The following is a 71,258-nucleotide window of genomic DNA, read 5'->3' on the forward strand; positions in this document are numbered from 1 at the left end:
CCTTGATGGGATCTTCCTATCCTCTATCCATGACAGGCTCCTTGATAGGATCTCTCTATCCTCTATCCATGATGGACTCCTTGATGGGATCTCTCTATCCTCTATCCATGATGGATTCCTCGATGGGATCTCTCTATCCTCTATCCGTGACAGGCTCCTTGATAGGATCTCTCTATCCTCTATCCATGATGGACTCCTCGATGGGATCTCTCTATCCTCTATTCATGATAGGCTCCTTGATGGGATCTCTCTATCCTCTATCCATGACAGGCTCCTTGATGGGATCTCTCTATCCTACATTAGGTCAAAACCTCTAATGAAGTCAAACAGTTGTGCCCTTCACCAGTTTTGACTGCAGTAACCAACCTTGAAGACACAGCTGCCAGTTCCCAGCTGGGGGTAGAGGTTATCAGAGATGGCCATCCCTAAAGTGTCCATTCAGGGGGATTTGTCCAAGCTGAGCTTCCAAAAATCCTTCCATGTTTTCTTGGTATTTTAGCCACTAAAGAGAAGATCCAGGTTGGCACTACTGTACTGCATTTAGTATTATTTTGATACCTGGCTACAGTCTGTTTCTAATGAGTGTCCATGAAAGATGTGACCCTGATCTCACGTTAGAGTTATTTCACTGTTGGCCAGGGATGATTGGGATTGGCTTGTTTTTTAATCTTTTTGTGTGTGCCAGGTAGCCAGGTTTACTGTGCCAGGTAGCCTTGGTAAAGTCACCCAACACTTATTCTGCCCCATGTCATTTACAGGATGAAGACTGCATGACTCCATCTTCCCAAGATGTGTCCTCTTCCAGTCTGAGGCTTTACTATTGTTGATATTTGCCCTGTATGGTCAGCTAAAATGTTAAAAGGCTTGGGGAAAGAAAGGGCAAAGTGTGAGGACCCTGGTCTTCATGGGTTTTTAACTTCTTGCATACTCAACAATTGGGGCAATCTAAGTAGAAGATGAGGCTGGAGGAGAATTCCACCCTAATTACACATCACAATGGTGCTGTGCTGCTTTTGGGAGAGCAGCCAGGCATCTGGAAAGAGGTTCAGCTCTCAGCAGGGGAGAGCTGACAGGACAAAGGAGAGAAGGCTGAGGAATAAGCAGGACAGAAAATACAACTACAGGAGGGTGGCCCAGCTTCAACCAGGGAATGAAAGGCAGTATTGCCAACACCAGGCAGCATGGACACAGCAGCCATGTGGTCAGTCTCAGAGTTATATCTGGGCCATAGCAGGTTGAATCCAAGTGCCCCTCATTGCCCCTTAACTTCCTGAGAGCCTTGCACCAGAAGCACACATAGTTCATAGCTAAACTTCTCAATTATTATGAGCCACCTTGGAGATTTTTTCAAAGAGTCATCCCAACACAATGCCTAAGAGCTCTGCTCCCTTTGGGCCACCTTGGAGGTCGTTCAGTGAGTCATCCCAACACAGTGCCTAGGAGCTCTGCTTCATCTCCCATCAATGCAACAGCTCTGCTCCTTCCCTGGAAACAGACCTTGTCTGCACCTCGCTCATTTCCAGGACACTTAAAATCTTCCCCCAGCTTCTCCCCCTTGGACAGATCTCCACTGCTCCTTGCACAGACTCCCAGGGCAGATGTGGAACTACAGAACCAGCTTTGCCACACTTGCCCTATGTCCACAAGGCTTCCCTGGCTGAGAGCAGCAGCTGGGAATGGTTAGTAGACGTTGAACTCATGTCCCTTGTAAACAAGGGGTGGTCTTCTCTTTCTTGGCATACAAAACAGCAGAGGAGGGTGCCCTGGCAGCTGCTGTTTGAAAACACTGCTTAAGCGACTGTGAAGAGCCAGATGGACTTCAGCCCTGAAGACTTGAGTGCCCTATTTAGCCACAGAGTGGGGACTCAGTGAGTGGCTGCAGATTCTGCATGCAGGCTGTCTCAGTACTCTCCAGTCCTGGTTTGGAGGACTTCATCCAGACTGGATCCACAAACCCATTCAGATCTGCCAACAAACTGCCGGAAGAAGCTTGGGGAGCTGAACAGCGAGAAGCCAATCCATTTCACCAGCCTTCAGATGGTAACAATCCTTCCCAGCCCACCAGCCTGCAAGCAGGAGAGGGGAAAGGCTCCAGATTTCATTCTTAATCTTCCAAGTTATTCATACTACCCCCGTTCCCCAGCATTAGGAAGGGCAACGTTCCCTTATATGGTCAAGAAAAAGTGGAGAATATCTGCAATACATTCTCACATCTGTGCTCAGCCAAGCCTGGCCAGCATCTCCCTGTGAATGCAGAGGTCAGAACTGCCAAAAGCTGTGCAGCAAATTGCCTCCACCCAGGCATTTTGAAAAGGCAGGCACAGGGGATAAACAGATAAAGGGTGGAAACGTTGCAGAATGGATCACATTAATAAATACTGCTCAAGGGTTTATAGTATCTGATTGGGGATGTTTTCCTATGCAAGCCTGGAGCCCAGTGGGAAAAAGGCAACTTGCAAATGTGAAAAGAGCAGTAAGAAAATGCTGTGATGTCAAGTCCTGGAGAAGCACCTAAAATGGGGCATGTGGACCCCCAAAGGACCCACAAGATAACTGGTCCTGCTTGCTGTGAAATTCTCCAGCATCTTCTTGTCTGATATGAAAGCCAAAGTTTTAAACTGCGGAGGCTTAGAAGAAAGAACAGGGACAAAGGGAAAAAGGGACAAGATCGTTGGGAAAATCCTTCCAACAGGTATCATTAGAGCTATAAAGAGGGAGATGTTGTTATATTCCTCTGTTTCCTTCCAGCAGGCTGAAGAATCAAGCTGGGATCAGAAGTTGCCAAGGTTGGGGTTAGGCTGAGGGAGGGGCCTGAGGCATGGAAAGGAGACACCAAATAGCACCAGATTATTTTTTCTTCTGATTAACATTTGAATTCTACATGGGATGAGACAGTAGAAAAAAATTATCTAGGTTTGTCACTTGTAACTGGTTCAAAGGGAAACACAATTCAGAACCTGACAGTGCTTCTCACAAGCCCTCACCAACTCCAGCCCCAAGAATCTATGGATGCTCTGGAAATCAGAGCCTTCCTGTGTCAAGCTCCGTATCTGAGAAATTAAGCAGAAGCTTTCTGGTTTTCAAAGGTACCAAGTGCCTTTAAGATTTCCCCCCTCTAATGGTTTTTCATGCTCCTTTAAAATTAGAACACTTGTTAAAAATCCTTTAACATGTAACTAGTGTTTGGGAGGCATCCAGAACACAGCTTTACACACCAGAAAATTATCTGCTTTTCAGGAAAGGCTTTTCCTCCCATACAGCAATTTCTGTAGGACAGGCATCTTAAACCATCTTAATGCAATAGTCCTTTTCTTTCTAAATATTGGCCACTAACCCATCCAATGTCACCCAGCACTCACAAAACCCCCACTGTCTCTCTATCCTAGAGACTGCAGCCTTAGGAAAACTTAAAGCCCTACTGATATGATGAAAAATGTCCCAGTGCTTGATTTTCTCCTGAATGCTGTATGGAGAGACGTAGCTGGCAGCACGTTCTGTGCCCTTATCCATATCAGCCTTGCTCTTGCTGTAAGCATTTTGTTCCTTTCTGTCAGATTCTGTAGCAAAAACATCCCTGTCCAAACACAGGGAGGAAAACCTGCTTTCCCCATGCTGAAATAGGGATGATGGGACAAAGATGCAGAGGAAAACCTTGGTACTAGCTAATTGGGCTCTATTTTTGTGTAGGTAATTAGGTGCAGTTGCAGAACTCTCTGCTCTCACAGCTGCAGTGAGAGACAAAGCATGTTCCCACTGCATGGATGTCCCTTAGCTCTGTACTCCTCTGGGAACAGTCTGTCTGGAACAGCCTTACAGCATCTCTTCAAGGGGGGTGGAGGAAGGAAAGCAGACTCCAACACAGGAGACTGCATCCAGGTCCCAGGAGGGAGCCAGCACAGGAAGGGAATATCAAGACTGCCTTCATGCCACCACTGCTGTGCAGCTGGGACATCCAGGCTGTTGTTCAGACATCAGATCTGGAGCACTTAGATGGGGGGAGAAGTATCTTTTATTGCCATTGTCATGATGCCTCTGTGCATTGCAGGTCAGCCTGGAGACCAGGGGGTCCCGTGGTTGCCATCTCCACAGCATGGCTGGGATACAGCCAACAGCAGGTTACAACCTTCTAATGAAAAGAACACTGGGATGAAATTACCTTTATTAAATGGACACAGGCAGGGTAGTTTCACAACCTCTTACAGCTTTCTTACCCATTCTGCCTCCTCCTTGGTGGTGAGGAGACCAGATGCTTGATGGGCTCATTCCACCCCCTCTGCTGCACCCACCGTGGCAATGAGCACAAAATTTGTCCACTCTCCCTTCACACGTTCACATCTCCTGGTTTTAAACCAACTTTTCCCTGGATCCATCAATTCTGTTATAGTCAGAGAGGATCCCAGCAATGCCATTTTAACACGTCTGTGTTTCTCACAGTCAATGATCAAAACTAATGGCGTACCTCAGAGCCAATGTCCTCTGAGATATTGTCTGAAAATCTACCAGATCCTGGAAGTGGAAACACCCCTTAGTTTGTACAGATACAGAGGATTTAACTGCTCCGTGGGAGGCTCTGGAAATCCTGCAAGGATGAAGCTCCCTTCAGCTGAATGCCTTGCAAACACACACGAGAGCACGTTCCCTGCTTTAAAGACCTTCACCCAACCTTCTCCAGACGATGGGGTGAACAAGAGAGCAACGCCTGCAGACGCGGCCATGCGCCCCAAAAGTGAGGTGGAAGCGCCCTCTGGTGTCCCTGGAGGAGCCCAGGTGGGTTTGTGAGCCCAAAGCAACTGATTGCACACTCCTCTTCAGACCCCGTCACACAAGTCAGAGCGGTTGGACTCGATGACCTTCATAGGTCCCTTCCAACCCAGTGCATCCTAGGATTCTAAGTCGCTTCCGAAAGGGCAGAAGGTGGTGGAACAGAGAGTCCCTCCAGTTGTGACACTGTGGTCCCGGGGGAAGGTCCATCTCTTGCTGTAAAAAAGCAGAGGGAATGACTGTGCAGAGGCAGCATGAAAAGTGGTGTCAGGAAACCCAGTGCAGAAACCACACCATGCTTCACCAACATGTCCTCAGGCAGAGACTTTGTGGGCAGGAAAATGTCAGATAGAGGACAGCAGTGAGGGGATTTGGCAAAATAAACTGCACAGAAAGCTAACATTAACTGGAAGGAAGGTTTTTAAAGTGTGCTTTTACCTTCTAGACCTTTTCCAGAATGGCATGGACTTGAGAGACTGGTTCAGGGCAGCTTTCAAGAGAGATTTTACACTGTGAACAAGCCACCGTGCTTTGGTGTTTCCCACTTCACAGATGTTTTCCCTCTGCTTGACACAGAAGAGGACATCAGGGAAGTACATGGCACCAACAGCATCCATCCATGGAAAAGAGCTCTGACCTTGTGCCTGGCCACACACACACCCCCTTTACAAGCAGGACTCTTGAGGCTTCACAGAAGAAGTATTTCTCAGGCTCTGGATGCTTTGCTCATGCAACTGTGAGTGAGATGAATCAGGGAGAGCAGGAGGTGGATTCAGATCTCAATCCATGGGCAGCAGACAGCTCTGGACAGGTAACTCAGGACAACCCCCACAGAAAAACAGCTGTTTGGCAACAATAATTCAATGGCCACTCACACCATCCTCGATGGACCACCTTCTTTGGGCAGACAGACTCCCCCCAATGCACTTTAGGAGTACCCTTGGCTACAAGAGACCATCTGAAGTCAAGGGAGAGGTGAGTGCTTAGTCCTTCAGGACAAAGGGATTACAGGAGCCCACAAGGAAGAAAAAACTGATTGTGAAAAACACATGCAACCTGTTTGACAAACACTGTATTTAGAGTATTTACCTTTGAAGTCGTGAAGACAAGACAGAGAACAGGGTTGTGAACAAAGAAATGGAGCTCAGAAATGCAAAGAGGTCACAGGCAAGGAGAGGAGAGAACACAGCAGGAGTTTGAGCCTCTGCAGCTGAGGGTTTATTCACATAGCACCTGTCCAGAGGTAATCCCAGATTTGCTGTACCAACAGCAGTGTCGCCAGACCTACCTTCCTCAGCACCACCATGTGTGATCTGTGCTCACTGACTCTTCTCCTTCAGCAGCCTGCAGTTCCCTCAGGGTTTTGTCTTGTCAGAAGCATGTTGAGCTCCTGAGGGCTCGTGCTGTCCCACGCCTGCTGACACACTCTTCCATATGTCCCCACACTGCTGTAGACAGACGACCTCTTTCCTGGTGGGGATGTCCCCAGGGCTCTGCACGTTTGACAGCTGTGGGATGGCAAACAGGCAGCCTCTGCAGCCTTTCATATGCCATTTCTCATGGCCATAGATCACTGTCTGCATTTTGAGCAAATAGTGGTGGCACTGTGGGTTGGGAAGTTTCAGGCTTCACTAATCTTTCTCTTTACAGGAAAAAGAAGGGCTGGAAGAGATCTCTTATTTTTACCTCTTCTACCTTTCAGAGACTAGTAGCAGCACATCACTGTTAATAATAACAATAACACTGAATAAATCTCACTCAGATCCCACTTTGGTATGCAAATGTTTCCTCCTTATTTGCATCTTGCCAAAGGATCCTGCAGACACGAAGCTTGGTATTAGCAGTTGTATCAAGATGGCAATCAGAAGATCTTCAAGATAAAAATCACAGGGCTCAGGAATACAGCTCAGCAAGGATGTACCAGCACTGAAGTGTAATAAAACTGATACCCAACCAGCCTACCAATAGCCTGCAAGCCCTTGTAGCCTGTTTTGAAAAGCCAATACAATCATAGTCACTAAGGTTGGAAAAGACCATCATCCCAACACCACCATGCCCACTAAACCATGTCCCAAAGTGCCATGCCTACCTGGGTTTTACCAGCATGTATCTGCACCTTTCAACCTATAGTTGAAAGGTCTCTGATCTTGAAGGTCAAACCAGGCCTGGAGGGAACTATAAGCTGTTTTTTGAGACTCTCGACAGCAGTTTGGAGTCCTGATGTACAAGAGTGATGCAGCTCTGCCCCATTCCTAATCATCTGGTCCCAAACCCTTTTCCCTGCTCCTAACAGCACACCAGGAGGGAACTCAGCCCAGGGACTGGGAAGAGGCGATGACAGCTGCAAGAGCCCCAGCCAGCTGGAGAGAGGTTGAAGATGGAGCAGGGCTGTCTGGGCTGGGCCCTGGGGAGGTGCCCCCCACCCCCGGCACCGCTGGGTCCTTCTGCAGCCTTTATTTTCCAGATACACTCAGGGCCAGACCCACAGCTGAGAGCAGTGGAGTGACAAACATTTTCCCCCACTGAGTCTCAGGGATGAGTGGAGCCAGGATTGCTGCTTGCATGGCAGCAGTGCATTGGTGCAGGACTTGAGCTGCTTCTTGGCCCCTTGCCCACCCTTCTGAGCTCAAAGCAGGGATCATCTCCCCCTCACCTAGATTTGTACTTCCTCAAATTCCCAAGACAGACCTTAGCAGATCTCCCACGCATCTGCTGCAAGGCTCAGGGTTGGGGCTGGCAGGCACCTCCCTTGAGCTGCTCAACAGCAGTCCCTTTCCTCTGGGTCAACAATTCCAGGTACAAAAGCTTGCAGTGCCAACAGCCTCTGGTGCAGGCATGGAAAAGAGAGACATCCTAATGGTCATAAAACGTTTGCACATCTTCCAAACCACCAAAAAAGTACCCTGCAAACTGTACATGAGGGAGCATCTGCCAGGCAGGAGAGTACAGAGATGCTGAAGGGTTGCTATTGCCTCTCCCCTTGCTCTAGCATCAATCAGAGCACTGTGTATTCTCCAGCTGATTTTTAAAAAAGGGGGGAAAGCAGAAGCTTTTGCCCCATATTGTGGCTGCACCCAGCTCTGATGTATGTCCACAACAGCACAGAATGTGCACACTGTGTAGTTTGCAGGCACACGGAGAGACCCACAGTGTCTTAGAGGCAGCCAGAAAATATTTCCTGCTCACCAGAAATGTATTTTTGCTGGTTTTAATTTGCAGAGTTTCCTGGGAGTTTAAAAAAAAAAAAAAAAAAAAAAAAAAAGAGTTTTGAATGAGAAACTGAAGCTTGAACAATCTGTGGTTTTGCATTTTGCTGGGGAGGGTGGAAGAAACATCCACCTCCAAATGCTTTCATAAAAACATCTCAGGCAATCGCCCACTTTCAACAGGGAAAAGCCTGGAAAGAAAAAAATTTATCAGACCAAAGGGACACTGCAGTCCTCTCTGGTCATAATGAGAGGGTTTATACACTGCACACTGAAAACACAAAGTCTTCCCTTGATAAAAGCAGCACATGGGACAGGCTGAGAGCTCAGGGAGAGTCATGCAGCTTTTAGTTGCATGGGCTTACTCATGTTCAAAAATTAAAGGTAGCTCTAGCTTGCTTTCTTTCTTTCTCTTTCTTTCTCTCTTTCCCTCATTTTCTTTTTTTTTTTCTTTCTCTCCCTTTCTCTTTCCCTCCCTCTCTCTTTCCCTCCCTTCCTCCCCTCCCACTTTCTGACCCACTGCACCACTGATTTTTTATTTTCTTATTGGGCAGTTTGTCTTCTGCAATACGTGAGTGAAATGAAGTGTTACAGGCTGTAGCATCTACCCATAGAAAGGTGTAGGAGAAATCAGGAGGATTTTCAGGATTTGCTTTCAAGAGCAGCTCAGGAGGCCATCAGAAGCCTTGACTCCTTTTGAGTATGTTGGGTGCAGTGTTTGCTTTTGTTACAGACCAGAGTGGTCTTCACCTTCACATACCCTGTGGTTGTGGAAGAACAAAACTGATGTCCTTGAGTGCCACATCTTACATCCATTGAAGTCCAAGATTTGCTGCTTTTTGTGTTAAAGTCTCTGAGACAGCTGAGTCCAAGCAGAAGCCGGAGCTCACCTCTGATGTTTCCACACCCTGAACTCTAAAACCTTGGCCATCTCTGCAACCCAGCCTCCACCTCAACTTGAGACTGTGGAGTCTGATAAACTTCAGCTTTTGGATCTTTTCCTTTCCTTAAGGAAGCCCAGAGGGCATCCTACTTCTTGAAGCAGAAATCACCAAATATCCTACCATGGTACTCTGAGCCAGCAGGAAACCCACCCAGCCACTGGAGAGGTCTCCCAAGGAAAGCCAATCTCCCAAGCTTTCTGCCCTGAAGGCAAAGCAAGATGGAGAAAAGACCTGCATAAGGAAGCATTCAAAAGAAGCACACATCCACAGAGGCTCTTGCAGCAGTTTCCCTGCATTTGCCCCTGAGGATCACATATTTGAGTTTCAGGGTGGGGTGAAATTGGAGCTCCTCAGTCCTGGGAGGGGAACAGGCACCCAGGGCGAGCATGCACGTGAGCTGCCTCCCCAGCACGTGCTGATGCCATGGAAGCTCATTAAAACGGGCTGAGAGATGCTCCAGCTGTAAATGCAAAGACAGGTCTTTTCAAATAAGTCCCATTAGTTCCACATGTGCATTTGATAGATAATTTTTTGGTTACTTAACATGAAACCAATAATTATGGAAATGACTGTGAGGATCCAGATACTCTCCGCAAGGAAAAGATAGAGAGCAGAGAGAAAGCACTGCCAGGGACTGCAAGGATTTTTTTTTCCTCCCCCAATGCACCCATCCTTAGTAAACTGCTAGTGCAGAGCCCTACCCAGTAGACCAAGGGAAAGGAACTGCTTCTGCCAGATGCACAGTGCCTTCAGTGCAGGATTAATCACCTGCAAGGCAGCCAAATACACAACCCTGATGTCACATGGACAAACAGCTCTCTTTGCCCCTAAAACTGGGGAGAACATCCACGGGAAAGAGTAAAATCTGTCTCTTCTCCACTGCTTGTAGATGTTTTTCCATAAATTCCTCAACAGGGGATGAAATCTGGAGGAGATGTACATCACAAACAATATTTTTGAGAACATTTTTAATGCATCAGTCTGCTTATAACTAACAGCAGATCTCTACTGGCACCCAAATCGATTTCTTTCCTTTCATGCTTGCTCACAACCTGCCCTCTCCCACTATCTGCCAGCAGGGCACAAATGTGGGTGCAGCAAAGCCACATGGGATGGGCACATGAGGGGAAAGAAAAAGGAGCATGCAGGGGGTGTTGTGGCAATACAGCTATCAAAACAGCATTATACAACTGGGAGAAAAAAAAATAGAAGGAAAAAAATAGAGGAATAGAGGAGGTTATGTAAACCACTGTCCTTGTCTGGTCAGCACAAATCTCATGTGGGCTTAGATCAGTCCATTTGACACAGCTAGAAATGTTAACCATTAGTAGCTCCCAGTTCAAAGTTCCCCACTAGCTGCCTCTGTGTCCTACCTGATCTCCCTCTGTTCCACATGGATGCCCACCTGCTGCCTCCTGTACAGATAAGGTGCAGGCAGCATTGTCCACCCCTGCCTATGTCCATCACGGAGAGCTCAGTGCCTTGGCAGGGGATGAGAATCAGATTACAGCTTTCAGCTGGGGTGGCCCTGGATGCTCTACCTCAATTGACCCAACCAAGCACCCTTGGTGTCCCTACAGGGTGTCTGACCATACTAACAAAACCCAAAAGCAGACCTTACTTTTTGTGGTGTGATGGTCAGGAGATGTCTTGGTCAGATGAGTGCAATGAGGAGCAGGGAACAGGACTTGGGGGATTCTGTCCTGGACAGCAAAGACCAAAGAGGCTGGATGGGGCAGGTCAGCAGTGTGTAGGTGTGTAAGCTCTAACCCAGCAGACATTTCTCTCTCTGGGCTGGGACTCACCCCATCTTCACAGCTCACAGAAACTGCTCAGCATGAATTATTCATTCCCATCTTCCCAGAGACGTTTGTCCACAGAGCAAACCCAGGGTACAGCTAACAGTGAAGACGAACATCACTGGGAGCTGGGCAAGGCCCCCAGCAGAAACAGCAGCTGAAGAACCAGCCTAAGACACTGTAATTCTGGCCAAAAAAAAGTTTCAAAACACACTTTATCTAGTGTTAGAAGGTAGAAGGGCTGTGCAGAGGGACCTTGACAGGCTGGACAGATGGGCAGAGTCCAACATGATGGCATTCGACAAGTCCAAGTGCTGGGTGCTGCACTTTGGCCACAACAACCCCATGCAGAGCTACAGGCTGGGGTCAGAGTGGCTGGAGAGCAGCCAGGTGGAAAGGGACCTGGGGGTACTGGTTGACAGCAGCTGAACATGAGCCTGCAGTGTGCCCAGGTGGCCAAGAGAGCCAATGGCATCCTGGCCTGCATCAGGCATAGTGTGGCCAGCAGGAGCAGGGAGGTCATTGTAGCCCTGTACACAGCACTGGTTAGGCCACACCTTGAGTACTGTGTCCAGTTCTGGGCCCCTCAGTTTAGGAAAGATGTTGAATTGCTGGAGCATGTCCAGAGAAGGGCAACGAGGCTGGGGAGAGGCCTTGAGCACAAGCCCTATGAGGAGAGGCTGAGGGAGCTGGGACTGTTTAGCCTGGAGAAGAGGAGGCTCAGGGGAGACCTCATTGCTGTCTACAACTACCTGAAGGGAGGTTGTAGCCAGGAGGGGTTTGGTCTCTTCTCCCAGACAACCAGCACCAGAACAAGAGGACACAGTCTCAAGCTGCGCCAGGGGAGGTTTAGGCTGGAGGTGAGGAGAAAGTTCTTCACAGAGAGAGTGGTTGGCCATTGGAATGTGCTGCCCAGGGAGATGGTGGAGTCACCATCCCTGGAGGTGTTCAAGAGGGGACTGGACGTGGCACTTGGTGCCATGGTTTAGATAGTGACAGGTTGGACTCGATGATCTTTGAGGTCTCTTCCAGCCTTCTTGATTCTATGATTCTATGATTCTATGATAGTGAGTGTGTCTTGGAGCTGTGCACAGAATTGCTTCATGAAGCGTTTTTACAGAGAGGAGTTGTATAGCAGTAGTCCCTGGAATAATTCACAGGTGTTTTATCAGCCACTGGATTGACTGCAATGTTCATTGTTTCGTTCTGCCAGGCAAATCCTTCTCCTCCAAATTAAATAACAAGGATGCAGCCCAGCTTCAGAGCCTCGTTCTTACTGTACAGCTAAAAATCCTCCTAGCTCTCATCAGCCTTGTGCCTTGATAGCCCAGGAGCTACTAAAGTCATTGGTGTTTTCTCATTACAATGCAGGGTGTCCTACAAAACCCTCCAAGGACTGAATATTATTTAGTAGGAAACATCCTGGGAGACCCTGGGAGCACAGAAGAAGGGTGAAGGATTCAAGCCTGGCATAAATCTGAGCATGCAGAAATGTACTCTAGGCTGATCCTTGGGCAACGAGCATCACCAACAGCATGAGAAGAGCCCACCATATGAAAACAGACCCTTTGTACTCACAGAATAGAAAATTTAAATCCTTCCTGTTCCTCAGTTATTTTTAGATGCTGGAATAAAACCTCAAGAGAGTTTTTGGTTTAGTAAGAGCTAAATCAGAACACATGAAGAAGTGAAGTCGCTGCTTCCTAAAGCAATGACAGAGATTGTTTGTCCAGGTCTCTGCTTTGCCCCAGCTCATTCATTCCTCATGTCAAAGGTTTGTTCTCTGCTTAGCTTAGGCATTTCCGGGTAAATGATTTTCCAGCTTTTCATGTCCATTATAAACCAACACACAGTTACCTGCTCTTGTTCATCCACCACCTTTGTTGCTTGGTCAACTTTCCAGAGTGTGCAGAATAAATGCCTTGAAGCAACTTCAGAGAAAACTGGTTATTGTTAGGTGCCAAAGCAGCTCTGTTTGTGCCCAGGATGCTTTTAGAGAGGGATAAGAGGTTACCTTTGCCTAAGTCTGACTTTAATCAGATTTAGACATTGCTTAAATTGTCTCCTCTCAGTCCTGCCCTTTCTTGACCCCAATCGTGAAGTATTTCAATTAATTTCATCCAGGCCTTCCCTCCCACAAGGTCTGTCCTGCCTTTCTGTTTTTGCCAGAGGGAGGAGTGTATTCCCCAGAGCTGTTAACACCCCAGAGAGATACTCTCTCCTGCAGCTCATGCAAAACCTCCCCAGCTATGCCACAAGAGGACCCTAAGCTGAGCTGAAGAACATCACTGTTTTAGAGGATGAATTCATGACCTGTGCCAGAAGCATCTATTTAGAAATCCCCACAGAGAGAAGCTCATTTCTGCTCTTCCTGAAACAAGATGTGGAGATGAATTCCAGCAGGTTTCCACCCAGATCAGGATCTTCCTTTGTGTATAGATGGCTACTCATACCCCAGCTGAGATCTGAAGTTACCCAACGTTTCTACAGGGAGGAATGGGACCTCAGTAATCGGCAACAGACTGACAGGAGCAGGGAGGAGGCTTCATCTCCTCTGCTCTTCAGTGCCAACTCTCCAGTTCACACCATCCCCATCTGCACATCAGCTTTTAATATTTAATTGCAAGCTTTGCCAAGGGACTTTGCCTCCTGCTTTGTAAAGAAGCAGGAGAGGAAGGAGTCAGCAGCGTGGTACTGAAAAGCCCCAAGGAGACTATCAAATGGCAGATCCTGGGTGGAGGAAAGCGCTCTAGCATGTAAGTGATTTGACACAAAAACCCTCCCAGATCACAGGAGATGGAATGAATTAATATCAGAAGAATCCTGTAAACCCTTAGCAACTGGGGGATGCTGTGCTGGTTATGGGAACTGCTCAGGGTGGGCTGGGAAGACTATTTCCATCGACTGTCTGTACTGTATTTAAGGAAAAGAGGGGGATATAAATGGAAAATCAGGGAATGTTTCCCTCCTCACAGGCTCGTTCTGCCACAGAGCAAATCCCTGGAGGGCTCTTCACCTGGAATTGTTTAATGTTAGACACCACCACAAAAATGGAAACAATCCCTAGACTGTGGGAGGTGGGAGCCTGTGATCTAACAAATCTGTCTCTTCTCTAACATCATGGGAGATTACCTGGAAAATAGAAGAAAAGGGGGGGAGGGATTTCTAAAGCAGCTCCCTCCCTCTGATCATGATTTTAAGATGTCTTAAAGGCATGAGATGAGAGGCAGAGATCCATAAACTGCTGCATGACAGCAGAAAATCTGCCTCTCTTGAGTGCATCTCTAAGTGAGCATCTGAACATAGGTGGACAATGGCTCTGGACACAGCCCAAAACTCAGACCACTGCAATAGGAATAACTTATGAAATGTATGTTGGAAGCCACATGGCTTTTAAAACAAATGGTTTCAAAATCTAAATATAATTATCTATTAATTCCATAGATTGAATGTCTGTGTCAGTAATTAAAGAGCAATTATATACAACTTGTAGGTCCCTGGAGCTCTGCCTGCGTTCAGAAAATGAACCCCAGATGACCTAATGTACTTCCAAGTGTCAGAGCAGTCATTGCACATCCAGTGCCTCAGACTTCTGCTGCACATTTCTGAAGTCTGGAAAACAAAAACGTGTTTGGCAGGGGAGGCCAAGAGGTGCTGAATTTTCCAGTTACTGCCCGAATGCAGAACTGGTTCAGATCTATGCCACATTGGAAACATCAGAAAATTGTAACCAATGATGCCTACACAAAAATTTTCATCAAACAAATTTAAAATTCTTAAAAGTTAATTATTCTTCAGGTTCTTTTCCTGTCACAGAAGTGGATGATCTAAGAGAATGAGAACAGCGGTAGGCAAAGGTGAAAAAGATCCATTCCCTCCATTAGGAATGGTTTAATTTGTGCCCTTTTTTAACCCCATTTTCTTTCTTCAAAAGTGAACTTATGTGATGAGGTTTGCAGTGAAGACAGCTTTTGTTCTACAGCCCTTTACTGACAGACTAATCCCATAAATAGAGATGGATGCACTAATTGTTGGCCTCTTTTCCCTGGATCTTCACATCCAGCACCATAACCTTTGCTCTCTCTCACTTTGATGCTAGCAGACAGAGAACATGGAAAAAGCTGAGAAGCTGAGTCCAGCTCAGTCCTTTCCTTTCCTGTGCCATTCTCCAAGGAGCAGTCCAGAGCGCAGAGCAGTTCTTCTGAGAAAGTCTGTGTCCGTCTCTGAACTGGTTGCCAGGTGTGTGATTCATCCACGGGTGCTTTGCACTTTAGATCTGGGGAGTTCCAGGGTGGACTCTCCTTCTCCCACCTCCACAACAGAAAAGAGTCACTCTGACAAAGCCTTTCCCAAGCACAACATCCCAGTGTGTCTCAAGCTACAGACAAGTACTTTTCTGCCATAAGCACTCTTAGCTGTTGTGTGTTGCCCATGGGTTATTTAGTCTTGGAAGACAAGTCCTGATTGAAAAGCCAGATCCACTCAACGAGCTTCCTCAAATACAATGACACAGAGGAATTTGCCTTTGACCCCAATGGCTGGAGCATTCCCAGATGGATAATTAAAGCTTTTAATCTTGATTGTCTCTAAGGTGCCACAAGGGAAACAAGCAAATTCTGGAGAGATGAGTTGATGAGGAGACAAGAGGGATATGGGCATCTCATCTTCTGGTTTCTATCAGTGTCTCTAACCAAAACACTCCAGGGAGAGTCACATTTCAACCCAAGCCCAACCCAGACCCTTGAAGGGCTAATTTCTCTTCTGGTTACAACCCAGAGCTGAGATCAGACCACAACGCTGCCAAGAGTGAGACAAATAAGATTAGCAACAGAACCCACAGTACATACCCTGCAACATAAGAGTGACAGAGCAGCTGTCAAGACTGCCTCTTGAACTTCCCCTTGGGACAGTTCAGTTCCAAATATCCCAAACTCGGTCAGTTTTGGCTGTAAAGGGTCATCTGTATGACAGGGTCTTTGGAGAAAGCTGAAAGGGCCCTTCACACAGCAAGGAAGAGAAGGAAAGTGATTTCTTCCATCAAGGTCTCAGTCATCACTGGTGTCGCATTGGGTCTGGTACCGACTCGATAAATCCCTTCACGTTAGGTTAAAGTTGACTAAACAAACAATGCATTGAGCTTCTAGAAACCCTGGCTTCAGCTGCCAGCCACAGATCATCCAAGTGCAATACTCCACCATTTTCAGCCAATATTACCCCCAGCACATCCCCCACGAGGGGGGAGGTGGGGTGCTTCAGGGGCACATCTGCACAAAGCTTGGGAGGAAAGACTGCGCTGAACTAATCAATTAGACCTAAAAACCAGTCCCCTTTGGAGGATTTTTCACACCTCTCTCACTCTTCAAGACTCCTTTTGAAGTCTGTTGGGTTTGCTATTTTCCAGAGGGTAGGGAAAGGAAAGAAGAGCTTAGCTACGAGATGGAAAAAAAACATTTGGACTAAAAAAGGATTAAGATGCCATCTCTTGTCTTCCCTGCAGGTACCAAAGCATCTTGGACTATGAAAGCAGCATGTCAAAGCAAGAACATCCCAAGGTGAGAATCAAAGGCTTCAGACCAGGTGGGAGAGACAGGAGGATTTCCTGTTTGGAAACACAATTTCCTAGAGAAAGAGGATGGAGAGGGTGATAAAACAATGATTCAAGAGGGAAGAGTACCAGTGGTCATGGGGTTTTTTCTGCTCCAAGGCTTCCTTGCATGGCTATGGACAAATGAGGAGGATACACTAGAAACAGCAAGACAGAAATGTCTTCCACATTTCAGAATGGGCTAGAGTTTATATTGTGTCCCTGACATTCAGCCCACTTAGTCCAGAGAACATAAAGCAGAAAGTGATGGGACACTCATCCCAAAAAGTTAGAAGGCAAACTTTTGATGCTTGGAGTAGAAGAATGGGAAATAAAATTTTCAGAAGATTTATTATTTAAGATAGATATGAGCCTATTGTGATGTTTGTTTGGGATTTTTTTTTTTTTTAGCTCATGGAGAGAAGACACCTATCACAGACTAAAGTCAGTCCAGTGGGGAAAAACTATGCCTTATCTCAAAGCCATCCCAGTAACATACGCTTGAGCAAGTCCATGGAGGATCTTCCCATCCCTGACATCAGTGCTCCAAAAAGGAATCTCAAAGAACTCCTGACCATCTTTGACACTCCTAAAGTCAATCCACAGCCTAAGAGTTTACATTTTGCTCCACTGAAGACCCCGTTGCCCAATGACATTTTAAGGGAGACTGATAATAGGATCATGACAACAATCCAACCCCTGAGCATGGAGACCAAACCCCATAAAGACCTATCCTTTCCTTCCCCTCTTCAAAGCCTTCAGAGGAAGGCACAATGGAATCTTGACACCATCAAGAGGAAGGAGTCTCCTGTAAAGGTTAGTGGCTGCTCTTCTTCAAATGCCTCTGGAAATACTTACTTTGAATGTCCAGAGTCACCCTTCTAAGTGGTCAGAATAAAAGTCCAAGCCACACACGCTACGTGGAGGCAATGTCAGAGCCACCTTTGCCTCTGGAAAGCCTCTGTGGCAGTTGCCTGTCCTTGCTGGGACGTTGTGCTGTTCCTCTCCTCTATTTCTGGGAATTTACCTGTTCCCTGCTGTCGTTCCCACGCAGGAAGGGAAGCTGTCCCGCGACAGGCAGGCGACCAGCTCCTCGGTGCCGGATACAGCTGATGACTCAGCCACAGGCAGAAGCTGTGAGTTGGATTCATTTTGGTTATCAGTCATCATTGCTGCTCTACTGCCAGCTCTGTAGTTGCAACTGGGAAGGCTCTACTTGGTCCTTGTGCTAAGTTGTATTTCCCGTGTAATCCCATAGCAGAGGGATCCCAGGCAGTTCTGGCAGGAGCTCCTGTGGGTACTGCCAGATCTGGCCATGCAGGAGTGTGGCCAAGGAGTGGGAGTGCAGAGAACAGACAACCCTACCACTTCACCTTCCAGCCCTGATCAGTCTCATTGCATGGTGCTGGCAAATCCCAATGCAGCTGGGATCTGGGCCAGTGATGAGTCCACAGAGCCATGCTGACTGTCCCTGTGTTGTTATCCGAGCATTTAAAAATAGCTGGTGTTAAACACCAAGGCAGAAGTGCATCCATGTTTAGTTTGGGATGAGTAAAACCTCCCTGCACCTCAGCTCTGAGGAGAGGAAAAGGGAGAGGTTCCTTTGTACCTAACTAGAGAGTCCTGGATGAACTCCTTTTGGAATTTGGCAGTGGTAGTGTATCAGACACAGTCATTCTTGGCTTAAGCCAGGACATGTAAGTGATCCCTAACTCTATGATATCACTGGGACTAAAGCAGGTCAGGGATATTTCAAGGCAAGAGACATCTGTGAACAGTAAGAGATCCAAGCTGAAGCTTTGCATGGGAAAGGGTTGAATTTTATCAAACTTTACTGTCAGGAAGGTTTCACAGATTTGAGACAGAAAGAGAAAGCTCTCCATAAATCTCATAGTGACTGGACCGAAGCCTGGGGAAACCATTCTGACTCTTTCACACCTGGACTGGGAATCCAGGAATCCCATATACCATCCAAGTAGGGTTTGTTCTCTTCCCTTTCTATTTCTTCCTTTTCTTTTTTCCCCTCACACACACACAAAAAATATTTTAAAAATCCTGTTACCTGGATTTGAGACACTAGATTGAATTACCCAAATGTAGGGGTCAAGAAGTCTCTTATACAAGCACATGGATAACTGAAGGAGTTGGTGTTTCCACAGCATTGTTGGGAAATTTTTATTCCTATCAAAGCAGGAGAAGTCACCGTGCTAGCTTGCTAGATATGATCACAGGGTTCCTGCAGGCTGCCTTTTACGGCGTGAGGAACATCTCCTCCTCTGGATGTGAATGATGAATCATGGTCTATCTTAGAGCCTTACACCAGTCTCCAGCCCCTGACTCAAAGCCCTTGCAATAGCAAAGACTTCATGTCCTCTCCAGCATGGCTTCTTTGGCAATGCTAGGGTTCAGGTGGTGTGGAGTCCTTCTAGGGAGGCAATCGCAGCAATGGAGCTAGGAATAGGACAGCTACCGCTGATGTAGGTGCTGGATTTGCTCAGAGGCAGGAGGTGTAATGCTTCCTAAAAAAGTCCTGTATCTCTTCTGGGACAAGATGGGTTTGGGACTACACCTGTGCTGTGCTTGATCATTCTCACAGAGTGAGAGAGACATTAATGCTCCATGTACCCCAGCAGCAACCAGGGCAGGTCTTCTGCAGGAGCCTTTCCACCATCACCCAGGGACTTCCCCACAGCTGTTCTGCAGAGCTGAGGAGGGTACACCCATGCTGGCACAGTGACCTGTGGTGTGGGAATCAGTGTCCTAGAATCACAGAATCATTGAAGCATTGAGGTTGGAAGAGAGATTTGAGGTCATCATGACCAACTGCTCACCTAGAGCTTGCAATCCTACCTCTGCTAAGCCAAATAGCTAAATAGTTTGAAGCCACACAGTACTGAAAGGATAAGCACAGAGCACTGTTCTTAGGCCAGGGATGCTGTGACATGGAGGACAACAGCATGGCAACGTTTAAGACAGCTCTGCTGACTAGCATTTGGCTTATCAGCAAATGCATGTGCATGCAGCAGCTGAGAGCTGAAGTCAAAGCACTGGTTGCTGTATGTCCCTCCAGACACAGCATAGTCACCACTGAGACACTGCTGGAGTCCTGAGCATTGCTCAAAAAGGAAGGCTGCTGCCCCCTTAGAAAAGCCCATTCTCAGGCACCTAAAGCAGCAGGGCTACACAGAACCCTAGAATCAGTCAGGGTTGGAAGGGACCACAAGGATCAGCCAGTTCCAACCCCCTTGCCATGGGCAGGGACACCTCACACTACAGCAGGCTGGCCAGAGCCTCATCCAGCCTGGCCTTAAACACCTCCAGGGATGGGGCCTCAACCACCTCCCTGGACAACCCATTCCAGGCTCTCACCACTCTCATGGGGAAGAACTTCTTCCTCACATCCAGTCTGAATCTCCCCACTTCCAGCTTTATTCCATTCCCCCTGTCACTACCTGATATCCTAAAAAGTCCCTCCCCAGCTTTCTTGTAGCCCCCTTCAGATATTGAAAAGCCACAAGAAGGTCACCTCGAAGCCTTCTCTTCTCCAGACTGAACAGCCCCAACTCTTTCAGTCTGTCCTCACAGGAGAGCAGCTCCAGCCCTCTGACCATCCTGGTGGCCCTTCTCTGGACACCTTCCAGCATGTCCATATCCCTCTTGTAACAGAGGCTCCAGAACTGGATGCAGTACTCCAGGTGGGGTCTCACCAGAGCTGAGCAGAGGGGGAGAATCACCTCCCTTGACCTGCTGGCCACACTTCTCCTGATGCAGCCCAGGCTCTGGTTGGCTTTCTGGGCTGCAAGTGCACATTGACAGCTCCTGCTGAGCTTCTTGTCCACCAGCACCCCCAGGTCCCTCGCCTCAGGGCTGCTTTCTAGCCAGTCACTGCCCAGCCTGTATTTGTGTACATCCCCAGCCATGCTGGCAATATCAGATGATCCAGAGGAAGCTGCCACCAAAGGCATCATCAAACCACTAATTAAAGAGGTCCAAGGGGCTATAGTTAGGGGTAATGAGAGTTAACTGAGCAGTGGAAGATTTACATGATAGAACAAAATACTTCCCAGGAAGGAAGCTGGTGAATCAAGGAACCATTTTCCCCAAAGAGGGTTGAAAGCTTGAGCCCTTTAATATTAAAGAGGAGAAGGCATCAGCTAATTTGCTGCAGGTAAAGTCTCTTGAGTACTCTGAGTTTAAAAATTAACAGCTTCTAGATGAATTTTTGGCAATGAGAGGGAGGAAAGTCATGGCTGAGAGGGAGAAAAGAGGGGCATGCATATGGGCATGCTGTTCCTTCAGCACACTCAGGTCTGTATTAATGCAGCTCCATTATTCAGTGCTTCCAGCTGAAGGCCACGAGAGGACGCTTCCTCAGTGCAGTGCAAAGATGAAACAGCAGCCTGACATGACTGTAAAACACTCTAGAGCATCCAGACAGACTCCAAAATGTGTTTCATTCCCTCCTCCTCCCACCCCTTTTCTATTTTGTACTCGTTTCAGCCTTTACACTGATATTTGAAAGCAAGGAGAGGAGAAGAAGGAGCAGGCAGAAAACAGGGGGTTCCCCCATTCTGAAGGAGGGAGGCCCTGGCTTGGTTGCAAGCTTTGCAGGGCAGGGGATGTGTTTTCCCTTGCTGTCACAGCTGCACTTCCTCCTGCGAGGGGGCGCGATGCCATCTAGCGACAATGAAACCATCCCACTCTGGTCCCCAAACTGCTCTGCACCGCAGCCGCCGCCTGGCGCTGTGCCTCAGCTGCAGCAGTGGACCAAGCGGCCACCCTCCGCCAGCACCTCCCTTCTGCAGCACCCTGTTCAGCAGGAGGGTTTGGGAGAACATCGCTAGTGACCTGGAGAGATCTGAAAGGCAGGGGGAGAAATAAGCTGATTTAAGATAAAAGGCTGTGCCTGTGCTGCAGATGGCTGTGAGCTCAAGGCAGCTCTGGCACTTGCAGTGATAGAGGCTTCTGCAATCAAAATGATCCTTAGAAGCTCATTTCCCTTTCAGCAGTTGCTTTTCATGAGCATGAAAAACAGGAGTTGAAGGTCAGGGTTCCTGTAAGTGGCCAATCTGTCCAGCTCTGAGTGCTTTGCCTCTGCAGCTCAGCTAGGAGGGAAAGTTTCAGTGTTTAAGCATGAGATCCATCTGCCCTCCTGACCAAGGCACCCCACATCACAAAAAGAAGGGGCAGAAGCAGGTGACATCCATCTGCTTCCATCTCTCTCAGCCCCTGCAGCAGTAAATTGGGGATGCTGGGGTCACAAGGCATCATTGCTGGAGCCTGCCATGGGATTGTGCAACAGTTCCCTGGCAGTTGTGGAGGGGAGCAACCAGCTTCCAATCACATTTGGGCAAGCTTTTCCAGGAGCTGGGTTGGCAGCAACCATCAAAATGACAGGCTAGACCCATCTAGTTGGCTTCTGCAAACCCTGCTCTGTTCTCTCCTCTGATCTAACCTAAAGAGCTTTCTGTGTTGCCGAGTCCCTGCTACCCTCTTCTCTTGGCAACCAGCAAGAGCCACCCCATCTCAGGGCTGCCTCTGCTCCAGACCCCTGTACCCCCAGGCTGCTGATCTCCCCCTGTAATGCTCTCAGCACCTCTCAGAAAGGCCCAGTGCCACACTGGTTAAGTTTCTTCTCCGGTGCCTACTTTCTAATTAATTGCTATCTTTCAGACAGGAGAAAAATCCTTCCCCATGAACTGTGCAGAGCTGTCAAATAGCTCAGCTTTTGCAGGCTTGCACAGAGTGCTTGCAGGAGCAGTCTGATGGAACACTGAGAGGGGACACACACCTGGAAGTCACAGCCCATAGCAGATCAGATCCTCAACCTAGGGATAGAGAGAGAGCAGGAGAATAAGCAACCAGCCATGCATGCAGACAGACCATCCCCTGTATATGTACACTGCATGTTGCAGCTAGACAGACAGACAGACAAATACATACTGCAGGTGAAGTGAGAGCTCCACACAGATAAACGTTTGCACCCCGTGTGCTGCTGCTGCTGGGCACATGCATGGCACCAGGACACATTCCTGCCCATCTTGAGCTGCTGGCTGAGCCAATACACTCTGCCCTTCACCTCCTGTCTTGATGCCTTTCCACCCACACATTATAAATCAGCCTCAGCCTGCTACTGTGTTTGCTGACACCTCTGCCACACATCTCATGCTACCTGAGAGGGGGTGTGTTTGCTGACAGCCCCTGCCATTCCCAGCCCTCTGACTCATAGCCTGGCTGGTGACCAAAGGCCTGTCACCCTCCTAACAATACCCCTTGCTTTCCTGCTTCACATCATGGGATACTCAGCATAGACCTCTTTGGTCTGCACCTTCTTGGCTGCTTTGTGCTGCCTTGCTCTCAGCTACCACTCACAGTGTAGGGTCTTCTCCTTCAGCAGCCAGCAGTAAGGAGGGTGGCTGTGTTCCACCCCATCCCCAAGATGGTTACACTTTAGCCCATTCTAATTTAGCTCTCTCCTTTGATCCTCTTCTAATGAAGGAAGCAACAAAGAACAGAGAGATCACTTCAGAAGGAGTGTGATGTTCTTCCTAGGCATTGTGATTGACACAGTGGGAAGCTGGTGAATCCTAGCCTTGCACAATGTTTAACAAATCTAGGCTATAGTAGGGAGGAGCTGGACCCTTCTAGGAACCTCAGTGAAAGCAGATGGTCATCTGGAGCTGGAAGTGGTGTGATGCTGATGAAATACCTCACAGCATGCCAAGCTACAGCCTAGGTGAAGTGTAGCATCCTCTCCAGAGACTGACACTTGCAGACTCACAGGGAAAAGAGAGGGGCAGCAGTCCTCAAATACCCCTTTAAAGGTCCAACACAGATATCTGGGAGGAGGGAATCAAAACACTTAAGCATCTCTAACTGGAAAAATCAGTAGCAGTGTTGCTGAGATCTTTATGTGACCAATGAGCTCAGCTGAAATGGAGAGGTCTCTGCTCTACACACTGTACAAACACATGGCAGAGAGGCTGAAAGACCTTAGGAAAATACCCCTGCCCTGTGTTTCTGATGGTGCATTGGTGCTAAGACAGCTTCTGTGCTAACAACTAAAAGAGTTCAGGGTTTTGCCCTGAGAACATCTGGTCCAGCACAGCTCACATCTGTGCACATCTCCTCTACTGCTGCAGTCCCATGGTGTCTAGGATCAAGTGCTGTGGGATGTGGCCATAGGCAGGGAATGCACAAGGCATGGTGAGCCCAAGCATGAGTTTTGTGATCCTAAGCACCTCTGAGTGACTTTTATCTCAGGTAATGGTGACTTCTGGTATTGGCATACCCAACCCACATCTACTGTCATGGAATCAAAGAATCACTTAGGTTGGAAAAGATCATCAAGCCAAAGAGTTTCATCACCACATGGTGGATTACTCAAGCATACACTAAAGATTGAGGAAAGTAAATCAAAGGGAGAGCAGCTGGACCTGATTCAAACATTTCTGGGTGTGACTGCAGGCTTATCACTAGCCCAGCCTAGAGAAGGTGCAGGTGGCAGTTTCCAATGTGTTTCTTCTCTTTTTTTGCTTTGTTCTACCACTCATCATCCATTTGGTAAAGTTTTGATGACCTTCCTGACTGTTTGGCTGCTAGCTGAACATATCTTCTGGATATATTCAGGAATACTCAGCTGAAGCATGTTCAGGCTGTGTTATCTAGATGCATGCCAGTAGGTTTGCCAAGTGTAAAATTCAATGGTGACAGGTTACCAGGTGGAGCTGTGGGCCTAATTCTTTCAGCCATTCTCCAGGCTGATGAAATCAAGCAGGAAACAGAGAGAGTGCTGGTTTGTGTTTTCCCAGCCTCTGATCTAGACACAGACCAGAAACAACTGGATAAACCTTACAAAGTGTGTGTCAAGGTATTGGCAGCAACATACATTCCAGCTCAAGGAGATCAAGACAAAGTCTGTTGGACACTTGTAGGAATGTCAACTGATGAGTTAATGGAGTTGTTTCTGCTGCACTTCTGCACAGAGGGAAAATGTCCTGGAAATCCTTTTGGAACCTTCTGTGTTTTATCCCATCAGGTAAATGGACAAAAGAACAAAAAGCCCTCTGCAGCCTGAGTCCCTAGCTGGGAAGTTCCCATCAAGAGCTACCATTTCATGTGGACTTCTGCTGGTTGCCCAGCAAAAAGGTGGACTCCTGCACAGGTTGCCCAGAGATGTTGTGGATCCCTGTGGATCCCTGAAAGTGGTCAGGGCCAGGTTGGATGGGGCTGTGAGCAACCTGATCTAGTGGAAGGTGGCCCTGCACCTGGCAGGGGGGTTAAAACTAGATGATCTTTAAGGTCCCTTCCAAACCAAACCATTCAGTGATTTTGGCAACAGCTGCATCTGCAACAAGGACTACATTGAAAACTAAAAAAGCTAAGAGGGAGCCTGGGAGCCAAGGATGTGGGGGAAGGAAGGCTCCCTCACCATCCCCCTTCTTCATCTTCCCAAAGCAGCTCCTGCTCCCTCACCATCCTCCTGCTTCATCTTCCCAAAGCAGCTCCTGCTCCCTCACCATCCCCCTGCTTCATCTTCCCAAAGCAGCTCCTGCTCCCTCACCATTCCCCTGCTCCATCTTCCCAAAGCAGCTCCTGCTCCCTCACCATCCCCCTGCTTCATCTTCCCAAAGCAGCTCCTGCTCCCTCACCATCCCCCTGCTTCATCTTCCCAAAGCAGCTCCTGCTCCCTCACCATCCTCCTGCTTCATCTTCCCAAAGCAGCTCCTGCTCCCTCACCATCCTCCTGCTTCATCTTCCCAAAGCAGCTCCTGCTCCCTCACCATCCTCCTGCTCCATCTTCCCAAAGCAGCTCCTGCTCCCTCACCATCCTCCTGCTCCCTCACCATCCTCCTGCTCCATCTTCCCAAAGCAGCTCCTGCTCCCTCACCATCCTCCTGCTCCCTCACCATCCTCCTGCTCATCTTCCCAAAGCAGCTCCTGCTCCCTCACCATCCTCCTGCTCCATCTTCCCAAAGCAGCTCCTGCTCCTCACCATCCTCTGCTCCCTCACCATCCCCTGCTCCATCTTCCCAAAGCAGCTCCTGCTCCCTCACCATCCTCCTGCTCCCTCACCATCCTCCTGCTCCATCTTCCCAAAGCAGCTCCTGCTCCCTCACCATCCTCCTGCTTCATCTTCCCAAAGCACCTCCTGCTCCCTCACCATTCCCCTGCTCCATCTTCCCAAAGCAGCTCCTGCTCCCTCACCATCCTCCTGCTTCATCTTCCCAAAGCACCTCCTGCTCCCTCACCATCCCCCTGCTTCATCTTCCCAAAGCAGCTCCTGCTCCCTCACCATCCTCCTGCTTCATCTTCCCAAAGCACCTCCTGCTCCCTCACCATCCTCCTGCTTCATCTTCCCAAAGCACCTCCTGCTCCCTCACCATCCTCCTGCTTCATCTTCCCAAAGCACCTCCTGCTCCCTCACCATCCTCCTGCTTCATCTTCCCAAAGCACCTCCTGCTCTCTCTACACCATCCTCCAGCCTGCCTAAACAGCTCCTGCTCCACCACCACCATTCCTGTACCCATCTCAGAGCCAGGGGCAAGACCCTCACCAGCCAAGGCAGCACCCAGAGGAGCTCAGCCCCAGTAAGGAGGCCAGGCCAGCACCCATGGATGATATTGGAGCAGTTGTCAAATCTTTTCCTATCTGACTGGGGGACCACCAGGCCCCCCAGCCTTTGTCCCCCATCACCAATCACCCAGTGTGCACCCTGGGGACTCACCAGGGATGAGAGGAGGATTTCTCAGCCCAGATGGGCTCAGCTTGGAGCTTCTGCCTTTCCTGGGGGGGATTAAAAATGGGAGTGGGTGGGAAGGGCAAAGGGGCCATACATGGGGTAGGAGGAGACTCCAACAGAGCCCAGGTGCTCTAGGATTTGAGGGGAAAAATGGGGGAAATGAGGAGGAAGGGGGGGCTGGTGGAAAAAGGGCTGATATGGTGGGAAAGGCGAGGTGGTGGTGAAAGGAAGGGATTTTAACATAACTTTATTTTCCATAAATCTTCCATAATGCACAGCTGCAGTTCATGGTTTGCTTTGCCTCCATGCAAAAAGAACAAACCATCAATACTTCATAAAGCAAAGCACAAGGGTGGCTCTTACTATGAAACCTTCCCATAATTATCATTTTGCTTGGTGCGAAAATCTGTGCTTTTCAGATCAAAATATTAAGTTTTAACAATAACAACAACAAAAAAGTTCTCCAAGAGTGAATTTTCTGCCTGGATACCAGCAGAAAACACCAGGATGATGAAGGGACTGAGCATAGCCCTATGAGGAGAGGCTGAGAGCCCTGGGGCTTTTTGGTCTGGAGAGGAGAAGACTGAGAGGGGATTTAATAAATGTTTATCAATATCTGAGGGCTGGGGGTCAGGGGGGAAGGGACAGGCTCTGCTCAGTTGCACCTTGTGATAGGGCAAGGGCCAATGGATATAAACTGCAGCACAGGAGGTTCCACCTCAACATGAGGAGGAACTTCTTCACTGTGAGGGTCACAGAGCACTGGAATAGACTGCCCAGAGAGGTTGTGGAGTCTCCTCTGGAGAGACTTTAAGCCCTGTCTGGATGTGTTCCTGTGTGACCTGTGCTAGATTCTATGGTCCTGCTCTGGCAGGGGTTTGGGCTCAATGATCTTCAGAGGTCCTTTCCAACCCCTAACATCCTGTGATCCTAAGGTGGATTGTTAAAATAATCCCCAGAGCCATTGCTTATGTTTGTACTTGTAAACCAGCATGGCCAAGCCAGGGTCCCCAGGTATGGCACACTGTTGTCCCCACCATGAATATGATAAAAATAGCACCAATTGCTCAGCTGAGCTTTGAGGGCATCAAGAGCCCTGTGGAGCTCTTCACTGTTACCCCTCTCCAAATACTGCTCTCTGAGCAGTGACTGCAGCACCGCATTGCTAAGGGGTTGCAAGGATGGGAGTGATCCTCAGCTGAGCACAAAGCAGGCAGCTCGGCTGTCTGCAGTGGCAGAGACACTCCTCCTCACTTTCCTAATTTTATTTTTCCCTCCTTCATTCTGAAATAGTGGAACTGCTGAGGATTTCTGAACCAGCACATGTAGCCAAGACCTATCATCTCCTCAGCTTTTACAGCAAAGGGCAACAAAGCTGGTGAGGGGTCTGGAGCACAAGTCCTGTGAGGAGATGCTGAGGGAGCTGGGGTTGGTTAGGCTGCAGAAGAGGAGGTTAAAGGGAGACCTTATTGCTGTCTATAAGTACCTGAAGGGAGGTTGTAGCCAGGTGGGGGTTGGGCTCTTCTCCCAGGAAATCAGCACAGAACAAGAGGACACAGTCTCAAGCTGTGTAGGAGGAAGTTTAGGCTTGATCTTAGGAAGTTCTTTTCAGAAAGAGAGATTGGCCATTGGGATGTGCTGCCCAGGGAGGTGGGGGGCCAATATCCCTGGAGGTGTTTAAGAAAAGCCTGGATGAGGCACTCAGTGCCATGGCCTAGTTGATTAGTTAGAGTTGGGTGATCAGTTGCACTTGATGAGCTCTCTTCCAACCTGTCTGATTCTGTGTTTCTGTAAAACTCTGACTGTGGCCAGAGGCAAAGGGGGCCTGGCCATGCAGATCACAGCCCGAGGACATGACAGTGAGTCAGGGAAATGCTTCTTCCCTGTTGCACCAGTGCCTGGAAGCATCCCCAGTCCCATACCAGATTACACCAGGGGTATTTTGAATGAACAAGTTCTGAAAATAAGCCAGGCTCCCAGACTTTCCCCAGCCTCTCTGTAGGATTGCTAAAACTCATGATTGACTCAGGCTGGTGGAAGAGCAATTTCACTCTTCCCTAAAAATAGACCAAGTGGTTCATCCTCTCAACATAGCCCAGCACTCAGCGATAAAACCAGCTGCCAGAGCCTGCTGGGAGGCAGTGAACAGGACCCAGGGTGCGGGGAGTGGAGCAGGGCTCCTCGGAGGATACACTAAGGGCTGCCCGGCCGTGCCTTGCGCCTTGATTTTCCACTGGGGCTGCCTTCAGCCTGACACAGCTCTTGGGACTCCTGAGACCTGCCTGTAAGTAATTCTGGGGTAGAGGACAGTGGGGTGAAATGTTGCACGAATGTGAGCCTCAGAGTGATGCCAAAATGCAGGGCAGGTGAGGATACTTAGCACCTTGTGCTACGAAAGTAGTGGTGCAGCTCATGGAAAGCCATGGATTTTATTTTGTTGGCCCAGAGGTTAGTAAATCCTACCCTCTGCTGCAAAAGATGCTCTCTCTGAGTTCCATGTATGATGGTTTCAGTTTGGCTCAGCCTCATCTTCGAGGGCACTGTCAAGGCAGAAACAGAGCATTGCACACCTGTGCTTTTCCCTGGCCTGAAATACTGAAATTCCTAACTTTGAGACTTAAATTCATCTTAGTGGCTACTCACTCCTCCCAAAATAATGTCATTTACCACAACTCTGGTCACCCTGGCCAGCAACAGGAGGGAGGATCTGTATGGGATTCATTTGAACTGGGTGGATGCTGGGAGTGGAGGAGACATCTTCCAGATCAAAACCATGTTCAGGACTGGTAGGCAGCAGGAAGCAAAATTAGGATTGTGAATGGAAGTGAACTTTGCTTGACCTTGCATCTCTGGGGAACAGGAGGCAGTGTAGGATTAATTGAGGAGGGGATTTCTTTCCCCCCCCTCTTCTAGGCTCCAGGGAAAGCTGGGAAATGTGTTTGTGACTCTGAGCCAAATAAAGGGCGTTGGAAGCCTGTTGAGTTAACCTGTTGGCTTCAACAAGTCCACACTACTCCTGGTTTGTGCTCACCTATGGGAAATAACTCCAAAAATCTCCACAAATCTATAAGACTGAGCAGAAGTCTATCTGAGTGCATGTGTGTCATACATCTACCAAAGTTTATCAGCATTAAGGTCTTTGTCATGGCCAGCAGGAGAGAGCTGGGACTCCAGGTTCAGGTCTTGGTGATGCCCCTCAGTCAGTGTGTGATAGGCCAAATCCCAACAGCTTGAGCTCAAAGTATTTTTCATGTATTTGACAGTGGTTAGCACTTCCTCCTGGGATACACATGGTGCTGGCTGCTGTGAGAATAACAGAAAGTCTTTAACTTCCCAAAATCACCTCAGGTCTCCAAAATCTTTGATGGAAACTACATGATGTAGCTTCAGAATTTTATTAGAAAGCAGGGATTTGGGGAGAGAGAGGTAGAGCTGATGCCTCAGGTAGAGATAGGACTTGATGAGAAGAGGCAGGATATGAAAACTAGTGTTCTTGCCCAAGCAAAGGCGTTGATAATCCACTGGTGGCAATCCAGCATGGGTGGAAATTCATAGGAACATCCATAAAAATCTGTTTTCAGCTGTTGAACAGATGCAGTACTTTTCAGAATACAAAAGCTTCCTTTCTGTGGGAAGCTAGGCAAGGATGCACTCACCTTGCTGCTGGGAGGACAAACATGATGCTTCTTCAGCATCAGCAAAACCCTCAGATCTGGGTCTGAACAGGGAAGCAGGAATTTCAGCTTTAAGTACTGTACAGCCTGATATTTTCCTCTTTCAGTGCCAACCATTTCCCTCCTCCCTGTATTCCCACTGGCAATTTGCCTCATTCAGAAACAAATGGAAATGCCAGGGAAACTCAAGAGCTACAAATAGGTTGAAGTTTTCTCTTCAAAGGGTATTGCTACTTTTTTTGGGTTTTTTTGTTTTTTTTTTTTTTTTGCTATGGTTGTTTCTTCCAAAACAGTATTAAGTTTTCTTGGCTGTCAGTGATAAAGAGCTGACAGCAGCATGGAAACACCACGATAAGAATAGAAAGCACAGGCAGGGTCTCAACAGCTCCTCGGAGCCGCGTGGTATCCACGCAATGCCCTCACGTAAACACCATGGCATGGCAAAGAAATGCTGCAAGATGCACACCACAGCCCTGAGCCTGGCTCTGCTCTGCATCCCAGGCAGGATGTGAGGCCAGTGATGCTCACATGGCTCGTGCCTACACAGACATTCCCAAGGTGTCTGTTTGAGGGGGCTAGAGAGGGCTTCCCTTAAAAGGTCTGGTATTTGCAGCATGCCAAGAAGCCCTCTCCCCAGGCAGAGGTTATTCCAGGGGGTAGCTTGGGGTTGTTTTCCCAGTGGAAGGGAACTTTAGGAAGAGGAAACCTGCTGTCACAAATAGTCATCCTGCATTTGCAGCCTTCAAGGGCTGAGATGCTGCTCTACAGGAGAATGTAGAGCAAAGCACACAGAGCCTTGCAGTGGGGTTAGGGATAAAACCAGCCCTGCTGCTGGCCAGTGTTCAGGAATCAGTGAAACAGAGAAAGAGGGAAATTAAAACAGCTCTCCCTGGATGTCAAGCAGAGTGTTCATCACAATTTCAGTGATAAACTGAATAAATTACAGTATAGTACAGTATAAACTGTATAAATAGTATCATCTGTATAAATGACAGCATAAAGAGCTACTGGAGGGCACGAGAATGATGCTGGTATGAGCAGGGTGTGATGCACAATTGCCAGCATGTCAGAGGGCAGTGGTGGACATGGAGATCCCAGCAGTACACAGCCTGGGGGAGTGATTTATTAAATGTCTGCTCAGCCTTGATTAACCCTTTGTGAATAGCAGAGGAACATGGAGAATGAGAAAATGCTGAGCAGATAGTGGGGGCTGCCTCCACCTTGTCTAGGCACTTTATGTCCCAAAAGTGGGGGAGTCAACCCAAGTGATGATGAAGGCCCTCTCTAAGGAAAGACAACCCCACAGCAGTTGGCCCACTCGGGAAGGCCACCTCCCCAACCAGCAATGCCACTGGCAGCTGTCTCTCAGCAGAGCTTCTTGGCATTTTTTGGTACCAGGAATAGAGTCCTCCACATTCCTGGATTTTTGCAAACCCAGAAATAGCCCCAAGCTGCCTTGGGGCAGACACTTATCTCTGCCTGAGGCTAAATTTTCCCAACACTTCTCTTGGGAGCTGTTTAAATTACCTGAGGGTTGTGATTTTGTTCCTTCAAAGGAAGGTCCAGCTGACACTGAGGAGCCAAAAGCATTTGCATGAGTGACTAAAGATCATGAATCTTCAGTTTAGAGGTGCTAGAAATTGTCAAGAGATCTGATTATGAAACTCAAGGGCAGGAAATAAGACACTCTTCAGCTCTTCAATAGCTGTGTTTTTCCTTCCCACCCCCTCAGATTTGCAAATGCAACTTTATACACATGCAAAATGTTAAGTGTTTGACTATAATTTAGTGGACAATTCCTAAAACACAGAACAATGTTTATGTCTTATTTCCTTTCCAACACAGCTGCCCTTCAGTTGTTTTATTTTACTTATTTGCTTAGCACCTTCCTCTGGTTCTGCCACTTTTCAGTCCATTTCTCACCCCGAGTCCATATATGAGCTCTACACACCAGAGCTGCTCAGGTGATTGCAATATGTGTCTTGCAGACAGCATAAAATATTTCTTCAATCCTTTCAAAAGAGAATAAATAACATTTTTTCTCCTGTGCATTAGTCATTACATTTATGATGCCCCACGCCTCCAAATCAGGGATCTATTGTGTGTGATGCTGTACAAGCTTATTTGCAAGGAGCAGGTCTACTCATCAAAGTTTGGAATTGGAAAAAAAAAAACTTTGTAGTTAAGTTGCATGATTTTTGTTGGCTATCTAACTGTAATCAGTGGTGTGCTAACATCTGAGCTAGGGAGGTGAGCAAGTGAAAATCTCAGTCCTCACTTTTAAAGGTGGATTCCTGGGCTGTGTAGTTATAACAAAAAGGTAACTGGGACCAAACCAGTTGAATAAACATGTTTACAATTTCCACACTCTCACAGAATGGGCCAATCCATGGCAAAGAGAAAAAGCTTGAATTTCAAATCCCCACTGCCCTTTGTAGAACTGAAAAATGAGAGAAAACACTGCAGTCTGCAAACAGGGCAAAGTGTGACCTGGGGGGTCAGGAGGGAGTACCCATGAGTGTACACAGGATGTTATAGAGCATCACTAGTCCCCACTCTCTACTAGAAGCTACCTAAAATCCTCTCTATGCTCCCTGCTACAGCCCTGTCCTATCTTTCTTCCCCTTCCTTTGGTAAAAAGCAGCACAGGACATTCTGTAACAGGTCCTAGAGCCTCAAAAGTGGGACATGAGGTCAGTGAGATACAGTTAGAGATGCTTTGCCCTCCCCAAAAGCTCACTCTCCTAGGACAACTCTCCCCTGCATACTCTTCATTGCAGCATTCTAGGACCACTCACCCTTTCAGCAGCCTCCCAGCTAGGGCAACAAGGAGCCTGTCCTGCTTCTCATACTGCCTTTGGTATGTGTCTCCTCTGGCAGAGCTTTCGCATGGACCAGAGCCACTGGCACAGGGATTTCAAGCAGAGGTTTAAACCTTTCCCCGCTGATGGAGCACCCCCAACGGGCTGCCAAGATCCTGGATTAAGCAGCAGCACTGATTTCCCAGCCAGCTTTTATGGATACTTACCCATCCGTGCAAATTCCCTCAGCCTAGACGTGGAGCAGTGCTGGTATTTAGGAGCCCCTTTTGTCAGGGAACCTATTCCCCAGGGAGCAAAGCTGGGAGAAGGATGGGGTAGGTGAGATTCAGGACATTCAGGCCCCTCATCCAGGGACAGAGGCACTTAGGAATGGGTGTCCCATCTGCGGGGGCTTCCAGCTTCAGGAAGAGGCAAGTGAGTTGCTGAGGTTTCACCAACAAAAAACACATCCCATGCATACCAGGGACAAGGAGGTCACTCCTCCAGTCCCACAACCTGAGTCAAAGGACTGAACTGGTAGAGACAACCCAGTTAGGAGTAACCCACAGGCCATCCCAGGCAGGGAGAAGTAGCAAAAATGGCTCCAAATTGCCCAGGAAACAGACAGTCCAGAGCACCTAACTAAAAGCCAGGAGTATTTCAATGTTGCTTCACCTCCATCAACAACATGGAGAAAATGCTGTTTTCCTGCCCTGATTTCCCCAGTGCTAAGAGTCTCCAGGACATGGAAACTTTTCCTCTCGCTGGTGAGTCCTGCACCACAGGATGCACCAAACTTCCTATGGCACTTGAGCTGTGACACAGCCAGGAGGTGAGGCCATAACAGGTCTGTGCTCCATGGCATAGGACATGCCAAGTCCAGCAGCCATCACAGCAAACCCAAAGCTGATCTGTAGAAGAGCAGTGTCAGGCAGCCACTGAGCAAGTGATGGAGGATACTGGATGCAGGGATGAGATGCTCTTTGAAGAGCCCTCTCCCTTTGTGAGCCATGGAGGGGGACAGGACCCTGGCACTGCTTGCACCACTTGTACCACTGGGCTATCCTCTCCCTCTGGCTCATGTAAGCCCTCTGCAAGGCCCTGGCTGATCTCAGGCCCTGTTACACAAGCCCCAGTTCACAGACAGCTGTGGGGAGCACACGGTAATACAAAGGGCTTTGCTTAGCAGCTGTGTTTGTGATTTTGGGAGCAAAGCCGATGACATGTGGTTGGCCAGGCGACCTGGGGCACTGGTGCTGAGCTTGCAGCTTCCTTTTTTAATAGGTGACTCAGGCACTCAGTAGCTCAGTGGGGTTGGTGGTGGGAGCCGGGCTGCAAAGGAGTGCCAGCAGCAGAGGTGGTGGACACCAGCAGGTGGGTAGTGTTGTTTCTTTATAGGATAAAATGGTTTAAATAGAAAGCAGAGCAAGCCAGGGCTGCTGGGTTACTGGTGAGGTGGGGTTTTCTCTGGGGAAGGAGTGTTGTTAGTGATTTGTTTTCCACTTTTGGGGAGTTGGCTGTAACATGATTATGGTTCAAGAGACCTGTAATATTATCTTCAGCAGGAGACAGAGCAGTTGAGTGATTATGGGCAATAACTGAAGAGGAAATGAGTGGATTTTTAAATAACTCTTTAAGAGACTTTTTCCCCTTGATGCTTTGGGATTTTTCCCCTGTGTCTAGAAAGATTAGTAACCACAAATTAATATGATGAATGATTTCCCCCATTGCAGTTTTCCAGGTCATGCAGCTTATGGGGCAGAGAGGCTGCAAAGCAATCCTGAGCTGTGTATATATGGGACAAGGAGAGATAAAGAAACCTCAGCAGCTGCTCCCTATGCTGCAAAGTCTTAACGTTGCAGCCCCTCACATGAAATGTGCAGATTCATGTGGTACCAGTCACTGGCACAAAGGACATTTTGCCAACAAACTCCTTCAGGGAGGAGCATTCCCCATACCCTTGACTTAGACAGCAGTGCCACCAGCCGCAGTGCCAGCCGCTGGGTGAGACAAGAAGGAGGGGTCCTTAGGAGCTCTTCTATTTTAGCTCACAGGAGATGCTTTAATGCTTGAGGTATCAGGTTTAAATTCCCTGAGGCTGCAGTCAGTGCTAGTCAATCAGCACTGAGTGGGATGCATCACTCAGACCTGGAATGCATTCCTAAAGTGCCAGCAGAGCCCTTTGGATCAGCGAGGAAGAAACGTGGAGCCCAACATAGGGCTCAAACTGGACTTCCATGTCCCTCCACCTCGTACACAACAAATAACACCCTAAGCCTGGTCTGCATAACATCCTTTGGCTTTACTTTGAGATGCCCAGCTGGGAAGTTCCCCACTCCCTCACTCCCAGCAGAAGCTGTGCAGCTCACAACTCTTGAGATGTCCTGGGTGCCGCTTGGCTGTCGTTCGCCACACACACATGACAGCTCGGCTTTCTCGTTAGCAGAATGAACTGTTGTTTGCTCACTCTTATCTATAATTAGCAATTTAGAGGGTGGCAGCAGCCTGTTCCATCAGGCAGAGCCATGTGAAGCCAGCAGATTCTGGGTGAGCACAGATCCAGCTGCCTGCCCTAGCAGGTTAGAGCAGCCCCTATCTGAAGCAGGCAGTTTTGTGAGCAGTGATAAGCTGTGCACAGCCTGAGCACTGCAAAAATGGCAAAGAGGCAAAGGGGGGAAAAAATACACACAACCACACACACACACAGAAAAAAAGGCAGTGATAAGGGGAAGGCTTCAATGAAAGCTTTGTGTCTAATTATATCCATCATTAAAACAGAAGCCCTGTGGCCTTTCATCAATCCAAGCTAATGGGTGAAGTACTAGGGAGCACTGAGGCTGTGCTATTTTCTACTGCATGCACTGGAAATCTTCCCTCAGCTACCCTATTTGTTCTTGACTTGAGGGTCACATTGCTCTTCTTTGTGTAGCATCTCAACCCAAGGCCCCCATGGGCCAATAAAAGCTGTATCAGCTCAGTGGTAACACCCACAGCCTGGAGTTGAAGGAAACCCTTAAACATTACCTGACCAGCTCTAGGACATGAAAAGGCTTTTGCCAAGCACTTGGCACCAAAACTTTTAAGCACTGAAAACAGTTAAGCACCAAAACAGTTAAGCACAGCAGTGCTCGAGTCAGCATAGGCAGGGCCCCTGCCTTGCTGTGAAATCCTCCCATCAGTTAGAGATAGCTTTTTAGACTTTTTTTAGAACATGGCCATGCCTTTTCAAAGGGCTTCTGTTCGTTTTTTCAACCAAAAAAGAATCTGCAAATCTGTGCTTGGTTTTCTTTCTGCTCTTCCCCATCTCTCCCCATTGCTCTTACTGGGAGTATTAGCCAAACCTCATTACCTTTCAAAGAAGAAAGCTTCTGTTTTCCAGACCACTTGGACTTCTTTTGCCTTTCCAGTGAGTAATTGAGCAACGCAGGAGAAAAGCAAGAGATTCTCAGGCAAGATTTTTGAAAGCCCTCCTCAAAGGTTTCAGCAGCTAATTCAGCACATGCTTCAATGCTCTTCTCACACAATATGGCCTGTGAGAAGAGAAAGATAAGGAAAGATCATGAAATCTGAGGCATCTCGGCTAGCAAGTGCTTCATTTTCCATTTTTACTGAGTAGATCCCTTCAAAAGCATGCCTCAAGCCTCCAAAGGAAGGGAGATGCCTACTGCAGCAGACAGAAGGGCTTGTGTTAGCAGATATTGGCAGCAGCTCCTGTAAATCACCAATGCCTTGACCCTCATCCTCCCCATTTCCAGGGTGTTGTTCCACTCAAAAAGCCAAGGATCTAGACAAAGTTCGGGAGCTCTTGATCAGAGTGGGGGTAAAAATGATGTAATCAAAGTAGTTGCAACCTTTCAGCCTGTCTTAAGATGCACCAACTCTGCCCAGCAGTGCCACTGACTGTGTGTAGATGGATAATTCCTTCTGACTCAGTGTTTAAATTGTGAACAGCAGAAATCAAGGATAGAGGTCCCAGATTTACATGATTGATTTACAGATTGACATGGGGGGGGGGGGGGGGGTGGGGGTGGGGAAACAAAAACAAACAAACAAAAAAGAAAGAAAGAAAACAAACCACTAAGCATCAACGAAATATCTTCTGTTTCCTCCTCTGGTGTCCTAGTGACCTCTGGCAGAACTGGGCAGCCAAATCTGTCTTGCACCCCACTGCTTCCTTGTGTATCCAGCCTCAGTTCTGCATCAAAATGCCTGTGCATCTGCAAGAGCAGCTGGAACCAAGGACAAAAGAAACCTTGGGATTTGGCATCTTCCAGCAGCAGGTTGGCCAGTGCCTGACAAGCTCACTGGGGTCCTGCTGCTCTTACCTTCATGGCTTTTTTTGTGCATGTTTGTGCCTGTAAGAACTGGCATTTCATTTGAAGCACCAGCTCCTGGCATCCTGTTAGTATATGGCATTAGCTGTTGTCACTTTAAAATAAAACCAGAATATTTTAGAACTGAAAAGTTCTAAAAGATTTGAGAATCTGAACTCAACCCACAGTAAACAAAGAAAAAAGAGTCATTAATTTTGCTATTTACAAAATCCTGTGATTTGGGGACTGGGATATGAGGGCAAAGAATGCTGGAATTGCTGCAGTGCTTCTAATGTGCATGTATTTTAAAGTCCATCAGCCCTTTCCCAGCTATGCAGGAGCTGGATTTGTGGAGAGAGAGCCCATTGTTCAAACAGAAAGCTTTGCAAATACCTCACTAAATCCCAATGCAGCAGTGGGAGGCTGTAGATAAAAGGAGAAGCTTCTCGTGTTTTTACAGCAGCAAGAGAGAAAACACAGCCCTGACTAACCTGGAGGACTAAGGTGCATCACATAGGTGTTAAGCTCTGTGTGTGTGTCTGGGCTGGCCACCCCACTCACATCTATAGCAGAGCAATGCAGAAAGGCATTTCTTGGCTAGAATTTGCAAGTTGCCTCTTCCTTTGAAAGCTGAACCCATCTGCATTTAGAGCTCTTAATTTTGATCCTAACCTGTTTCTGGGGAAGGACACAGCTTTCATCCTCAGAGGGAGAAGGAAGCCCAGACTGCTTAGGGGGATGAGGACCAAGAAGGATGAACAAGAGGTGGGAATAAGAGATCATCATCCAAAAGTGCATGACAGCTCCAACCATCTAGTGATTTTGTGTACCTCTCAGGAAATCTGGTTAATAGGTCACCTCCTTCCAGTGCAGCCATTTCTCCACAAACCAGATAGGGACATCTTCAGCATAGCCATCTCCATGGAAAGCATCTGAACAAAGGTAGGAGGAATGCTGAATATCTTGAATATCTCAGCAATGCTATCCAGTGGGAGCCCCATGGGAGTCTGTGTAGGTCAGAATATCAGATCTCTAAACCAAGAGCAGTGTTCAGCCCTTTGGCTCTGCCAAAAGCTCTCTGCTACATCCCTGGGCAAGCACTGTGGCCTCTTATCTCTCCATTCCTTGAAAGATAGATGGATATAACTGCTTGTGAGGCATGCTGACAGGAAAACAAAGTAGAAAAAGTAGGAATTGGTTTGGGCTGAACATGTGGTATTGGCCTTGTCCAGGGATGCAGGAATGGGTGTGGGCTCTGTGCTGGCAGGGTGATGGCATTAGATGACTGCCTGATGTGTTACTCTCATGCAGGTTTAAAGTCTGTTTCGGCCACGAAAGAGGTGGAAATGTTCATGCTTTCTCCCTAATGATGTTAAGCTTTGGGGGACCAGGGTGGGAGCTGCTGGGAGAATGGGTGTGCAGATGGTGGAGGTGCCCAGCAGAGCCCTTGGTAAACAATGCTCACACTCCAGCCTGGCCTTGCCCTCGCGTCTTTGGCACATAGCTCACAGCAAACATCTGTGTCTGTTTCAGATGAGAGGACACAGTCATTTTTAGACCTATCAGACAACACCAGGCACATACTTCACCAAGGACGAGGGAGGTCCTCTGCACCCTCCGTGAAGGAGTTGTCAGCTCTCTATCTCTCGCAGACAGCTGCTGCTGCTGCTCACACCAGCAGCCCTGCACAGCCGGTAAGTGCTGCCTGCTGCCTTCCTCCCCTTCACAAACCACCAGTGGCATCCGAGCAATGTCCTGGCCCAGCAAGTGGTTGTAAGTGGGTGAGAGAGAGATTGTCTGGTTTCACAAACCTGGAGAAACACAGCATTCAGTGTTCCAAAAATGACCAGCTTTCCCTTGCCCTTTGCAAGTATCATCTGTGTGTTATCAGAGGTGCTGATGTGTAAGTGCATGATGGATAAGCTGCCTATAGATACACAGACACACACATATGTATACACGTTATATTCACACATGCACACACATACCAAACACACATCTAAACACCATTTATTCATAGATAAGATTTCCATTCTATTGGCACATCTATATTTACACACTCACAAGTACAGAGGAATCACTCAGCACACAGCAACACATACACCTCCATAGACTCATAGGATTGTTTGGGTTGGAAGGGACTTTTAGAAGGGACCCTTTGGAAGGGTTGGAAGTCCAACCCTTTGCAATAAGGTTGGACTTCTTCAGCTAGATCACTTTGCTCAGAGCCTTGTCCAACCTGACCTGGAATGTTTCTAGGGTTGGGGCATCAGCCACCTCTCTGGGCAACCTGGGCTAGAGTTTTACCACCCTTATTGTAAAAAATGTCTTCCTTCTCTCTAGTCTAAATCTTTCCTCTTTTTGTTTAAAATCATCACCTCTTGTCCTGTCTCAACAGGCTCTGCTTAAACGACTGTCCCCAGCCTTTTAGAGGCCCCTTTATGTACTGAAAGGCCACAAGGTCTCTCTGGAGCCTTCTCCAAGCTGAACAACCTCAACTCTCTCAGCATTTCCTCATAAGAGAGTTGTTCCAGCTCACTCATCACTTTTGTGGCCCTTTCCAAACACACACCCATATATAAGTCCAAATATGCCACACTCAGGCATAACTTTACAAAGCAACCTCCCTGTGTTCCTCTGTTTATAGCCCTTGGTGTGGGATCCAGAGATTTAATCACCCACTCCAGGCTGATCTTTGGGTCACAGGATAATTCAGGTTATGAGAGTTATGAGGCACTGAACTACATATTTCCCATTTCCCCAGCTCCATTGGTGATCCAGGAGTAACACGGGATGTGATTTCACATCAGGACCTTTCCCGCAGGCACCTTCATGCTCCCTCCCACCCTCAGTCAAAAGGGTCCCTGTCCAGAAGTGCAGCCTCTTGAGCATGTATCAGAGCTCTCTACTGGAGGGGCCCAGACTGAAGTAGTCCCAGTTGGAAAAAAAATATTACTGAAGACTGTAATTGGAAAGTTACAAGTGATTAGTCTAGGCAAGAAAATAAAAGAAAATCTCCAGCAGGAGGGTTGGACTAGATGATCTTCAGAGGTCCCTTCCAACTTCTACCAACCTGTGAACTACAGAACAATGACTTACACAATCCATAAGACATTTCCACACGTAGATCAGTTTTGGCTTTAAAATACTGAAATACGAACCAAAAAAAATGCAAAATAAATCAAACATTGGAGAAATTGGTGCTTGTTTTGTTTCCCCCTTCCAACTTTAATCTTTGGAATAGCATTTGAGCAAACTGCCCATGGAGGTGGTGGAGTCACTATCCCTGGCGGTGTTCAAAAATCATGTAGACACGGTGCTTCAGGACATGCTTTAATGGCCATGGCAGGGTTGGTTTGATGATTGGAGGTTAAAGGCCTTTTCTACTTGAAACAATTCTATGATTCTATGAAGTGTTTGAGGTTTTGTTTGTTCACTGGAGGCTTTTGAAAACAAATATTTCTGATCAAGTTGGAACAAGGTTGTGTTTTCCAGCAGAAACACAACAGAACTGCCACTGAACAAAAAAAAAAAAAAATCCCAAATCTCATCTGTAATGGTTTTCAGGTTTCTGACATATATAGATAGAGATAGAGATGGAGATGGAGATGGAGATGGAGATGGAGATGGAGATGGAGATGGAGAGATAGAGATAGAGATAGAGATAGAGATAGAGATGGAGATGGAGATGGAGATGGAGATGGAGATGGAGATGGAGATGGAGATGGAGATGGAGATGGAGATGGAGATGGAGATGGAGAGATAGAGATAGAGATGGAGATGGAGATGGAGATGGAGAGATAGAGATAGAGATAGAGATAGAGATAGAGATAGAGATAGAGATAGAGATAGAGATAGAGATAGAGATAGAGATAGAGATAGAGATAGAGATAGAGATGGAGATGGAGATGGAGATGGAGATGGAGATGGAGATGGAGATGGAGATGGAGATGGAGATGGAGATGGAGATGGAGATGGAGATGGAGATGGAGATGGAGATGGAGATGGAGATGGAGAGATAGAGAGAGAAAGAGAGAGAGATGGAGATGGAGATGGAGATGGAGACAGAGACAGAGACAGAGATATATAATATATATCTGTTTATAGATGATAGATAGATAGATAGATAGATAGATAGATAGATAGATAGAAAGATAGATAGATAGAGATACACACAGAGAGATAATGTGTCTTCCCATGCAGTTCCATGTAATTTCTCCTTGTGTATTTTCCAGAGTACTGTGAAGGACAACTTCATTCACTCTCCCCACAGACAGGAAAAAAACAAGGTAAAAAACCCAAACAAACAAAAAAAAAAGAATTAAAGATAAGCACTGTTATCTAACCAGATATTTGTGGACTGTGGTGGAATTGGAATGTGATTTAAATAGCCAAATAAGGCAGTGAGGAGCACTTTCATACTGGATATAGCTATCAGCTGCTCCGTTGCCCTTCCCCACATTCAGAAGTTCTTCACAGATCCCCCAAACCCCCCCCCAAAAAAACCCACCCCAACACTTGTTGTAAAAAGTGCATTCAAAGCATGTTGGCCCATGTGAAAGATTTGCCTTCCAGACTTGCTGCAGAATATGCTGGTTTGGGTGTTCTGGGCTGGGTCTCTTTCCTAACGTCCAGCAGTTATTTTTAGCCGGAGCCCTCCGCGTGTAACCGAGTGTGATAACAGCGCGCGCGCCGCCGCATCCAGACACAACTAATAATACTCCAGGCGTAACTCCACAGACGTAACTCCACAGGCATGCCAAGGGTCAGCAGATCTGTTTACTGAAAGGAAAGCCACCAGCATTACAGTCTCTTTTAGATAATGATTGCAGGCCCTGCTTACCTTCCCTTTGGACAAACACTAAGCCAGTGCTGGTGCAGGTGTTCAGTGCAGCATTCGCCTCCCAGGCATCCCAAACTAAGGAGAAAAAACGTAGAAACCAAGGCTTAAAAGCCATGGTCTAGCCCATCATGATTACACCCTCTGGTCATTTCTATACCAATCCTGCTTCTGTACCAAACTGAGCTGGGCTCAGGCCAGCTGAGTCTAAACAGGTTTAACTTCTGCTGGCCCCAGGTATGGCTGTTACGCTAACCTCTGGTCCCTCAGCCTTGCTTCTTCCTCCTAACACAGCTCAGAATTTGGCCTGCTAACTGCAGCAGTTTGTAAACCTTAGTTAGCCTCATGCTTCTACAAGTATGCAAGTCAAAAGAGCTTTTTTTAAGTCTCTGCACACATAACTGTGCATCTACTCTTGTGCAAATGATGATGTAGGGTACACTGATGAATCCAGCAGCAGAAATCATTAATCAGACAAATGTCCTTCTCCAGACCCTCACTCCTGTGCAATGGGCAGCCCATAGGGCTACAAAAAGCTACATTATCTCCCAGAAATAGGCTGCTCCCATCAGCTCAGTTTGACACTTTTATTTGGTTTTATTTTCTTCCTGAGACCTCTTCACAAATAGCTTCTTGGCTTTCCTGCACCCGTATCTTATGTTCTCAGACTCTCTGCAGGTCCTCACACTGCCCTGGACACTTGGGAGCAGGAGGGAGAAATTAACTTTTGCCTCTCTACTCTAAGACAGCCTTCACCATGTTACTCTTGTGGTCACTCTCATGTTGACACAGTCCAAACTGGGCATCTCTGTTATGCTGTAGCTGGACTGAATGTGGGGACCGTAGGCTAACCGCTGCACCTGTGTGGACCTTGCTTTAGAGCACGTTGCTGTGGAACCAGAGCTAACACCAAGCCTGGGGACTGTGCAGTGGTGTGATGCTTAGGAGTGCTGTGTGCTACTGAACCAAGGTATGGAATTTCATAGCTGCATGGATTTCCTTTGTTGGCTGGCTCATTCCTTTACCATGCTTACTATTAACAGCCATGGGGTTGGGGGTTAAGCGATGATGCTGACATTTAAAACTGTTTCCCTAAAGATGTCAGAAGCTCAGAAATCATCTAAAGTTGCCATCAAGAAAATGGAAGATGACTTACCTCCCCCTCCGGCCCTTGGCTCAGTCCAGGTCAACGAGCAAGGGAGCCAGGATCTCAATGCACTGCCTGTGCCTCCTCCAAAGCAGGCCTTCTCCAAGTTCTACCAGCAACGCCAAGTGAATGAGCTGAAGAGGCTCTACAGACACATGCATCCTGAGCTCAGGAAGAACTTGGAAGAAGCTGTGACTGAGGACCTAGCAGAAATGCTTAATAATGAAGATCCCAATGCACAGGCATCTGTGAACCTGGACAAAGTTCTTCCAGGAGAAGTTCAGTCCATGCGCTGGATTTTTGAGAACTGGGCTCTTGACTCCATTGGGGACCACCAAGCCACCAAGAAGCTGGCAGAAGAAGAGATCATTCCTGGTGGGGATGTGAAAAGTACCTCCTTGATGTTTGAAAGCCAGTCGATCAATGGGGACAGTCTGTCAACATCGGCCAGGATATCAGAAATAGAACTTGCCCGGGGGGATGTCCATACTGCCCGCTGGCTCTTTGAAACCCAACCACTAGACTCATTAAACAAATTGTATTCAGATGAAACTGAAGTGCAGGAGGCAGTTCTCAAGGAGCCTGTCCAGGGAGGTGATGTGAAAGGTGCCAGACAGCTCTTTGAAGCACAGTCCTTGGATGCTATAGGACGCTGTTACTCAGTGGAGGAGAAGAGCATCCTACAACTCAAGTCAGAAATCCAGGAGCTAAAAGGTGATGTTAAGAAGACTGTCAGGCTCTTCCAAACAGAGCCCCTCTGTGCCATCAGAGACAAAACTGGGAACATCCACGAAATCAAGTCTGTCTGCAGAGAAGAAATTCAGAGCAATGCAGTCAGAACAGCTCGCTGGCTGTTTGAGACTCAGCCCCTGGATACCATCAACAAGGACACTTCCAAAGTGCAAATAATCCGTGGGATCTCATTGGAAGAAATTGGAAGGCCAGATGTTAGTGGTGCAAGGTGGATATTTGAAACTCAGCCTCTGGATGCCATCAGAGAAATCACAGTGGAAGAACAGGATTTCAAGGCTTCAACAGATTTTGTCACCGGGGCAGACGTCAGTAAGCAGCGACTGCTCTTTGAGACCCAGACTCTTGATTCTCTGAAAGGAGAGGATTCAGAGAGTGTTGTAGCCAAAGAAAAAGTCATTGGAGGGGATGTGAAATCTACACTCTGGCTATTTGAAACGCAGCCAATGGAAACCCTGAAAGACAATTTTGAGGTGGGACGTTTAAAGAAAGTAGAGCTTTCAGCAGAGGAGAAGGGAGATGTGAAGCAAAGAAAACACGTCTTTGAGACCTGTCCCTTTGGCAGCATCTCCAAAGCATTTGAAGAAGAAGCTCCAGCCACCAGCACAGAAGAGGTAGTGAAAGGGGATGTCAAGTCTTTCAAGACCCTGTTTGAGACTCTCCCCTTAGACAGCATTAAGCAGGATGATGCAGAGCCTGTCACCAAGGAAGAGGAGAAGATTCCTGCTGGCAATGTCAAAGCCAACCAAATCCTATTTGAGACAACACCTCTGTATGCCATCAAGGATAGCTTTGGCAATTTCCATGAAGTCACTTCTGTAAGCAGAGAGCAAATCATCAGTGGTGATGTCAAGAACTACAAATGGATGTTTGAAACCAGGCCCCTGGACCAGTTTGATGAAAGCATTAAGAAAGTGGATATAATACGGGGGATCACAAAACAAGAGGTGGTGGCTGGAGATGTCAGAACAGCCAAGTGGCTCTTTGAAACTCAGCCCATGGATGTCATTCATCACCAAGCCATGCAAGGTGAAGAGCATCCTTCAGTGAAGAGGGAGATCTCCCAGCAGGGGGATGTGAAGACCTGCAGATGGCTTTTTGAGACCCAGCCCATCCATACCCTGTATGAAATGGCTGAAAAGAAGCAGGAGGAGGATGGTAGCATCATCCAAGCTGATGTGAAGTCATACACGTGGATGTTTGAGACTCAGCCCCTGGACTCCTTGAAAGGTCAGGAGGAGCAGTATTTGCAGGTCAGTAAGGCATACAGTCACGAGGAACTACAAGGAGTCGATGTCAAAACTGTCCGGCACCTGTTCGAGACTGAACCCTTGGGCAGCACTGGTGCTGGTGAAGCTGACCAGAAAAAAACTCCTGTGCGGTACTCCAGTCGCGTGGAGATCCAGTCTGGGGAAGTGTCCAGAGTGAAAGAGTTCTTTGAAGCTAAGCCCTTGGATACAGCCACCAAACCAACATCCCAGAAGGATGATTGGACAATTGAAGCTGGATCTGTGCACAAGTTCACTTGGCTCTTTGAGAACTACCCCATGGACACCCTGAAGGACAGCTCTGAGGGCATCCAGGAAATCCCTCCAGAGAAAGATACCAAGGGGGGAGAGGTTGGAGGTAAAAGGTTTGTATTTGAGACGTATTCCCTAGACCAAATCCATGAGCAAGTGGATGAGACAGAGCTCCAGAAGATCCAGAAAGACACCATGAGCAAAGCTAATGTCAAGTCTTGCACAATGTTCTTTGAAAGCCAACCCTTATACGTTATCCAGGACAAAGAGGGGGGATACCATGAGGTCACCTCAGTGCAGAAAGAAGAAATCATGAAAGGTGATGCGAAAGGTGCACGGTGGTTGTTTGAAACCAAGCCCCTGGATCAGCTCAAGAAGGAAGAAGAAGTGTTTGTGATTAGGGCTGTCACCCAAGAGGACATCAAGAAAGGAGATGTCCAGGCTGCCCGGTGGAGGTTTGAGACAGAGCCTCTTGACTCCTTCTCAGGTGGAAAGACGGCTGTGCCCAGAACAGTAGATGACGTACAGAGGGGAGATGTTCAGTCCAACAAGCAGCTCTTTGAATCCCAGCAAGTGGGCCAGAAGAAGTACGTGAGGATGGTCAGCGTCAGCGATGTTCAGCGGGGTGATGTGAGGACATCCACTTGGCTTTTTGAAAACCAGCCTGTGGACTCCTTGTACGGCGATGCAGAGAGAGACTCATCCATCAGCACAGTGCAGAGAGAAGACAGCCAGAAAGGGGATGTAAAACGCTGCACCTGGCTGTTTGAAACCCAGCCAATGGACACTCTTAAGGACCCAGAGGCAATGGTCAATCCTGGGGCCCAAGAAGCAATTCCTCATGCAGATGTGAAAAGCACGACGTGGCTCTTTGAGAGCACACCCCTGGATAAATTCAGTGCTTCTGAAGGTAGCACAGAGACAGAACTGAAGGAAAGGACAATGAAGGAGACTTTAGAGACGCTCTGCGCTTGCCAGGCTATTCAACATGATGGGATCCTCATTGAAGCCAATGACATGGAGCGTGTGAGGATGGTGAAGTACCAGCTCAGCAGCCCAGGTGCTCCAGAGATCCTGAAAGAGGAGATTGTAGGAGGTCATTTGCAAAGGATCATGCTACAGCTCCTGCACAGAACTGAGGTGGAAGCACAGAGTGTACTGGTGGAGGAGGACAAAGAAGGCAAGATCAAAGTAAGCCCATTGCAGCTACTGGACCAGAGTGAAGCTGTTAAAGGTAAAGATGACTTGAGTGGAAATGTAGCCAAGGCTCTACAGGGTCTCCTCAGTCAAGACACTTCCATCAAAAAAGGCATGATTTTGCAAGAGACAAAGTCAGGATCAGTGAAGATGACCATCTACTCCCTCCTGTTCCATTCTGTCAAACAGAAAGTTGTCAAGGGAGATGTGAAGTCAACGATAGGAAACCTGTTGGCTTCTTCTCAGGAGCAGAAAGCAGCAGCAACTATTAAGCGCGAGGACAATGAGAAGGGAAATGTCCAGCTTTTTGCCAGCTGCATTGAGAAGGGAGATCTAGACTATCTGAAAAATCTCCAGCAGGAGTCAGAGATACAATCCCTCATCTCTTCCCAAGCAGAGGAGGGAGCAGATGAGAATGCCTCCCAGGTTGTGCAGGGGGCTAAGATACTCATCTTACCAAAGAAACAACAAATAGAGAAAGCCATTGCAGAGGGTGAGCCAGGGGCTACAGAGGGAGCAAAAAAGGTATTTGCATGTGAAAGCATGGGCAGAGAGGGTGTGTTAGAGAGAGAGGCTGTGCATGCAGCAGGTGTGGCAGGCACCACTGTGCAATGTCTTGGGAAGCCCCTGCCCACAGTGATGGGAAAAGAAGAAACTCTGTCAGGAGGACTTAAAGTGACTACAAAGTCAATCCAAAGGGTTGCAGATGTCAGCAAGAAGGCAGAGAAAGAAGAAACCACCACTGGCAGTTTGAAGGGACCCAAAGATATGATGCAAGGCAAGTTTACAAACCAAGTGATGGCTGAGAGAGGAGAAGTGGATGGGAAACAGCCAAGTTTGGTGACTGGGGAAGCCAACCAGGTGCAGACAGAAGAAAAGGCCCTTGGGAGTGACCTTCAGGCTGCAATGCAAAGCCTGAGGCTAGCAACAGCAGAAGCAAAAAACATTCAACACCACGTCCAGAGCAAGCTACAGAGGAATAGGGAGGAGGTCCACATGGCCTGCAGGCAGCAGGCAGCCAGCACACAGGGGACAGTGACCCTTCAATCAACTGTACACCAGCAAGACTCTTCATCCACTGTGCAGGAGAGCACCAGCACTGCCACCAGGACCGCCACCACCAGAGTCCAGGAGGCATCCAAGACCCATACAAGCATGTCTCAGAAGAGCATAGCATCACACAAAAAGGTCAGTGCTTCAGAGGAAGTACAGGGAGGACAACTGTTGAGCCAGGAGAGTCAAGCTGTGCCTAGTAGAGATGTTAGCATTAAGGATGGTCTTTATACTGCCACCCCCGTGGAAACCTTCCTAAACCCTTTGGTTGAGGCTGGTAACAAAGAGCAATCAGAACAAGAAGGAAGAGATGTTGTTGTCAGAGGGGATGTGCAGACAGCTATCCGAGCGCTGCAAAGCGCCGCCACAGAACAGCGCCCGGTAGAAAAGGAGGACGTTGTCCGAGGTAATTTAACAGCCACGCTTCAGTCGCTGGAAAAGTCTAACGTTAATGTCTCCAGAGGGGATTTTAAAGCTGCTATGATATACAGGAATGCAGGGCAGTCCTATTCTGTGTGCAAAAAGAAAAATGAGACTCAAATCCTTAGTAACCAGACTGCTGTGGTGGCTTCAGGGTCACAGGCTGATAATGACTTTCCTCCTCCTCCCCCCTCAGTTGCTGTGATGAAAGCAGAACATTGCCCACCCTCAACTAAAGCAACAAGAGAAGGTGCCCTTCCACTACCAACCAGCAAAGATGAAGCCCCAGGATGTTCTACACCACTCCAGATCCCAGTTCTTACCCTCCCTTCTCTGTCCTGCAAACCCAATGATCAGAGTCCTGCAGAGAAGACCGGGAGTCCTTCAAAACCAGAAATTATTCCCCCACACAGGAAAAAACCTGTTCCCCCTCCAAAACCTGAGCATCTCTTACACAAGGCACATTCTGCCTCAGCAAATAACAGCATAAGTGGATCCACCAAACTCATCCCTCCACCTCTGCCTCCAAAACCACAAGGCCTGAGAGAGATCAGCAAGCCAAAGCCCCCCCTCATGGAGCTGGGAGTAAGCTGCATGGAAGTACATGAACAATCACATGAACAATCAAGCCATGATGAGGTTCAGGCAAAATGCTGCACTTTGGAGACATCTGTGAATGAGTCAGTCACAGCTCAGGGTATGAGTTCTCAGAGAAAGCTTCCAAAAACCATGACCAAAACCCCTCTTCAAATGGCAGAGGAAAGGTACAAAGCCAGCAAAGGACAAGAAAAGGTGGAATTGGATGGTGCTAGGACTTCAAAGCCAATTAAAAATGGAGTGGTTGGTTTTGAAGTCAAGCAGGGAATGACAAGTGGGAAAGTAGCAGCCCCAAGGACATGCCCAGGTGAGATGGTTCAGAGGCATATAGATCTGTGTCAAGACAAGAATGGGTGCTCTTCAATATCACACCCAGCCTGTCCTGGCAGAACAGAGACACTTAATGTGCCAGGACAGACTGAGCCGAGCACCTCCTCTGTGGTCAACACCGTTTCTTCGAAGAGAGCAGATGGTGTGACACAAAACACCTCATCCAAGGTGGAAAGGGAAAGCATGTCTAATTCTTATCGATCGTGGGAAGGTCAGAGAGTTGTGCAGCAAGTGAACGAGAGGAGGCAAACCCGTCATTCAATGTCCTTCCATCAGCAACAAATGAACTCCTTTGAGGAACACCACCAGGGGAGTAATGGGCAATTGAAACGTCCTGATGGAGAGGCAGTGACACCTGCCCAGGAGAAGCCAGCAGTCATTATGAGAGAAAAAAACAAGAGAGAAACAGAAGATGAGCGTCGGAAGAGGCTGTCAGTGCACAAAGAGGAGATCATGAAAGGAAATGTCAAGGAGGCTATGGAGATCTTTGAGAACCTCAGAAGACAGGAGGAGCTGCAAGAGATATTGACTCGGGTGAGGGAGTTTGAGGAGGAGACAAGCAAAGTGGATGTGAAAGCTCTGAAGAGCTTCTTTGAGAAGGTCCCTGAGTGGGTTGTCCGTCAGAAGGCCCACCAGGCCAAACAACAGGAGAGGGCTGAGACACTGGCAACAGAGGACACTGATAGTGTTTCCTCAATGGAATTGGTTTTTGGGGACCTGGAACGAGCAAGTGCTGAGATTATGCACCTGAAGGAGCAGACACTTGCCCGGATCCTGGACATCGAGGAAGCCATCAAGAAAGCTCTTTATTCTGTCTCTAGTCTCAAGTCTGAGTCAGACATAGCTGGTCTCTCAGGGCTGTTCAAGGAGTCTCTGGGGAACACCCAAAGCTCTGTGAGCAGCAGCAATATCCGGAAAATCAGTATTGTCTCAAGCAAAGCCAAGCAGGAGGGAATCACACTGGAGACAGGGGAAGGAGCATCTGTAGAAGGTACAAAGGTAGCAGAAAAGTCCGAGGTAACCAAGGCAGAGCTAGAGATCCCACGCCTTGTTCAGTCTCGTGTCAGCTCTCCCTCCTCACCTTCCTACATCTCCATCGAGTCTGCTGCCAGGAAACCAGCAGAATCACCCAAGACAGCACATGACCCATGCAATGTCCCTTCACCAGACTGTCCTGGCACTCAAAAAAAGAAGGATGCTTCTGCTCATGACAGCTTTAGCTCCTTTAACCATCCACCAGCAGGGTCTACTGGGCATGATAAGACCCCTTTTGAGAAGAGGCCAGAGCCCATCCAAACGAAAGTTGGGCTGAGCTCAATGAAACAGCACACAGCTGGCAATGCCAACCAGCAAATAAGTGAGAAAGAGAAGTGCCCTCCAGACACCCCCAAAGGTAGCTGCCACTGTGGGATGAAAGGAGGCTTTTCAGACTACACCTCCCTGAATGTCTCCAGCCCACAAAATCCACGGAGGCAGAAAAGCATCTTGGAGCTGCAGACAGGGCCCGATGGGTCCAAGCTCTATGGAGCCACCCGGACTGTCATGGAGCAATATGAGGAAACGGACCAGTTTGGAAACAAAATCATCACTTCATCCACCACAGTCACCAAGCAGTCTGAGACACAAACATCTTCCACATGTGATGTGGTCTCTCATCCTCAATATGACGTTTCTGCCTCTCCCGTGTTTCGGAGGTACTTGAAGAGCCCAGGCGAAGGCTTCCACACAAACGGCAGCTTTCAGGAGCCAGGAGTGGTCTTTGTCACCTTTGGCAACTCCAAGCCAAAGAAATAGGAGTTTCTGGAGAGCATGAGAGAACTGTGTAAGACGGAGAAGAAAGTTCACAATAAAAAAATCTGGTTTATCTACATTACACACAGGGATTCCACTACACCCTAAGAATTCTCAGGGTCATCGTCTTGCTGTTTGCATAGAGACAGGACAAATGCCATCTACACTGACACTGGAGGAGAGCAACCCTCACCTGGCCAACCCAACTTGGGGCTGCACCATGCTCTTAGAAGCACAAGGGGACAATTCATCCATGGGCACCTTAGGGTAGCTTCTTCCCCCCCCCCCCCCCCCGCCCCGAGTGTTTGGGGGTGGGAGGAGGTGGGATGTATCAGGCTCCTCTGAAGTAATGCAGAAGAAAGGCTCTGCAGGATCAGGTGAAGAACCAATCCATCTGATTTCTGACAAGCAAACACCTTTATGCTGTCTTATTTTTTTTCTAATTTCCATACAGACTTTCCAAGAAGGGCATCCTAAACACACATATGCATGCACATGCATATATGGGTGGGTTGCATAAGTTTTCTGATTGCTATTGATGAAAGAAAAAAGGAAAAACTAAAATAAAAGTCTTGACTTGCTGTCACAGCTGGGGCTGGGGGAGGTATTTCTCTGTTCCTGGAAAGTTCTCAACACTGCTGAAAGTTGTCAAGCCAAGATACAGCTCTTATCAGTGCTGTTGCCCCAAAGAAAGAGGCTATGAAAGATTCTCTAATGGGTCAGAATGGTTACTGCTTTCCTTTCTTGATTTTTAGAATTGTAATTTATTATTCACTATATACCCAAACCTTCTTTTAGCTTTTCCATGCTTTCATACATGTTTACTGTTTAAATCCATTTGAGAGTTTGTAAAGCAATTTTCTTTTTATTATGACTTTGTTTTGTACATTCTCAACACAAGGTTTTAGATATTTTGTGGCCTTTTTTTTTTTTTTTAACTTCTATTGCTGCATTCTGAAGGTAAACATTACCTCTAAAATACTTTGGTCTGGTTGAGTTTTATTAAGTGCTTGTTTCCTTTCAAAGTACCTAGAAATCATCTCATAATGAGCCATTTGAATCACATACTGAGGTCACCCTAAACCTTGGGAGGGATTTAATCTACATCTTCTTTACAATGTGGGTGGATTAACAGCCCTGTGGCAAGCAGCATTTGTACTCTTGTCTAAAAACTGAGCTGAGTCCAGGGTGGTACACACCACCCAACCCAGGACCTTGTTTCAGTCAGCTGCAAGCAGGTTCCTTGAGCAATGAAAATTATTCCATAGGAACTCAAATAAACCCAAATCTCCTGCACTGCCACTGCTTAAAAATACTAATCTCATTATTTGTGTTTCTGGTTTTACAGGGTGTCTAAATAGCTCAATGAGCCATTTATGAGGCTAGGACCCTCTGAGATGTGCTTCTTTAGTGGTATTTCCATCAGCCAGAAACTGAAATATCATGAGGGGACAGATACTGCATTGTTTCAGGACCATACAAGTACTGAAAAAGCTGGAGAAAAAAAAAAAAAAAAAAAAAACAAATGCAAAGATCTGAAACTCAAGTACAAGCTGAAGGATCAGCTCATATTCTCAGACCTTGCAATAATGATATACAAGCAAAGCACACACAAACTCTCAAACCCCAAATGAGTTGCCATAGTTCTTTCTGTAACCTTTGGATACAAGACATGACATTGTTCACCAGTCTTTGCCCTAATGGGTTGCTACATTCTGATACAGTGTTAGGCAGATGTTTTCAAGAGCAAAATTTGGGCCAGTAGCCAAAGGACAGATGGCCTTGTCTTAACTATACCTCCTAGAGCAGTCAAAGGACAAATTCAGTTACAGATCTGGTTCTCCTTCAGCACCAGACATGAAATATGCTGCATTAGAAGTGCCTCCATGTGGTGCCTTCCCAGCTCCTTTTCAGCTGCTGGTCTCCTTAAGGATGCTCAGTCTTGGCATGTGTGAATGTGGTGCAGAGGGACATGGTTTAGTGGGGATCTGGCAGTGCAGTTAACACTTAACAGTTTGACTCGATGACCTTAAAGGTCTCTTCCAACCAAAATGATTCTCAGGTCAGAAAGCTTTCTGCTCACCATCTTCTCTACCTATCAAGAGTACAGGCGTTCTGGGGCTGACCCCTCCTACTAGAAACATTCAAACTCACCTAGGGAAAAGAAGACAACAACTGATAAACCGTAAGTCAGCTGCCACTTTCAGCATGACAGTGATCAGCAGATCACTGTGCTAGAGGAGCCTTCTAGGGACACTCTCTAACTGCTTTTCACATAAGTCTTCAGATGGTTTCTTTTCCCATGTGTCCTGGTTTAAGGCTGGACAGGTCCTCCGTTGCCCCAAGAGGGACAAAAGAATGACACTCACACAAATGGACTGGAGAGTGATGGAAAGTTTAAATGGAAAAGCAAGTAGTGTTTTACAGAAAACTACAAAGCACGGTGGCAAAGATACCTCAATGCATACAGAATCCCTTACACCACACCCAAAGGCCTCCCAGCACTTCCGTTCTCCCCACCTGAGGGTCTACCCAAAAACCCCAGGGCTCGTTCTTCCCCCTCCCCACCTCTGCTAGACAAGTCTCAGGCTGGCCAGGTCTGAGACTTCCCCCCCTGCCTTTTTTCCTCCTGGCATTAAGCCTAGACAGGCCTAAGAGACCTTGAGATACTCCCCCACCGTTACCTGACAGGGAGCAGATCCCATGGGAGCAGAGAGGGAAGAAAGAGGAAGGGAATGACTTTGCAGATGGATTGATAGGGTGCAGGATTTCTGGGTAGAAATACACTGATTGCTGTGCCCACCTTACTGGGTCAGCCACTCAGGACACCAGAGGTGTAACTTCTGTGGCAGTGACAGGAGGCACCCAGCCTGAACTGCCACACCACGTTGCCATTCAATTGCTGCTGATCACTTCTCTATCTTCCAAACCATTAGAAAGGCTTATTCCTGAGACTAACAAAAATACCTTTGAAGGGCAAGAGTTGTTGCCATGCATCACACAGCAAGCAGTTAAAATAAATCCCCTGGTGAAACAGACCTGCATCCCCTATAAAAGATTATCCCACTTTGGAAACACACTCCAGGAGGACACACATTCATTCCAGGAGCACATGCAGACATTCCCAGCCAAGAGTAGAGAGATCTTGCTTGTTGGATAAACAGCTCTGCTTCCTTCCTTTGTCATGATTAAAGGAAATAATTTCTTTCTTGTACAAGAGAGATGTCAAAATCCCCTTTCTTCTCCACCAGGACACACACATCCTGGTGTTGTATGAGGGCTCATCACTGTCAGACAAAATGCCTGCCAGAGTGGCCAGATGTGACTGTGGCCTGCACTGCCAAACACTGCAAAGCTGATCCACTGGCTGAGATCTATTACCACCAGGACTGTCACTTTCCTGCATCATCACAGCGTGTGTTCATGCAGCTGTCCACCACCACTCACTGTCCTTTGCTGAGCAGCCTGCTCATTTCCTCCAGTGAAATGACTTCCACACCAAAGGTGCAGAGCTTCAATTTCTCTGGGAGAGACCCACTAATGTGGCACCACTTCCCATCTGGTTCTGCTGCCCTTTTCCACTTGAAGGATCTATATTTGCACAGAGCATATTTCTGCTTCACCTTCACCAGCACTGACCTCCCACTGCAATCAAGACAGGTTTGTAGTCCAATTCATCTTGCCCAACTGACTGATTTTGTCCAGCTACATGAGGGTAGATATATCACCCTCTGGATTCCATTGAGTGGATCTCTACTGAGCATACTGATAGTTTAGACACACATTACATACACAAGCACTTACAGAACTATGGTCTCCTCTCTGCAGAGGTCTGGAACAGCAGAAGTATGCTGAGATCATTGCAGACTGAAGGACAGACAGGGATTCTGTTTGCATGCTTTCCTCTAGAAAGAAGGAATGAAACTGAAGATGTCAAACTTTTACTTGAAAAGTGTTGTCACAGGAAACAGATTTGACTTGACCTTAGTGGTGTGTTCAGCCAAAATGAATTAAAAGAAATTGATCCCCCAGTTTTCTGTTGCAAGTAAAAGGCAGGGTTCTTGTTCCCTCAGTTCATCTCTTGAGATACAGAAATATTTTTCACATTTCACAGAATGGTTTGGGTTGGAAGGACCTTAAAGATCATCTAGTTCCAACTCCCCTTCCAGTGAGAGGGCATCCACAGCTTCTCTGGGCAACATGTTTCCTCCGGTAAAAGCTAAAACCTGGCCCTTACCTCCCACATTAGAGCAGAAAGCAGCTTGTCTTTTCTCTGAGCTGACAACAGTGTAAATCAGGGGGAGCAGCTACTGAACAAAAAAACAGAGATGAGAGAGCACTAGCAAAACTCTATCCAATCAAACCAGGGCAAATTGCTCCCAAAAAAAGAGGCAGAGATGCTCTCCTGTGAGGAGTACTCAGAGCACTGTCTTGGTGAATCAGAGTTAGGGTAGACTCAGGTATGCTCTAGACTCGACTTGCAGATGGACTTACCAGGTAAGCCAAGCCTCTGCTTCACACCACAGTGAAAAGGAGTGCACAGAGGTACCCACATTGCCACCAGCATCCTCTGGATTACTTGTCCATGAAGAGAACCCGGAGCTTTCTGCAGCCACCTTGATGTCTAAACTTCTTTTCATTCTTCACTAATAAAATGTCTGCTGTTGGCAGTGCTTTCCAGAGACATTCCCCAGGCTCTTCACATGAAGTGGTGTTTGAGGAACTGGCTCATGGCATAAAATACAGTCCACAGAGTAAACATGCTGGAGTAAATCACTGTGTTTATGGATCTATGGCAGCTTTAACATTGAGATGTGCTGCATTTTAGGGTTTGGGCTCTGTGGCCTGCATGAGCAGCCAGGTGATATCAGTGATTTCAGGAGCTGCCAGCCCACTGGATTTGAGTTAGAGATGCTAGACAACGTTTCTTAATCTCACTCAATGTTTTTAACCTATTCAAGTGAACCATTTTCTCTCTACCAGATTAATAATTACTCTCATCAGGGCTCCAATGGTGTCTTGTCTTTCTGTCCTGACTGAAAATTAATGCAGACCTATCCCAGATGACAAGTAAATGGAGTCAGACAGGAATCTGAAGCCTCACAGCTGATCTGCAAAAGAACATCAACAAGAAAACCCAACACAAGCAGAAGACTCAGCAAATTACTTTGCAGTTGAATTTCTAAGTGGTCATAATTCAGAGTTATTTAACTTTGATCTCTCCTTCTTCTTCAGCCCATGTTGAAAGAAGTGTGTGCCTCATGCCTGCAGCCTGTCTACCCCATGGAGCGTGTGGCCACTGACAAAGTCTGTGTGCACCGCTCGTGTTTCTGCTGCCAGGTCTGCAGGAGGAAGCTGAGGTGAGTGGTAGGACATTTTTAAGGGCTGTCCAAGTGGCTCCCATCACAATAGCCCAAGGAGAATTCCAACAGGGAAGGCTTCAGGAAATGAAAAAGGGTTGGCAGCTTCCTTGAAACAACCTGCCCTTCCATCACCAGAATCTCAAGACTGCCCACCTCACCTTGTAGACACCTGCAGATAAGAAACCTGTGTGGTGGTGCAAGGTTGAGCTGGAAATACAGGAAATATTTAAGAGTTTGGGAATGCTGATACAGAATTTAAATAGAGGAGTCATTTGGGTGCCTCATACAGAGCCATGTAGGTGGGAAGGTACCTTTGGAAGGTACCCACTGCCCTGTGGGTCCAAGGAGGGCAGGTAGCTGAGGAATATGTCCAGGAGAGGAGTAAATGGCTCCAACAATGGAAATTCCACAGCCCTTTGGTCATGGCCCTCTTCCAAGATTTAACCGTCAACAAAATGGTTTCTTCTTATCTCTCACCACAATTATCCATGTTACAATGCTTCCATTGCCTCTCTTTCTGTCACTGTCCACCTTCAAGAGCACTCCAGCCCTGCCTTCTCTAAAACCTTCCATCAAATGGACATACACAGCAAAGAGTTCCTCCCTCTTAACCATCTCCTTGTAAGACCTACCTGACCCAGCTCTCAGCCTCTCCTGGTAGCAAACTGCTGTTTCACCTTGACAGTCACTGAGACACCACAGTCCTCTCCTGCAGGGCTGGTTGCCATCCTCTTGGCCCCACAGCTCTACAGACATCTTCTCCCAGCAGGCACTTGTGGTACCACAGCAGCCCTCTGCAGTTTTACCCACATGGTCCACGCTGTGCATCCAGAGGGAGCTGAAGTGCTGGTGTGAAGCCTGGCCTGTGAGTGAGACAGGGATTGCACATAACCTGGGCTACAGCTCCCACAGGGATTGCAAGGGAATGTTTCATTTTTTCACATCTTGCTTTTTGAAAGAAAAATCAAACATAGCCTCAGAAACACGACACTCATTTGAAAGGTTTCATTCTTCAGGCCCCCTCCGTTTCCCAACACTTGCCACTGCAAAACAATTTTGCTGAAAACCTATCCATCAGTGCTGCTGTTAATCCTCCCCTCCCACACAGCCACTAACAGCTCTGCCAATGTCTCTTTTCCAGCTTGCAAAACTATGCTGCCCTCCGTGGAGGCTTTTACTGCCAAGTCCACTACAAGCAGATGGCTGCAACTAAAAGCAGAAGTGAGATGGAAAGGCTGCAGCACCAGCTAGCAGAACATCAGGTTCAGCACATGGCAATGGGAGGCAGAGGCCCACAGCCCCAGGACTGGTATAAGAGGGCCAAAAAGGAGACTGCAGCAAGACAGAAACCCACAGCCTTCAATGCACGCTGCAGCTGGTGGCTGGCTGAGCCCAGGCATGACCTGAGCAGCAGGTCTGTCCTCTTGGGTAATCAGCTCACAACAGGCTGGCCACCCTCAGAAACAGCCTTGTTGGCTGCAGATGGGAAAGCTGGAAATCTGGAACCGTGTTCCTGGAAAAAGCCCACACTGAGCCTCCAAGGCTACCAGGCTGTGGGCAGCAGGGCAGGCAAGACTGTGCTTGGGGCTCAGGAGAGAAAATCAGCAGCAGAGGCAGTAGTGGAGAAGGGAAACCTCTTACCTGGTGTCTCCTATACCAAGAAGCAAACGTGTTCCTGGCCCAAGAACAGAGGACAGAGGGCCGGTGAAAAGATTAGGGATGGAGACATGCCCAAAGGAAAGCAAGGGCCCAAGGTGTCACAGCAAGTGGCTGCAATCCAGCAGGGCAAAGCCCAGCTTAAGAAGGGACCTGTCTCTGCCTCCTCCCCTCTAGTCCTGGAGCCTGTGAAATCCCTGCCTCAGGGCTCACTTGTCCCCCATGCCACACAGCAAAGCACTAAACCCACCAACTGGATGCACCTGAGGGGCACAGAGGGCTGCATCCCCTCTGCTGCACAGCTCCAACTGAAGGAAGATGAGGTCTGTGGGTCTCTAAGCACAGCCAAGGAAGGAGGCACAATGACAGATGACAAGCCTGACCTGGCCACAGCCACCCCAACTGTTGCAGGAGACGGAAATCAACTTGGAGAAAGGACGAACAGCACACAGCCCATCTGTGTGCCAGGAGAGCCCCAAACCAGGAACACCACAAATACAGAGCTAAAATGTAGAGTTGAGGGTGATGATCCTGCTAAAAATGAAGCTGAATCAGCTCGTTGCCTCTCTGAAGCACCAAGGACCCCTTATGATTCTTCTGACTCCCCGGAGCCAAGAGGGCTGAGTGTATCACCTGAGATTGCTGAGTTAGCAAAGAAGTCCAAGACAAAGACAAACGAGTCTCTTGAAAAAGAGATCCTAGCAAGTTTGGGTGAAAATGTGCAGCCATCCAGCATGAGTCATTTGCCTGGAATTGAGAGCAAAGAGGCAGAATTCGAAAAGATAAAAGCAGTTAAACCAATAAGTACATCAGGCTTTCTGGAAGACCCCAGTCCTGAGCATAGATCTCAGCAGAACAAAGCAGCAAAGAGCAGAGTCTCTTCACCTCTTTTGCCAGATGATGAAACAGATCACCACAGTGTGTCCTGTCCACAAGAATCAGAAGCTCAGGGCACATGTGGCTCACTGATAACTAACTCTCACGAGGATATTTTGAGACATGATACAAAATCACCTGGCAAGGGCTTTCCAGTATCAACAGACACACCTCTGAAAGGAACCTGTGCCACTTGGCCCTCACATGATGAAGTCAACAGCTCCAAGTCAAAGGATCCCAGAAAAGTTCATAGTAGAAACATCTTTCACAATTCTGAGCAACCAGCCAAGACCTTAGATTCTTCCAAAGCAAATACACCCTTGGACAAATCCAGCAATTATCCAGTGGGTGAAGAAAAGTCAGATCTGAAGCTCACAGGGGAAAGCAGTGTGTGCCTGCCAAGGCCTGCTGCCCAGAAGAAAGAGGACAAAAGTGGTCAAGCCTGCAGAGAGATGTTAGGTAAAGGTTTCAGGTTTGGGAAAAGCTCCTTCACTACACTCTTTGGTTCTGAAAACAAAGGCAGTGCTCCCAAGAAGGAAACAACACAAAGGAAACCCACTAAGCCCCAGTCAGCCCTTGTCACTTTGTTTGGTGACTCCTCAGAGAAGCAGCAGAGTCAAGCAGAAAAGCCTCCAAAATCCTCAGAACAAACAAATATTGACAGGCCAGAAAAACCTCAGGATCTCCTCAGCTCCTCCAACCAAGCAAAACAAAAGGCCTCCAAAACTGATCAGCTGCCAAAGCCAGGAAAGATGGAGGTCTTCCTTAAGCCTATCAAGGAGAGTTCTGGAGGCTTCTTAGACTCTACTGAGGGCAAGGAGACCAACATCCTGCTGTTAGCTCCTGGCACGGACATTTCCTGTGATGATAAACATGAGAGAACAGAACTGGACATTCATGACCAAATGCCTTTAAATACTCAGGTTTGGCGGCAATGGGACAGCTTCTGGCCCTCTATCATGCCAGCACAAGAAATCAACCAAGAAGCTGCAGTAACCTCAGAAGGTGGAACAAGCCCTCTGCATCCTCCCTCAGAGCTTATTCCTGCAGCTGATAACAGCAAAAATCTCATCAGGGAAGGAAATCATCATGATGCTCATCTACTAGAAACGCAGAAGGCTCTGAGTTTGGATGTCCAGAACACAGTGATAGAGGAAGAGGTATTTGTTTTACCAGGCAGTTCAGAAAAGTTACCCAAGGCAGCTGAGTTTCAATCAGACAATGTGGATTTTGCAGAGCACAGTAACTTGTTCTTTTCTGGAGAAGAAGATTTTCACAATACAGTGAGTAAAACCCCACATTCAGACTTGGGAAATTCAGAAGCTGAAACTCCAGCTTGGTTTGATCCAAATCTTTCAAAATTATGCCAGGAAATCTCAGCAGAAATAAAGGCTCCACTAGCACTGTGGGACACCTCCAGTCTCTCACTTCTTGCTGGACAGGATGAGATTAATAATGGAGACCCAGAAGGGATTCAGAGCTATGTACTGCTGCAGCAACTGGATCCACAGTGCCAAGCTCCAAAGGCTGCAGAAGATACATTTGAATTTGGTCTCAGTGCTGAAGGCTCAGCAAACAAATGTTTCCCTACACAAGGAGACAGTTTCCCCCCAATGTACATGGCCACCAACCATGCTTCTGAAACCTTTAATCAGGGTGTCTTTGATCCTTTCCATGTTGATTCATCCAAAATGGGCCAGGAGGCTCTTGAAGAAATTAATAGAAGCAGAAAAACATCAGGAGTTGAAGAAGATTATGGAAGTCTCTCTTCTACAGACTTACATGTGCTAGATGATAGCCCTTTAGATCAGGAGTTCTTTATATAATGGAAATAGATAAATAAATAAGGTTAAATAAAGCACCCATCCTTGCAGCACAAGGTAGGTGATATGGGACAAAAATTGCTTCATTAAATCAGTTTAAAAATCTCTCAATCCTCTGGCAGAAGACAAATTCAGCTGTGCATAGCCTGATTTATGAATGGCTTAAGGAGATAAATTTAAGATCTCTATCTTGGTCACAGTGGGTCAGCATTCCACTCCTAATAAAGAACAAGGCAAGAACTACCTTCATGGTGAGGAACCTCTAAGGAGACACCAACCAGCACAGAGTTCTCTGCAACCAAGGGTTTTCTGCAGAAGAGATTGTGTCGGTGTGAGCAGAAATTCCCCCCCCACCAACAATAACCAGGCTAGCTCAGTCTGGAAGCAAATGAAAAGCTGTATTTACAAGCAGAGTCTAAAATCTACAATGAAATGCAATGAATATGTACAAATATACAAAATTCACAACATTCACAAATATATACAATCAACAGAAAAAGCACAATCGATCTCCCTTTGCTTCCCCCCAAGGGGACCCTCCCAAAGGGGCCTCCCTCTCCCAGGAGCTTCCCCCCCAGACCCCCCTGGACAGAGAAGCAGAGTTTAGTTAGAGCAGAAAGTTGTTAACTTAGCTGCCAAGGTCAGTACGTGTTATCTTCAGCCAGAAGAGAAGAAGAAACAGCAGCCAGACAGCCCAGCAACTGCCCCCACTGCCGAACGCAGAATGTGCAGAATGCCTACTTTGTTTTGGGTAATAGTTCTTAAACATTTCTATCTATCCAATGGAAGTGTTTAGAACAATCGTTATTTTGCTTTCTTACACCCAATAGTGACTTATTTACATTCTTTCACTTTCTCTGTTCTGAACTTTGCAAGGAAAAATTAAAAAGACAGTTTCAAACCATCACAGTCCACCCCTTCTAAAGAATTCCATTGGCTGCTACTATCATTTATCTAATCTAAAATAATACCTACAACAATAGGTGAATAAAGACCATAGTCCATTCCGGCTATCTCAGATGTAGATGATTCAAAAGAGTCAAATCACAGGAAAAAACAGCAAACAATTTGTTTCCTCGCAGATGGAGCAAAGAAAGGAACAGGGACTCTCAGGTGACTCAGGGCTCTCAGGGTTCGTGCACCGTAGATCTCATGGACTCTCCTCTTGGGCGCGATGCTGTATCTGCGCAACACTCTGAATTTAACCTCTTTCAGCCAAAGTTAGATTTCTTTGTGGAATACACTGAATTTCACCATTTTCTTGCATCACCCAATAGGTGTGACCAGGACCTTCAGCAGAAACCACCCCTCGGACAGGTTTGGCCTCTCCTGAAGGAGAAAATACCCAAACAGTTTTGCCCAACAGATTCTTTTCTCTGATAACAGGAACTCTATCACCTTCTTCCTTTCGCAACAAATCTGATTGGGCAGGTCCAGCTCGATTCACTGAACCTCTACTATTCACCAACCAGGTTGCTTGTGCTAAATGTTTCTCCCAGTTTTTCAATGATCCACCCCCCATGGCTTTGAGAGTGGTTTTCAGCAAACCGTTGTAGTGTTCGATCTTCCCTGCAGCTGGTGCATAGTAGGGAATGTGGAATATCCACTCGATGCCGTGCTCTTTGGCCCAGTTTTTTACAAGATTGTTCTTGAAATGAGTTCCATTGTCCGACTCAATCCTCTCTGGAGTTCCGTGTCTCCACAGGATTTGTCTCTCCAGGCCAAGAATGGTGTTACGTGCAGTTGCATGAGGAACTGGATAAGTTTCCAGCCATCCAGTGCTTGCCTCTACCATAGTCAGCACATACTGCTTACCAGATGGAGAACGAGGTAGAGTGATGTAGTCAATCTGCCAGGCTTCACCATACTTGTACTTGGACCATCGGTCACCGTACCACAAGGGCTTGATCCGCTTTGCCTGCTTAATAGCAGCACAAATGTCACAGTCATGGATGACTTGTGTGATAGCATCCATGGAAATGTCAATGGATCTGTCACGAGCCCATCGGTAGGTTGCATCTCTGCCTTGATGTCCTGATGAGTCATGGGCCCACCGAGCTAAGAACAGCTCACCTCGGTGTTTCCAGTCAAGATCAGGATCAGGATCAGAGTTTGTGTCCACCTGGGAAACTCTTGCAGCTAGATCTGCCTGATGGTTGTGTTGTTGTTCCTCAGTAGCTTTGCTCTTTGGAATGTGAGCATCGATGTGTCTCACTTTCACTGGGATTCTCTCAATGCGAGCAGCGATGTCTTGCCACAGATCTGCAGCCCAGATTGGCTTTCCTTTCCTCTGCCAGCCATTCTTCTTCCAGTCTTTCAGCCAACCCCACAAGGCATTGGCTACCATCCATGAGTCGGTATAGAGATAAAGCTTTGGCCATCTCTCACGTTCAGCTATGTTAAGAGCTAGCTGGACAGCTTTTACCTCTGCAAATTGACTGGATTCTCCTTCTCCATCTCTCGCTTCTGCAACTCTGCGCGTTGGGCTCCACACTGCAGATTTCCATCTCCGCTTGTTCCCAACAACACGACAGGAACCGTCTGTGAACAAAGCATATCTCTTTTCATCATCAGACAGATCACTGTAAGGAGGAGCTTCCTCAGCGCGAGTTACTCTTTCCTCTGGAGGTTTTGCACAGCTTGTGCCTTCTGGCCAGTTTGTGATCACCTCCACCAAACCAGGCCTTTCGAGATTTCCCATTCGAGCTCTCTGTGTTATCAGAGCCATCCACTTAGACCAGGTAGCATCTGTTGCATGATGTGGTGAAGAACCTTTGCCTTTGAACATCCAATTCAGAACTGGCAATCTAGGAGCTAGAAGAAGTTGTGACTCAGTTCCAATCACTTCAGAAGCAGCTTTCACTCCTTCATAAGCAGCTAAAATCTCTTTCTCTGTTGGAGTGTAGTTTGCCTCTGAGCCTCTGTAGCCACGACCCCAGAAACCAAGAGGACGTCCTCGTGTTTCCCCTGGAGCTCTTTGCCATAAGCACCAGGTTGGACCACTGTCACTCGCGGCCGTGTACAGAATGTTCTTAATGTCTGGACCAGTTCGGACAGGTCCCAGACCCATTGCTTGGACTACCTCTCGCTTGATCTGGTCAAAGGCTGCTTGTTGCTCAGGACCCCATTGGAAACTGTTTCTCTTTCGAGTCACATCATAGAGAGGTTTCACAATCTGACTGTATCCAGGAATGTGCAGTCTCCAAAATCCCACTATGCCTAAGAAACGCAGAGTTTCTTTCTTGTTGATGGGATTTGCCATGGTGGAGACTCTGTTTATCACATCCATTGGGATGTGACGGCGACCATCTTGCCACCGCACTCCCAGAAACTGGATTTCTCTGGCAGGTCCTTTCACCTTGTCTCGCTTGATAGCGAAACCAGCTTGCAAGAGAATGTCAATGATTTTGTTACCTTTCTCGAAGACTTCTTCAGCAGTCTCACCCCAGACGATGATGTCATCGATGAACTGAATGTGTTCTGGAGCTCCACCTTTCTCCAAAGCATCATGGATCACTGCATGGCAGATGGTTGAACTGTGAATCCACCCCTGGGGCAAACGATTGAATGTGTACTGAATGCCTCTCCAGGTGAAAGCAAACTGAGGCCTGCATTCCTCTGCTATGGGAATAGAGAAGAAAGCATTAGCAATGTCTATGGTAGCATACCATTTGGCCTGCTTGGATTCCAGCTCATATTGGAGTTCCATCATGTCTGGTACAGCTGCACTCATGGGTGGAGTTACTTCATTCAAGGCACGGAAATCAACTGTCAGACGCCACTCTCCATTCTGCTTTCTCACAGGCCAGATTGGACTGTTGAAAGGTGAATGAGTTTTGTTGATGACCTTCTGACTCTCCAACTGACGAATCAAGTTTTGAATGGGCACCAAAGAGTCACGGTTGGTTCTGTATTGTCTGTGATGCACAGTTTGAGAAGCAACCGGCAGCTTCACATCCTCTATCTCATGTTGTCCCACAACTGCAGATTCATCTGAAAGCTCAGGTCTGATAGACAACTTCAATTTTCCTCCATCAATTTCTACAGTTGCTATTCCAAAAGCCCATTTGTAACCCTTAGGGTCTTTAAAACGCCCTTCTCTCAGAAAGTCAATTCCCAAAATACAAGGTGCATTAGGTCCTGTTACAATAGTATGTTTCTTCCACTGCTTCCCAGTTAAACTTATATCAACCTCTATCTTAAACAACTCTTGAGATCCACCAGTGACTCCCTGAATAGTTATAGATTCTCCCCCTTGATAATTTGATGGTATTATGGTGCACTGAGCTCCTGTGTCAACCAAGGCCCTGTACTTCTGAAATTTTGAAGTGCCAGGCCACTGGATGTACACATCCCAATAGATTCTGTTATCTCCATTATCCCTTACCTCCCCCTGGCAGAAGGCAGGGCACCCCTAATGGTGGGGATTACCTCCACATGTACAGCTGGCACAACGTCCAGCACCAGAATTAGGATCACTGTTGGAGCTATCAGAGTTGTTCTGGGAAACTGAGGAAGCGACAGCTACCCTCCTGGTATTGCTACCTCGGGATCTGCCCCTCTGCAGCTCCCGTAACCTCTTGAAAAGATCAGAAGTTGGTTGACCATCCCATCTGTTCATGTTCTCACCAAACTGATCACGTAGAGTTATCCAGATACTGCCACGTGATTGCCTCTGCTGTCTGTTTTGGTTTGACCTATTCTGGAATGGCCTTCTTGGAGCACGTCTGTTCCTAACAGCTGAAACTTGTATCCATCTGGAGGAAGAGGAATCAGAATCATCCCCCTTCATCAAGTTGGATATGGAGGTTTTAAATTCCTCCTTCAGCTCTTTCATGCAATTCTCAATCTTTCCAGACAAAGTTTCAATGGCTGAAACCAAAGAAGTACGTGCAAGACTATCCTCCAATTGCCTCATTTGGTCAGTGAAATAGCCAACAGTGGGAGGCACTCCACCATAATTTCTTGCCACAATCCTGCTTGCCAGAATAGTAGCATAATTAGGAGGAGCAAGCTTAATGAGCTTTTTGGCAAGGCCTGTTCCAACAGGAATTTCATCAGGATTCAGAGTCTTATGATCTCCATACATTACTTCTCTCACAGCAAACTCTCTCAGACGCTTGATTCCCTCAGCTATTGTGGTCCAAGGCTTAGGGTTCCATGGTAAATCATCTCTGCTGGGGTACCTCAGCGAGACTGCCAGTAGGAGGCGTGCCCACAGAGAAACTTTACCAATGCACTTGCCTAGGTGCCTGTCTATGCCTGTATCCTTTGAGAGCATCCCCAACTGAGAGGCCGACTTGTCGCCTACCACCAATGCTGGGGCTCCCATATCAAAACACCTGGCTAGCCAAGACAGGACTGGCTCATTATCTCCTCTGATGTAATCCTTCCTCACATGTCTAATTTCCTGTCTGGGTGCATTAGCTGACTGTATGTCATCCTCATCATCATCATCATCATCATCATCCTGAGGTCGCTGTCCCCATAATCCTATTTTAATCCTCCGTTGAATTTCTTTGAGTTCAGAGGCTCTGCCAGCAGTTGCTAATCTACCAGGGTCTACATCCTGACCTACATCTCCATCATCCATGTGGGGTCTCAAGAGGTCTACCAGAGTTTTAAGGCTAACCCTCTCTTCCTCATCAGAAGGATCTTTCTTAACGGAGGGATCCTGAGTAGAAGGACCCTCATCTCCATCTGCACCATCTCCTGCAGCATCTGCATCTCCTTTACGCTTTCTGGTTACAGTGGCCACCAAATTTACTGGCTTGGTTTTCACATTCACAGCAGAGTTGGAAGAGCAAGTAGCCTTATGTCTTTCTTGACACAGTGCTATCAGTAGCCATATGATTATTCCAAGAAGCAACAAATTTAAGATTAAGGCTAGTACAAGATATCTAGGGTACCACTGGTTCCAAAGACCCTCTGTAGTTGTAAGAGGAGTAACAAACTCATATGTGTCTGCTAGCAGATCCATAGTTGAGTTACCATAGCTTCTTAGCCCAATAAGACCATAACAGAATTCACCAACATTCAGTAACTTGTTCTTAACCCAAAGAAACGACTTATATGCCACATATCTCACAATCTTGTCTATCATGCAGGAAACAGCCCATCTGTAGACAATCACACTGATAACAGAGGAAATAAAATTACTCAAAATCCAAAACAGCTTCATTTTGCTTCCTAATCTGAGCAGAAATAAATCACAAGCAATCGAGCCCCACGTTGGGCGCCAAAAATAAAAAGTGTGTCGGTGTGAGCAGAAATTCCCCCCCCACCAACAATAACCAGGCTAGCTCAGTCTGGAAGCAAATGAAGGCTGTATTTACAAGCAGAGTCTAAAATCTACAATGAAATGCAATGAATATGTACAAATATACAAAATTCACAACATTCACAAATATATACAATCAACAGAAAAAGCACAATCGATCTCCCTTTGCTTCCCCCCAAGGGGACCCTCCCAAAGGGGCCTCCCTCTCCCAGGAGCTTCCCCCCCCAGACCCCCCTGGACAGAGAAGCAGAGTTTAGTTAGAGCAGAAAGTTGTTAACTTAGCTGCCAAGGTCAGTACGTGTTATCTTCAGCCAGAAGAGAAGAAGAAACAGCAGCCAGACAGCCCAGCAACTGCCCCCACTGCCGAACGCAGAATGTGCAGAGTGCCTACTTTGTTTTGGGTAATAGTTCTTAAACATTTCTATCTATCCAATGGAAGTGTTTAGAACAATCGTTATTTTGCTTTCTTACACCCAATAGTGACTTATTTACATTCTTTCACTTTCTCTGTTTTGAACTTTGCAAGGAAAAATTAAAAAGACAGTTTCAAACCATCACAGAGATCTTCTGCATAAACTACTGCTGAGGTTCCTCAGAGGATGTCTGCATGGCCACAGCTGTGTGACAGACCTCCAAAGAGGTCCAACCAGGAAGCAGCATTGAGCAACAGGTTCATTAACTCAAATGAGAAGAGAGGGTCATTAATGGGAAGAAACCAAAATCCTTGGCCACAAGTCAAACACAATGGGCAAAGGCAGAGCTGAAGAGGACAGGATGAGGATTTGTCTCCAAACTAGGTTTAGGTTTCTCCAGGTGCTTAAACCCACGTCATAGTCAATGGAGATTTAGCAAGTACAGGCTGGGGAGTGACTCAGCAGACAACTGCATTCAAAAGCTAACAGCTCCCTGCACCCTCTTAACTGGGCTGCCCCATCTCCACTAACTCCAGTGCAGCTTTAGGGGTCTATGGCATAGAGACAATTACATTAAGACATCCAAAGATTAAACCAACCCAAAGCACCATGCATCATTTCACCACATAGCTTGCCTACACTTTTCATAAGAGTATCTCACACCCCTCAGCGTATTTTTCCTTCAGTAGGCTGCAAAACTGCTTCAAAAAGGAGATGGTCATTATCAACCTTGTTGGATGGTGATGAGCAAAGATAAATGCAATGGCCTTGCCAAGGTCACCAAGTCAGAAGAGCAGAAGAAGAAGGGGAACCTGGGTCTGAAGAAGCCTTGAGACATGGGGACACTGTTTCATCTGCTCTCTCTGTGTAGCTGCAGTCTGACCCTGTGTAACTGCAGTCTGACCCTGTGTAGCTGCAGTGTGACCCTCCCTACCTGCCCTTTGCTGCCATAACATAAACATTATGAGAGCTCACAATCATGCTAATGATAAACATGTGCACAAGAAAGCTCAGAGTGTCAAAGCCAGAACACGAGCATTGTGAAAATCATCATGGAGCACATCACTTCACCTGTTTAATCAGCTGTCTGCAAAATAAAAGGCATGAAAATGTTAAAATGAATAGAGTTTTTTAATAAAGTAAACCAAACCCAGCCTCCCTGTCTCATCAGTGCCAAAACAGCCCTGTCTCTGTCAGATGTGCTGGAGGAATAAAGCTGCTTTGTGACTTCACCTGCTCCAAGGACTGTGTCAGTGCTCTGTGCAGGGAGACTGCTCACTCAACATCAATCAGGGAAACAGAGATGGCCTTGACAGTGATGTGACTCAGTAGATGCTGAAGTCTGTCCCACTTTGGGATGGGGCAAGACACTTGGGACAGAGGAGCTGCTGTCTCACAGCCCTGTCTGAATCCTGGCCAAGTTGTGCTTAGAGATAGAGCAATGAGACCTAAAGGCTTGCAGGGATCAAGCACTGTTCACTGAAGCAGTGGGAAGAGGCTGGCCTGCCACCTGTACCAAAGACACTCTGAGTGCCACCCCAGGCACTAGTGCATGTTGTCACTAGCACATGGGACCTGTAAATCTGACCTCTCCTTTGCCAGCTCCTTCTAAGAAAATGAAGTTTTTATGCTTCTCTTTCCTATAGGCTTTACATTTAAACCATTGATGGTAGCAATTTACTCTGTCTCTGCTTCACCACGCTTAAGTCCTCCTTTGCAGTCACAGCTTCATGTCTCAGACAAAAAACCTTGCACTGCAGCACAGCTGCATTCAGGAGGCCCGAGGAGACACTCCAGCCTGAGACAAGCTGTCCCTGCCCTCTCCCCAAGAGGGGCAATATTCTGGCAATGCTCTGCCACCTTTGTGCTGGTTCTCACAACAGGGAGGGAATTCCTGGTTACAAAGTACATGCTGGAAAACAGCAGTATGGCACCATAATGAACTAATGTGTCGATACAGGAGCTCTTTTATCACACCTGATTAGGGGTTTAGTGTTCCCAGAGTTTAAACATTAATATTTGCCTATTTAAGCAATGAGCCCTACTGCAGCCTGCCCACAGAGGTAGTCACCATGGCCGAGTTTGGAGAATTCATGAAAATTCTGGGGGAGTTTGGGCCATATCAGAAACTGGTGATATTGTTCATCTCCCTCCCACTGCTGCTTAATCCTTTCCAAATGGTTGGCCAACAGTTCATGGTGCTGGATGTGCCACACCACTGTGACACCAGCTGGATCCGTGCTGTCGGCCCCAACTTGACGGAGGAAGAGCAGCTGAACCTCAGCCTGCCCCGAGGTGCGGATGGGGCATACGAGCAGTGCCGCAGGTACTCACCGGTGGACTGGGACCTGGACTCCATCAGGACCTATGGGCTGAATGCCACAGAGGAGTGCCGCAGTGGCTGGGTGTACCCTGCAGGACAGCCACCGTCCCTGCTCACCGAGGTCTGTAACCACCTTTGGATGTGCTGGGGACGGGGAAGGAAGGGATGGGCGTGTCCTGGCCTGCAGTTTGGGAAGCCAGAGCCAGCTGAGGTGCAGTCAGCTCCAGCACTTTTTATAAGTACCTTTCTCTGAGCTGAAGCTGGAAGAAACTCTGTTTTGTAAGGACTCTTTGGGGTCCCTGAAGCCATTTCACAGGTGGCTTATGCAGAGGCTCCTCAGCAGCTGCTGCATCCCTTCCATCTCCTACTTCACTGCTCCTTTCCCAGAGAAAATATTGCTTCCTGCCCTTCTCCTTCTACCCTGTCCTACCTTTGCAGCCAAAGAAACAAGCTGCAAGGATTCTCATCCCAAGGTCCCACATGAAGTAAATCTTGCCAACTAAGAGGCTCCCTCAGGGATGCCTGGGCTGGAGGGGACCACTGTACCTTCCAGAACTTGGGAGATGTGCACCATGATGAGAAGCAACTCATATGTAGATCTCAACACTGACTTGTGTCCTACATGTACACCATGGAGGCTCATGTCCTTGTGAGTGGGTTCTCTGCTACCAGGGGTTGGAGTGAAAGCTCAGGCACCCAACTCCTGGGTCAGCCATGGACCAGAAGGGCTGTCCTCTCACAGCTGGAGTCTGTCAAGAACAAAAGCAGCTGTGTTTCCTCCCTCCAGTTTGACCTGGTGTGTGATAGGAAGGACCTGAAGGACATCTCCCAGTCTATCTACATGGTGGGGCTTGTCCTAGGAGCAATGATCTTTGGGCCACTAAGTGACAGGTGAGGAAACACAGCCACCTTCCCAGGGTTATTGCCCAGCACCCAGAGACAGCCCAGCTGAGAGTTCAGGATGTCCATGCACAGAGCACAAAATGCCCCATCCACAGCACCTGATCCCTCTGACTGGGTAAGGGCGTCTGGGGCTACCTGACATGTATGTAAATGTCTGAGGGTTGAAAAGAAAGGGAGGAAGATACAGCATTTTGGGGGGGGTGAGGGTGGGGTGGGGTGGGGTGGTCCTTCAGGAATCACAGGTCTAGCCCCAGCTGCTATCTCAGCTACCCAACGATGTCTCCAGAAACCCCAGAGTCACAGCAGCATCTCCTTTTGCCAACACTAGCATCAGGATGGGCCAAAAGTGGAGATGATGCTTTTCCTGACAAATAGAACTTTGCTCACATGGGTGTTAAATCTCCTCTGCTGTGAATGCTCCTCAAATAACATCCTACTCCACGTGGGCACTTCCCCATCTCTGTGACACCCTCTGTGTGTTACCTCTTCCTCTGCAGGATCGGCCGCCGGCCAGTCTTTTTGATCTCCATCTCCCTCCAGGGCTTCTTTGGCCTAGGAACTGCCTTTGCACCCCATCTCTATGTGTACATGGCCTTCAGGTGTGTCGTTGGCATAGCAGTGTCAGGAACTCTGATTACTTCCCTGGCCTTAGGTGAGTAGCATGACCTTGCTATGAGGCAAGGTACAAGATACAGTACCACAAGATCACAGAATTACAGAACATATCTGGTTGGAAGAGACCTCAAAGATCATCCAGTCCAACCTTTGACCCAGTACTGAAGGGTCAACACTAAACCATGTCCCTAAGTGCCAGGTCCACACACTGCTTGAACATCCCCAGGAATGGTGACTCCACCACTGCACTGGGCAGATCATTCCAGTGTTTGAGAACCCTTCCAGTGAAGAAATATTTCCTAACATCCAGGCTAAACCTCTCCTGGCACAGCTTGTAACCATTTCCTCTAGCCCTGTCACTTGTCATGAAGGAGAAGAGGCTGCCCCTCCTCACTCCAACCTCCCTTCAGGTAGTTATAGAGAACAGTAAGGTCTCCCCTCAGCCTCCTCATCTTGCATAAGAAAAAACAGTCCTGAATGCATTGCAAAGGCAGACCCTGAACCTTTGTTCTCCTTCTCAGCTACAGAATGGGTTGG

General features: G+C 47.5%; 2 protein-coding genes across 2 annotated transcripts in view; both read left to right on the top strand.

The window, feature by feature from the left end:
* Window positions 1-14,821: 14,821 nt before the first annotated feature.
* Window positions 14,822-50,472, top strand: XIRP1 (xin actin binding repeat containing 1). The gene is made up of 7 exons (XM_054390168.1): window positions 14,822-14,949; window positions 16,208-16,262; window positions 16,706-17,110; window positions 17,349-17,430; window positions 38,358-38,518; window positions 41,060-41,113; window positions 42,763-50,472. The coding sequence occupies exons 1-7, from the start codon at window positions 14,822-14,824 to the stop codon at window positions 50,470-50,472; spliced, it is 8,595 nt and encodes a 2,864-aa protein (XP_054246143.1).
* An 18,474-nt stretch (window positions 50,473-68,946) lies between these two features.
* LOC128973716 (solute carrier family 22 member 13-like) overlaps window positions 68,947-71,258 on the top strand; it is a 5,205-nt gene continuing 2,893 nt past the window's right edge. Inside the window, exons 1-4 of the mRNA XM_054390105.1 lie at window positions 68,947-69,324; window positions 69,991-70,094; window positions 70,604-70,758; window positions 71,243-71,258. The exon at window positions 71,243-71,258 is cut by the window's right edge and continues 153 nt beyond it. Of these exons, the coding sequence (XP_054246080.1) occupies window positions 68,953-69,324; window positions 69,991-70,094; window positions 70,604-70,758; window positions 71,243-71,258 (647 nt within the window). The 5' untranslated portion in view covers window positions 68,947-68,952. The remainder of the gene's footprint in view (window positions 69,325-69,990; window positions 70,095-70,603; window positions 70,759-71,242) is intronic.

This window comes from Indicator indicator, chromosome 20 (genome assembly GCF_027791375.1).
Source record: "Indicator indicator isolate 239-I01 chromosome 20, UM_Iind_1.1, whole genome shotgun sequence".
In the NCBI taxonomy this organism is placed as follows: Eukaryota; Metazoa; Chordata; class Aves; order Piciformes; family Indicatoridae; genus Indicator; species Indicator indicator.

Coding starts and splice junctions, on each gene's coding strand:
- XIRP1 (XM_054390168.1), top strand. CDS start 14,822: ATGGAAAAAGCTGAGAAGCTGAGTCCAGCTCAGTCCTTTCCTTTCCTG. Junction 38,519..41,059: donor CCAGCAGCCCTGCACAGCCG/GTAAGTGCTGCC, acceptor TGTATTTTCCAG/AGTACTGTGAAGGACAACTT. Junction 41,114..42,762: donor ACAGACAGGAAAAAAACAAG/GTAAAAAACCCA, acceptor GTTTCCCTAAAG/ATGTCAGAAGCTCAGAAATC.